Source organism: Sturnira hondurensis, unplaced genomic scaffold (genome assembly GCF_014824575.4).
Source record: "Sturnira hondurensis isolate 20B ecotype Veracruz unplaced genomic scaffold, ASM1482457v3 Scaffold0025370, whole genome shotgun sequence".
In the NCBI taxonomy this organism is placed as follows: Eukaryota; Metazoa; Chordata; class Mammalia; order Chiroptera; family Phyllostomidae; genus Sturnira; species Sturnira hondurensis.
The window spans coordinates 3,398,274-3,470,362 of NW_028098001.1; the positions used below are offsets into that span (position 1 = coordinate 3,398,274).

The window sequence follows — 72,089 nt, forward strand, 5'->3', positions numbered from 1 at the left end:
ACACTTTTTGTTACTCTTTAAAGCTCTTTAAAAGCTGCCCATTTTTCATTCTATTAATGGCATATAACATTTGTTTACAATAAGTTATGAGCCATAGTATTAGCAACCATATCAATTCTATTATGTTGTTTGGCTGAAACCCAAAGAAGGTAAACATAACTTTGGGTTTCCATTATAAGTTTGGGAATCTTTAAACTTTCTTTAAGGATAACAGGAAAGATCGACTTCTGTACTTATAACATATTTCAGTGACATTCCAAGAAATGGGTTTGAGAAAAAAGGAAAAAGGACTCACGGTCATGGACAACAGTGTGGTGATTGCTGGTAGAAGGGGGTGTAAGGGGACTAAATGGTAATGAAATAAATATAATAAAGATTAAGTTTAAAAAATTTGTTTTTCTTTTTTTACTGTCCCTGTTTTAGATACAAAGCAATTTGCAAACTATGCAGGTTGACTCAAAGTAGTCGTCTGAGAATGTCAGTACCATCCAAACTGTCCAAATACAATAGCCCAGACAGATACACTTACTTGTAACACTGTGCCACTTTAGAGGCGAAGGTGTTAATTAAATTTGGGGATTCTCGGTTCTACCAGGATCCAGATCTTGCTGAAACCTGCTAAGCAGGCATTTCAGGACAGAAGCTATCATTTCAAATTCAAATGCATATTCTAATCTCTCCTTTTACTCTCTCTTTTTCCCCACTTTTTTATTACATTTTTTCTGGAATGTTACAATGTTCCTAAATTAGACATAAATCTTACATTTTGTTTCAGGTAATAAATAATATTTGCTTCATTCATCTATCTAGTCACTTCCAGGAAACACCAGAGATTAATAAGAACTAATGATTGTGTGACATGTATGCTTTTTTAAAGATTGGATTCTATCTTAGTTCTTCTAATCTGAGTACTAGTTTCACTGACAATTTAAAATACTTACCCTTGTTCTTAGTTGAAAAAGAAAGGGGGAGTGAACATAATCTCATCACAGCAAACTCTGTCACCAAAAAATGATCACAGTCAAACTCATTGTAATGGCAGATTCACAGTGGCATATTCATTTTAAAATTTAATTTATCATTTAAAGAATGAAGGTAAGAAAGTGGTAAACTCTTTATTACTATTTTTTCTTATTGAAGTGTCCTAGTCACAGCCATGCAGATAGAATAATCTATAGCATCAACATTTTAAGAAATGCCTTAGTATGGAAAGTTGATTAGTAGAATGGCCCCTTGTTTTGTTCATAAGATTTAATTTTTATTGTCCTAGGTGTCCTTTGTTGACTCTTAATTCTTTGTAGAATGGAAGCAGATATGCTTTTAAAAAAATGTACACATTGCTTTTTTTGTAATTCCATAAAATTATATTTTGGGGGTGATTCAAAAATATTGATAGTTGATATAATGATTCTTTATTTAAAATGAATAAATAATCTGGACTACTTTATACCTACTTTTATTACATATCATGAAAATTTTATAGTCTCTTCTAAAATGAACTCTGAAAAGGGGGATAGACTCCTAGATGGAGAGCAGGAATCCAACTGGAGGGGAGGTTATGGGATGGAAGGACTGAGCAAAAACTTAAAAGGATTCATGGACATGGATAACACTGGGGTGATTGCTGGGGGGTGGGGATATAAGAGGACTGAATGGTAATGGAAAAATACAATAAAGATTTTAAAAATAAAGAAATAAACTGTGAAAATATACATCTAATAAAACATACATCTAACAAGTCATTGTTAGAAATGTTTCATTGTGTTCTTAAAATGGTATATATGCTACAAATTTTAACAAAGTTTTTTTAAGTGTTTAGATAATCTAAACTTTTATATTATTCATATGAAGGACTCCCCATAACCCTGAATTATCTTCTAGATAGCAGGCCCCTTGTAGCATAGACTTCCCCCCCTAGGTGAGTGTTCTAGGAACCCACCTGTATCAGTGTTCCAGCTGGTATTGTTGGGAGGGGTTGTGTTCAGCTTCAGTGAATTTTTTTAACACTCTTTCAACACGTTTGTCCATTTCATAATGGGGGATTTATGAGCACACCTGCCCACACTGCAGTTTTTGACCAAAAATGGCATGGTCTCTGGACCTCACCTTCCCTATTCACCTTTTTTCTTTATTTCCCCAAATGAAAACATTCCTCAAGGGGAAATGTTTTGCTGATGTGAAAGAGGTGAAATGAAAAAATGGTAGACATGCTAAAAGGTATCAACAATGACAAGTTCAAAAACTGTTTGGAGCAGTGGAAAAATGTCTCAATAGGTGTATTGCATCAAATAGACAGTACTTTGAAGGTGACTGAAGTTTCAACAAGGAAAAATTAATCCATTTTTTAAAATAAAATTTTTTTGGAGTTCCCCTCATTTTTATTTAATTTATTGCTGTGGTGGTAAGTGGTATGTGGAGTAAAATGACTAAGGAGTTAGCAAAATACCTGTGTTGAAAAATAGAAAACATAATCGTTTTACCAGTAGGAAAAAAGTGACTTCAATAATTTTAAAAAATTATTAAATGCTTTAATAGCTAGAGAAAATATTGTACATATTTTTTCTTTATCTAAAGTTTTGGACAATTCTAGTAAATGCAACAGATGCAGAAACATAGAAAATCAAGACAGACTGTTTTGTCAGAAAATTCATCTTTTTCCTAAAAAAAATATATGCACAGCTTTCCTTCTACTTCCCTGAAATAAAAAAAAAAGTTGTAAATGATAAGTAGTAGTATCTGAGCTATAAGTAATTGTGAAAGTAGACACATTCTAATAATTCTAATTCTATTATTGCATTATGTGCCTTTTACTGCTCCATTTGCATGTAATGTTTTCCTACTTTGTGAGTGCTAACAATGTGACCAACTACTAATTTCGAAACTGCACTACAATAGTTGTTTTATATTATTTTGAGACAGTTTGCACTTCACTTCTATAATCATAAACTTTTATTTTTTTAATTTTTAGAGATTTCATTTACTTATTTTTAGATAGGGGAAGGGAGTGAGAAAGAGAGGGAGGGAAACATCACTGTGTGGTTGCCTCTCTCGCACCCGCTACCAGGGACCTGGCCTGCAACCCAGGCATGTGCCCTGACTGAAATCAAACTGGCTACCCTTTGGTTCACAGGCCGTGGTTCTCAATCCACCGAGCCACACCAATCAGAGCTCATGAACTTTTAATAATTTACAACATCTATTTTTAAACCATATATTTTTATGTCAGAACTGAAGTTATTTTCTTAATGTCTTCACTTTTGCACCCAGTCCCCAGTCCTCCTTTCCTCCAGCCATCATCAGTCTGCATTCCATGTCTGTAAGTCCTTTCAATATTTTTTGTTCATTCATTTTGTACTTAACATTCCACATAGTACTAAAATCAATGGTATGTGTCTTTTTTTCTGACTGTCTTATTTTGNCAAGTTTCAACAAGGAAAAATTAATCCATTTTTTAAAATAAAATTTTTTTGGAGTTCCCCTCATTTTTATTTAATTTATTGCTGTGGTAGTAAGTGGTATGTGGAGTAAAATGACTAAGGAGTTAGCAAAATACCTGTGTTGAAAAATAGAAAACATAATCGTTTTACCAGTAGGAAAAAAAGTGACTTCAATAATTTAAAAAAATTATTAAATGCTTTAATAGCTAGAGAAAATATTGTACATATTTTTCCTTTATCTAAAGTTTTGGACAATTCTAGTAAATGCAACAGATGCAGAAACATAGAAAATCAAGACACAGACTGTTTTGTCAGAAAATTCATCTTTTTCCTAAAAAAAATATATGCACAGCTTTCCTTCTACTTCCCTGAAATAAAAAAAAAAGTTGTAAATGATAAGTAGTAGTATCTGAGCTATAAGTAATTGTGAGAGTAGACACATTCTAATAATTCTAATTCTATTATTGCATTATGTGCCTTTTACTGCTCCATTTGCATGTAATGTTTTCTTACTTTGTGAGTGCTAACAATGTGACCAACTACTAATTTCGAAACTGCACTACAATAGTTGTTTTATATTATTTTGGGACAGTTTGCACTTCACTTCTATAATCATAAACTTTTATTTTTTTAATTTTTAGAGATTTCATTTACTTATTTTTAGATAGGGGAAGGGAAAGAGACAGGGAGGGAGAGAAACATCAATGTGTGGTTGCCTCTTGCACGCCCCCCACTGGGGACCTGGCCTGCAACCCAGGCATGTGCCCTGACTGAAATCAAACTGGCTACCCTTTGGTTCACAGGCCGTGGTTCTCAATCCACTGAGCCACACCAATCAGAGCTCATGAACTTTTAATAATTTACAACATCTATTTTTAAGCCATATATTTTTATGTCAGAACTGAAGTTATTTTCTTAATGTCTTCACTTTTGCACCCAGTCCCCAGTCCTCCTTTCCTCCAGCCATCATCAGTCTGCATTCCATGTCTGTAAGTCCTTTCAATATTTTTTGTTCATTCATTTTGTACTTAACATTCCACATAGTACTAAAATCAATGGTATGTGTCTTTTTTTCTGACTGTCTTATTTTGCATAGCATAATACCTTTAGGTCCATTCATGTAGTTACAAATGGTGACATTTCATTTTTTATGGCTGAGTAATATTCGTATATATATATGAATATATATATGTATATATACCACTAATTTTTTATCTACTTATCTACTGATGGACACTGGTTGCTCTTATATCTTAATGATTGCAAATAACTTTGCGATGAACAAAGGGGTGCATATAGTCTTTTGAATTAGTGTTTTGTGTTTCTTTGGGTATATTCCCAGAAGGGGAATCCTTGATCATAAGGCAACATAAGGAACATAATCAACAATATTGTAAAAACTATGTATGCCAGGTTAGTACTGTAAATATTGGGGTGAGTACTTTGTAAAGTATGACTGTCTAATCACTAGGCTATGTACCTGAACCTAATACAAAATAATATTGAATGTATACTGTAATTGAAAAATAAAATTTTAAATAAATAAATACAAATATTTTTAAAAGTTATTTTCTTCTTTTTAAAAACTAATATATTTCTTTTTCATAAAACTCTTTTCCCTTTTTATCTTTGTTTTCTTCACTTGGACATAGTTACACATCTCTTTTAGCTTTCTTAGGAAATTTAATTAAATATTGGAAAGATATTTTAGTTTTCTATTTGCTATTTTCTTCTCATTTTGAAAATAATTTTAAATCAGTAGTAAAGTATTAGATTTAGAAACATACTTAAAATAATCTAAACACAATCCCCTTTTCTTACAAATCACAAAATCAAGACACAGAAAGTTTAAATGATTAGCCCATGATTATTGGAAAAGTTGATGGAAAACACAAATTCTTCCAAAAGCTTTCAGAAAAACTTATGCTAAACAACAGCAACAACAACAAAACTCCTTTGAAGAGATTTGTAGTAAACAGTGTTTTGTATTAATTATTCCTAGGTGTCTTTTCCACATCTCAGCACAACGCACCCCTTGGTCAAGCACAAAGAAGTACTTGAATATAATGCAGGCTCACGAGATGTTTCTAGGAGGCCGGGGATTTGGAGCACAGTGAATCAGTCACAGCAATTTGAATACTAAAGACTGGAGTCCACAAATTTGGTGATGTAGCTTAAGCCAAGCATTCTAAGGAAATATGTGCTATATCTTGAATAATTTTTCTGGTTTATCTTTAGGCTTTCCAATTATTTCTTTGGTTAAGTCTAATGTTTATTAGCTATTTAACTTACCCATTGAATTTTTATTTTTATTAAATTTTTGTTTTCAGAACTACCTCTTGATCCCCTTTCACTTTTGTTTGGCTTCCACATCCCTGAATATATTTTCAAATTAAAAAAATTGTAAGTGTATGCATGTATCTGTGCCTTATAATTCTTGTATGATTTCTTCACGGCGTGTTTCCACTGCAGATGTTTTTCTTTGCATGCCCCCGGCACTTTGTTTCCTGCAGCGTTTGGTTATTTTTATTTGATGTCCTTCTCAATGTCCTTAAGAAATTATTTGTGATGGTAAAGAGAATGACTTTCTGTGTAGAAGGTGTGATTATTTCTTCTAGGTGTGAGGTACTAGTATCTGTCTATGATTATTTTAATTCAAAGTCTGATATTTGGACTCCAAATCCATTCAGTAGCTGCCTCTTAATTTTATTTTTACTGCTGCTTTCAACAATCCCCTCCTTGTTTGGGCTCCTGGCTTCAGTTTCTTTTCCTTGTTTCAGAGACTCAAATATAAATATCAAAATTTAAAGTTTTTTAGAATTGGCAATTATGCAATGTATAAAAGTCTTTAAGAAATTATTTTCTCTCTGATTTTCAACATTCTCTTAATATTTATCTTGGTAATTTATCATTATTTTGTCAGTTATCTAATTCTCTTAAAATAATTTAAACATTCTTGTTTAGTATTTCCAGTTGGTTTTGTGGGAACAATTCTCAGATAGTGTGTCTTGTCATATTGCTGAAAATGGAATTTTAGTAGAAGCTCTTATAGCTTTGAGTATGAACAAATTATATAACACTGCTCTGAAAAACAATTGAACATAATTGTATAATTTCAAGCATGTTTTATCCTGTGACTAAACAATTTCACAGGAAAATATGTACATCATATACACATATAATATCATCTACAATAATATACAATACAGTTGCATTCATAGTTGCATCATTATTTAAAATGTAAAAGATAAAACACTAAAGTCTAGAGAGACAGAAATACCATTCAGCAGAGGCCTTGTATTGAGAAATAAATGAACAAATAAATACTTCAATAGTCACACAATGATACATTATACAGCAACGAAAGTGAACAAACTATTAATTCATTAATCAAAGTGGAGAAATCACAGACATTCTTAGGCTTTTCAAAACAGATTTTAAAAGTCTAAAATGAGTGAAAAGCATATTTATAAAGATCATAAACAGATAAAACAAATATTATTTATTATTATTTATATTATTTATAAATATGTAAATTTAAAAAATATTAGAAATAATATTGACAATCATAAAATTCAGAGTATTAATTACTTTTGAAAAGAAAAGGTAAATGGAATATGAGAAAAACATATAGATAGCTTTGTAATATAGGAAATAAATTTCTTAGTTTTGAATTTTTGTAGTGGTTTCATAACTGACATGTATTTGTAACTTACATGTCCAATTTATATACATAACAAACTGACACAAACACACATGATTTTGCCAACATTCAAATTACATAGTTTTTATTTAAATGATTAGAAACTATAGTGGTTTTGTGCCTCCCTATGGCATTAAATAATTGAGTCCATGATGTAGTGACTTGGTAATTACAGTTTTAAATGAGTCTAACAGAATCTTAGGTCTCTTAACCTGAGGATCTGGCTGTGTAGTCATACTGTTTTGAAAGAGGTTTTCAATCTCTTCTCTATTCAACTTGTATGTGATCCATCGCCCTGTTCAGATGTCTGAATTTACAAAATAAAGTATGTACTGGTCTGATCATTTTAGTCTGAGTGCTTCCAGTATGGTCACACAGAAGAAGGAGGAAAGAGATTTGATAGCTACCTCTTTAAACTATGGTATATTATATAAATGCATTCCATGCAATTCAAGAAAATTACTTTTGTAGGCTATATTATATAGGCATATATCAGTTAGCTAGAGTGAACATATTAATGAAAGTCTTCTTTAGAATTTCAGTTATAGTCTTGCTACATGAATATGGTTGTTGAAATTTAAGAGTTGTTCAAGAGTTGAAGTTGTTAGCATAAGTTGATGTTTGTTTAAAATTATGGAATATTTACTAGAAAATTTTTATGCAAGTTAAGTGCAAAATATCTTGAAAATGTTGCTTAAAAAAGGGCAGCAGCAGCACAGACCCAAACCCTCCCACCAGCGACCTTAACCACTCTGAGCGCAGAATTAAGGAGCAAGGAAGCCAGAGTTTCTCCTCTAGATTTCCAGGAAAAACTTGCACAAACCACCTCAGAAACAGAAGAAAGTCCACATCTGGGGAGGATGTGTATATGTGTGTGTGTGTACATATATGTATATATGTATACATATATATGTATATATATACACAGATATACACACCATATATATAGATACCAGATGTGTGTGTGTGTAATATATTCCTGATTCTATGTTTTCTTGCTTTTAGAAAAGAGTCACTACATTAAAGTATTTCTTTCTAAAAATGAGGTTAATAATGCAGTTTTGTTTCCTTTAGGATTATAGAAATGACAGGAAAGGCACAAAGTATTTAGATTGCACACAAGGTAGTTTTAAAATTGTATTTGTCTTATAGGAAACCACTGATTTCAGTTTACTTTGCTCTTTTAATATGTGAACATATCCCGAGTTCCACAATAAATCCCCGAACTTTCATAGACTTTTATTTACATTCTTTCTATCTGCATTTCTATACATGTTTTAGCCTGGGTTGTGTTTGTCCAAGTTGGTTAAATCACATCTGAGACGACTGGAAAAACCTGAGCACGAAAGGCAACACAAAGCATCCGCATGTCATGTTGTTTCTATCACACTGAACCCTCACTCACTACTAGCGGAAGTATCGACCATTTCGCAGGTGTCTCATTACCTTTGATAGTCAATTCTCTTTTGAGATTGAACAAGTCTCCTAAATGGACCCCCTAAATCAAATTGGTGCGGGGAACCTCAATCTCGGGGCTGCCTTTGAAAACAGGTCTCCAGGGCAGCAGAGCGATGTTGCTGTATCACCGCGGAAACATTCCAATTCACTGTTCTCCTCAGATCTGCAGGGAGAATGAGTCCACATCAAATTGTTATGATCAATGAGACATTCCTTGTAATGGTCTTTCTTAGCTTAAAAACGCCTTTACTGGGGTTGAAAAGTACTTACACATTAACAGTAAAGAACATAAGGAGTAGCTGAAATGAGTCAAAATAAATTTCATATGACTTTTGGTTATAACTGAGAAAATAAAATTAACAATGCAAAGGTAGTAAATAAAATAAAATATTGTATGCATTTGGGAGGGTAAAATAAACTTTAGTGAATATGTCTAAGTTTTCAAAGTTTTGACATTTAGAATTTATTTCTTTTTTTTTGGGGGGGGAACCTTACTTTAAGAACCTTACTTTAAAAAACTTACTTTAAAAACATAATATAAAGATTTTATATTACAAGTAAAATTCAGTTTATTCTGCATAAATCACACAGAGTCTAGAATTTGAGTAGATCTGTTTACTGCAATGCTGCAGACTTTTTGATATTTAAATATCTAATTTTGGCAAAAGAACTTTCTAATTAAACAAGTAAAGTTTCATTAATCTAATTGAAAATGTTGATAGAGACATGCTCATTTAGTTAGTCGATCCTCCCTGAGCACTTTCTCTGGCATAATTGAACAAAAGGCACATGGCCTGTTTTTAAGGTTGACCAAGAAAGCCTTAAATTAACATTCCTCGCAACCTGGCTGAACTTCAGTGTAGCTTCTTTCCAACTGAAGACCATTCTCTTAGTGCATTTACTTTAGCAAATGTGCCATTTGTAAATTCTTTTTCAACTCTTTGAGACGTAAATCTTCTGTGTAACCCAAGGATGTCTTTTTCAAGGACCTGGAAACCATCTCTTTACAATGCAATCGAGAAAGACAGGACCCCTGTCTCCCAGTCTCTGTGGAAGGGCAGATGCCTAACTCGTTCCATAAGCACCAATTAGTAAACACAGATGGTCTAATCACGTTGATCACCCTCCCCTCTCCAGTGCCCTTCAGTATATTTCCATTAGCGTGCTCCAGTGTTTTAAATCTCTCCCCCTTATTTCAATAATCTTGACCCCTACTGCATTAGCCTTGAATAAAATCATCTTTGCCATTTTCAATAAGTGCCTGGTCTATGTTTTTCTTTGACAGCAAATATAACATAAATTTTTGAATAATTCAAATAAAATATTATATTCTTAAATATTTTAAGTTTTGTTTTGTCTTAGTAATAATTTTATTTCTGGAATATTTCACATGTGGCCCCATGTTTTCAAAGGCATTATTTAATTTTTGTAACACTTCAGTGACATTGGTAAGAACAGGATCATTGTGCTCTTAGATATCTGAGACTTGATTTAATTGTCCTGTTCAAGATTACAGCATAAGAGAACCCTGAGGATTCCCACTAGAAGAGAATACCTCTTGCTTTCTTACTGCTTTGCATCCACAGTCTGCAGACACTGCATTATAGCTCTTCTAAATGCATCATTTGCCCAGATGTTGATTTACCTAGTTCTAAATACTTCCAGAAGAAGATGGCAAAATCATAACTTAAGTTTTTTACTTCAATTATTCTTTTTATGTATTACCTTAAGAAACCATTCTTCTTATTCACATGTAAATTTACATTAACTGGATGTTAATTTATTTTAAACAATAACTAAACTGCAAAATATATTAGCTTCTAGCACAGAGTTCAGAGCCTGACACAATTTTTAAACACAGGAGACATTCAATATTTGTTGAGTGAATGTATTAATGAAGTCAGGCTTTTGAGGAAGTCATATCTATTTTCTTAAATGTTCAGGACAGGGTTCATACACTATTGATAACCAAGAGCCAATAAATATTGGTACAAGAGAAAAATAATGATTATTGTTCAATTCCGTGTTGACAAAGTTTTGACTATAGCATCTATAGAGCAATATATTACCTAAATGTTCTTGTATTTAACTTTTAAGTGTATTTGTTAACCCTATAGGACAATCATCATGAAAAAGGTTAGAGATGTCTAGACAGAGAAGATAATTAAATTACACTGGAACTCTGTGATACTCACATTCATGAGAAAAGCGAGCACAGGAAGCCACATGCAGAGTATTTTCTCACTTAGTCTTTCCAAACATATTTTGTGATAATTTTATGGATGGTAAACTAAGAGAAATGAATATGACTCATCTAATTAATAGAAGTGCTGAGGTACCAACACAGGTCTCATTGACCCCAATACCTAAACTCATTCCACTGTGGCAATACTTTCCCCATTTCACGTCAAACTCCAAGCACAATTTTATTCTTCATACACACACACACACACACACACACACAATTTAAATCCTCTGTCCAGTCACTTCATTGGGCCAGAAAATAATTTCACACAAACAGAACACTCGGAAAATAAAGGTAGGTTGTGAGCATTTACATTATTTAAAGAGGGAGAAATAAATATGTGGTAAATATCAGCATATACATAAAATATGTTTGTATATGCATTATAAAGGAAAAAGTGTTGTCTTTTACACTACACTCAACTTTACTACAAAAACACTTTACTTCTGCTCACAAAGTGTGGTGGTTTTTCTCACATCAGGCAATTCTGTGATACCAGCTGGGTGCTTTGTGATTGCACTCAGTCTCAATATTGCACAGGTTAAGTGTCCAATACCATACAGATCACTCCATACCCACATGCAGACACCAATCACCAGCCCATGTTATGACACATGCTTTTGACCAACTGGTTATACTTTGTACATTCCCCTAGCCCACTCTTCACCTCAGAAAATATTTACTAGATCTCTTGCTTATTATAAAAAGGTAAAATTCAGGGCACACAGCTTCTATGCTATTTAAGCTCACTATTGTTTATGCATTTTCATACATTCACCAACCAGAAAACTCTTAGAACCTCATTTTTGGAGGCATGGTTGATTAATCACTGGCCTTTGGTAACTAGACTTTATCTCCAGTTTCTTTCCTCTCCCCTGAGGCCTGGGATAGGATTAAAAGATCCAACTTTCTAATGGTGATTGGTTCTCTGGCAACCAGTCCCCATCTTTAGGATACCGAGGAACTTTCCAAAAATTACTACATTAACATAAGCTAAGGCGTCATTTTTTTCTGAATGACAAAGGACTCTAGATACTCAGTACAATCCAAGAGTTTTAAGAGCTCTGTGTCAAGACCCAAGGACAAAGACCAAATGCTTTTCCTAGTATACCACAGGCATAGATTATATATGTGTATTGTATTGTGAAAATATGATTTTTCCTATTTTATATACTTAGTTATTCCTCAACAATAATGTTTTCTTTATAAAGTACAGTTATTGTAGACTTCAGCTTGAATGAATCCTCTCTGAAATATGTCAAAAATAAAACTGTTTTTTAGTTTTTTGAGGAAGATCCATGTTTTCCACAGTGGCTGCACCAATCTGCATTACCACCAATAATACACAAGGGTCCCCTTTTGTCCATATGCTCACCAGCCAACACTTGTTGTATGTCAATTTATTAATGATAGTCATTCTGATAGATGTGAGGTGGTATCTCATTCTAGTTTTAATTTGCATTTTTCTGAGGATTAGTGAATTGAGCATCTTTTTCCCATATCTACTGTCCATTTATATGGTATCCTTGGAGAAAGGTCTATTCAGGTTCATTTAAATTATTTTTAAATATGTTTATTGATTTTAGAGAGAGAGGAAAGCACGGAGGGAGAGAGAGATACACTGATTGGTTGCCTCCCATGTGTGCTCAACCTGGGTTGGAGGGATGGAACTTGAAACCTAGGTATGTGCCCTGACCAGGAATCATACCCCCAATGTTTTAGTGCACAGAACAAGGCTCTAACCAACCAGTCACACCAGTCAGAGCTCTGTTCTGGTTATTTGCCCATTTTCAAATTGGATTGTTTAAAAATGGATCTGCCTATGACCCACTGATTCCAATTCTGGGAATCTAGATAAAAAATCCACAGCACTAATTCAAAAGAGTACATGCACCCCTATGTTCACTGAAGTGTTATTTACAATCATTGAAATTTGGAAGCAGCAGAGTGCCTGTCAGTAGATGAGGATAATAATGCTGTGGTGTGTTTACACAGTGGACCACAACTTTGGGCCTGTTGTCTTGTCTCTAACAGCAGCCTCTGCTATAGTCTGTCTCAATATTCCATAAATGTTTCAACTGAAAAATAAACTCAAAATATCATTTTTGAAAATATTTAAACTTAGGAATGGGTCTAATTGATATCTCCTAAGTCAAAAAATGTGGACACGCTCAAGTTTTATAGTAAGTAATTGTGGACACCAATAAAACAATGTGAAATCACTAGTGAAACTCTCAGAAATGAACTGCTCCAGTTCAAGAAGAAAAGTCTCACTGCTGGCTGCATTTTCCCTTCACTTCTTGTCGTGGTCTTCCCATTGGTTAAGGGCTATGGTTTGTTATTGTATGGGAGGCAGAATAAAATAGAAAGGGACTGTGAAATATCATAAAGGAAGAACCATAAAAGCGGTAAATTTTTCTAATATCCTATAAGGTTAGAATTTCGTTGTTGTACTTAACCACAAAACCTTAAAGGGGAGAATGCCTGGTAGCGGTAGAATTGTCCTTTGGTGATAAGTAAAGGTGAAATGTGACAGCAATGACTAGTAAAGATACACACACGTAGTTGTGTGTGTATCACATACACAACAGAAAAACAGGAACGTTATCTTGATGTTTTAAAGGAAGAGCATGTTGCTATAAATTATTTACTATAAAAACCAGAAGAAAATCATAGATAATATATCAATACAAAATAAGACTGCATAGCCACAGAGAACAAGGAACTGAAAGTCTTATGGGAAGAATATTATATGATAAAAGGAAAACAGGAAAATAAAAAGAGCAGCAGAGGTGAAAAAAGACTTGGATGAGACATTGAAATATTGCCAGGAAACTAAAATAGCAATAGCAAAATTAAAATCTGTAATTGCGGTGATAAAGAAAGGCATTAATCGTTTAGGCAAATTGAATTAATAATTTGGAAAAGAATGCTTTAAAATACCCATTAGAGTCTGAGAAAATGAAAAAGAGGATCAATGAAGACTAAAATGATTGATGTAAATGGAGTAGAAAATCTGAACATTTCACTAGCATAAAACTGTTGTCCTTGAAAAGCCAGTGCCAGTAAATATATCAAAAAGGCCCAAACTGAACATAAATCATGAACCATTATGATTTCAATCTGGTAGTAAGGGTATGGAGTATGTTTGTGTGGTCATAAATATATTTCTCATGAATATATTTACATTTGTGGAGGGCTATAACACCCCACACAGTTTTCTCTTTGGTGGGTGATTTTACTTTTACAATTTTTTTATTTTTCTATCTGGAATAATAAGCAGGTACTTATTATCATAAAAATACTAAATAAAGTATTGATGGTATTAAAATATAGATTATATTACCCAAGTTGCATAAAATTAAGAAAGTATCACCCTGTAGAAATTGTTATTTTAATAAGATTTATTTGGCTGTAGGTTACATGTTACAATTTTACTGTATCTGTGTTTCTATGACCTAAATGAACTACATCATAGCAGTACTGCTGGGATAGCTCACCATGAACTTTTAGTCCTATCTATTTGAATAGAACTACATACTTCCTTATTAATAAGCAGAGTTTTTTTCCAGAAAAAAAAAACTTAGAAAAACTTGGAAAAAACTTTTTCCAGAAAAAAAAGCTTATATCTCACCGAGTTATGAATTACAAATGGATAAAAGAGCAAAGTGCTAACTAATTCTAAAGTTATAGATTTTATGCTTATTGTGAGAGATAATGAAATGGGGAGTGCTGAGGTTATTAGGTTTTCTGCCTGCCTATGGCATTCCAACAGATACGTTCTCTATATACTTTTTTTTTTTTAAAGATTTTATTTATTTATTTATCATTAGAGGGGAAGGAGAGAGGGAGAGAAACATCAATGTATGGTTGCCTTTCGTGCGTCCCCTGCTGGGAGTTGGCCTGCAGGGAACCGGCCTGCAACCCAGGCATGTGCCCTGACTGGGAATCAAACCGCGATCCTCTTGTTCGCAGGCCCGCGCTCAATCCACTGAGCTACACCAGCCAGGGCAACGTTCTCTATATACTTGATGGATGGATGGAAGGAAGGAAGGAAGGAAGGAAGGAAGGAAGGAAGGAAGGAAGGGAGGGAGGGAGGAAAGGGACACACACACACACTGATAACTACAATGTTTTTAAAAGTATTGGTCATTTATGCTATTTTGGCAATTGCTTTTTGAGATAATGACTTAACTGAGGTCAAACTAAGTGTTACTGAGATTGGGAAAGGGACTACAAAAGCAATGTAGATATGAAAGAAGGAAAATAATATACCAGTATAGTTTGAACTTCCATACCCACCGAGCTTTCTCTACCTAGGCATTCACTGTGTTTTTAATCTATTATTGAGAATATATACAGTTGAGATGACTTTTATTATTTCAGGTCCTTGAATAACATAGACTCTCTAAAGCTTCCATATAATTCACCATATACTGATCTGAATTGATTTGAAAACATCCATCAGAAATCTTAAATAGCATTCCTTGGCCATGTTATAGACCTTTTTAATTATTGCCTATATGAAAATTCCTTATTTTGAAAGACAGTAGCATTTTGTATGGTTTTTTTGCCATGTGAATAAGTGCAATTTTGTACAATATAAAGGATTGCTTTGAGGCTGTGGAAATTTAATTAAATTCACTGAGCTTTGTGATTAAGAAAAAATGCTATTCCTAAAAGTAGAAGGCACACACCACATTTGACTATTTTGGATTGGGTTTTAGACTTTCCTTGTATTTCATTGCAAGTCATGACAGATGATTAGAAAAATATATAACATGTAAAATAAATTGATTTTGACAATAATTCAGAAATCATAATTAGCATCAGTATTATTGATTATTCAAATATGTATGCACTTTTATATTTACAATTAAAATGTTTTAAATAATTCTCAATTTAGTGTTTCTATGTTACATACTCTGCTCTCATCACTACCAATTAAATAAGTGAATATCCAAGCATACGCTGCCCACTTAAGATAGATATGACTTATTTCTTTACTTCGTTATAAACTTCTAAAGGCCAAATACCATACCTTATATTTATTTCTTTACCTTACTAGCTGTTTATCATAGTATAATCCACTCGGCATATACTTGCTGATTAATTGACTGATTGCTAGCAAGTTTTTGTTAAGTATTAATCAAATTTTAATGGCATTTTTCTTTTTTTTAAAGATTTTATTTATTTACCTTTAGAGGGGAAGGGAAGGAGAGAGGGAGAGAAATATCAATGTACGGTTGCCTCTTGTGCATCCCCTGCCCGGAACTGACCTGCAACCCAGGCATGTGCCCTGACTGGGAATCAAACCAAGATCGTCTGGTTTGTAGGCCCGCACTCAATCTGCTGAGCTACACCAGCCAGGGCTCAATGGCATTTTTCTTAAAAAATACATTAAAAATTCTACAGAAAACTGCATGTTTATAGCATTGAGCACTGCACACTTGAAAATACTAAATATGGCGAGGTCAGTACAGAAACAATATTGTAGCCATGAAGAAGAACAAATGATAAAATCAATTCAACACATACTTACCAATCACTTAAGTTTAATTATTTCAGTGCATTCCCAAATCATTTTGCTATCAAAGGTGATTTTATTACAATCTACCAAAACAGAAAAGATCTCTACTGCGTTGGCTTCCTAAGTTTTGTCTGGAATGGCGTGGGTGTGTTTAATTTCCTGCTTTAAGCCTTATTCAGATTGTCATGCAATAGGTGGCAGACTCACCATGAGTGGTGCATGGGATGCAGATACAGTAAAGTATATTGGGTTGCGGAGGGGCTTACAAGCACAAATTTATTTGAGTATAGGCAGGACCCTGGGCTCTCGTTATCCCGTGACTTAAATGAGGCATAGATGGTCTAACGTTCCCGTAAAGTGGCTCTACCCTCATAATATTATACAAATGTATGTGGTTGGGGAAGAAGGAACAGCAGAGAGAGAGAGGAACTTCTGTTCAATTATGTAAAAAGGAAGATTTCCGGTTCAAAGAAGTGTCCCTGTAGTATTAGCCCATCTTTCTAGTCGGCTAGCTCAGATCTACAGGATAGATCTCTGTTAAGCTAGTAGCACAAAAGGGGCTGTTAGAAAATGAGCCTCCTGAGTCATCAAGGGACAAGGACGAGAGAGTTTAGGAGCCAATATTAAGCTACCAAGCTGAATCTTCTAGAGTAGCAGGGCGCTACGATAGCCAGGGCACTACATTTCCTGAAACCCTGTTCAGTGGTTTTAACAGCGTGGGATAGCCAGTAGCATAGCATGGAAGCCCAACTGCTAGCTTATCTGCACTTGGGTGAAAGGCATTTATGTTACAGTTCTTATAACACAGAAACCGTTCTTGATCACATTTCTTCCTGCTTTTTACAACAGTACCTTTTTCTATTAGAAAAAGAATTGGGAATATCATTTTCTATAGAGAGATGATCCACTTGTTTGTATATATAAACATAATTTGGAAATTTTGAATGTTCTAAATAGTTCAAACTTTATTTCTAAAAAATATATATTTGAAAGAATTATGTTGTTTGAAATAAATATTTTTAGATAATTTCAAAATTGTCTCTACAGCGATACTACCTAAATCATCATAGCAACCACATAATCATCTAATCTCTAAAAGAGTTTTCAATAGTCCTTGTTTTTACAATTTACATCTGCCACATAATTTATAATTTCCTTTGCTTGCTCACATTCTTTACATTCAATTACACATATCCCCACTATGTATCAGTATTTGGAATAATAAGTTATTTGTAGAAATCACGTTCTTCCTCATGCTCATAATTTCATAAACACATTATACTCACTCTTTCACTACTATTTCAGTTTCTTTTTTTTTACTTTATTAATTTATTTATTTTTAGGACAAAAGTTATTTTCATTGCCATTATTCCAAATACCATATGGCAACAGGAAATGAATACTTAAGCTTTGGACATGGGTCCTCAAGTGAAAAAAAACAAATCAGGGAAAGTTAGTACCATGGATCCTACGCTATAATGAAATTTCTAATGAATTCATTTGTCCTGGTATTGCATTACTTTCATTTAAAAAAGAAAACATCAGAGAGTGAATGGTAAAAGTTTCTTGCTTGACCTCTCAACCTCTCATACTACATCATTGCAGGGCATGAGACAAGTTCTGGTAGGGCAAAGGCGTATTGGAGTGATCAGCTTAGTAAATGGAAACAATCATTTCACGTATAGCTCATCTAATTTTCTCCTGCGCTCTGCAGATAATTGTTTAAAGGACAAAAGCTAAAAGTAAAGAAGTTGAAGTCTTCTGTACTCCTGTATTAGTGACAGTGGATTTACATTTCAAAGTGAAACTGCCCAGGGTCAGATCACACTCAATAGTTCCCACTGAATTCCTCCTCCTAAAGTGAAGGCACTTGAGCTCCTAGATTGTAACTCAGTTGAAATGGCTGCTTATCTATTTGTTCAACAATGCCCTTCTCATCCCACACCCACCAACACAGAATATTCACCAGGACTGTCTTAAAGGCATTTCAAGTGTGTCCCTCACCAATAGTAACACAGTTGTAGATTTGTTACATGATTTAAAAAAGCAATAAAAATCCATATAGTTTGCAACTGCATAGATGGACCTGGAGAACATTATGCTAAGTGAAATAAGCCACTCAGAGAAAGAAAAATACCATATGATTTCACTTATATATAAAATCAAATGAACAAACTGAACTGACAAGCAACATAGAGACATAAATAGAGAGCTGAATGACAACCAGTTGTGGGGAGGGTAGGAGGTGGGGGGATGGAGCAAAAAGGAAAAAGGACTCACAGACATGGACAGCAGAGTGGCAGTTGTGGGAGAAAGGAGTATAAGTTGGGTAAATGGTGATGAAAAATACAATAAAAATAAAATTTAAAAAAGCAATAAAATGATCAGTAAAGGTAGTAGGCTTGCTAAGGGGAAAATAGGAAACCCATTTTGTTCTTGTTTTCACAAGTGTAAAATGAAAACATTGGCTAAGCTTTTTTATTAAGTGTCTTGTAGTTCCATCTTCTATTATATGAGATGCATTATATGGAAGATCTTGACGAAAATACAATTGCTATGCTGCTTGGAATTGGGAACTTTCAATTTGCAATTGGGAACTGCAAGTGAAAAACGGCAAAAGGGGTTTGAACTTGGATGTCTGCTCAGTAGACACTCTTATAGCTATAAAAACAAATATTGAAAGGAAAAACTGACATAATCAAATAGTCATCAAACAACATTCACAGAATAGGCAGTCCAGGGGAAAAACAAAGCCCCTTCCTTTCACTATGAAAAATTGTACTTTATAATTTTTTGGCAAAACAGTAAATATTGAAAACATATAATGTGGCCCCAACCAGTGCAGCTTAGTTGGTTGGTCATTATTCCGCAGAGCAAAATGTTGTCAGTTTGATTCCTGGTCAGGGCACATGCCTGGGTTTGGTCCCTCGCTGGGGCACGTAGGAGAGACAGTCAATGGATGTTTCCCTCTTATATCGATGTTTCTCTCCCTCTCTTTATCCCTACCCCTTTCTCTAAAAATAAATAAATNATAGGCAGTCCAGGGGAAAAACAAAGCCCCTTCCTTTCACTATGAAAAATTATACCTTATAAGTTTTTGGCAAAACAGTAAATATTGAAAACATATAATGTGGCCCCAACCAGTGCAGCTTAGTTGGTTGGTCATTATTCCGCAGAGCAAAATGTTGCCAGTTTGATTCCTGGTCAGGGCACATGCCTGGGTTTGGTCCCTCGTTGGGGCACGTAGGAGAGACAGTCAATGGATGTTTCCCTCTTATATCGATGTTTCTCTCCCTCTCTTTATCCCTACCCCTTTCTCTAAAAATAAATAAATAAATAGAATCACACACACACACACACACACACGTGTGTGTGTGTTTGTATTTGTGTACAAACTAATGTCTAGTGTATATATATATATATATATATATATATAATCATATATGGTTTTTCATGAGTTGCATTTGACAAATTTAATATTTAGAAAATGTTTTTATTACATTAATATTTTATTGCCTTAAATAAAAATAAAGGACATATGAAGGATATAAGTCATTTAAAGGATTAGCTTATACACAGAAGGGGTGGGCTTTCAACTATAGTTCGTCGTAATGGTCACAGCTTTGTGTTACCAAAAACGCTCAGGGTGACCTATACACAGCCTTTCACCCCATGTGCGGGTCCCCTGAGGTGGATTTAATGTTTGAGGACCTGAAAGCAGCTTGCCTGTTGAAGCCCACGTAATTGCATCAATGCAAATTGATACATAATTTGTGACACACCAATCTTAGGCAAATACAAAGAAGAGATTAAAATTTCCTTCTGACAATGGTTTTGACAGTGTTGGAAGGAGGACAGAGAGAGGGAAACCAGGGTCATTTCTGTAGTGTTAAGCTTTATGGAAAATCAACACATCCAACATTAACTTAATTTCCTTAGCCCAGTTGCATGGGCTGAGAGACAAGTCCACATCTGTCATTTCCTTACTATCTCTTAAATTTAAGTTCTCTTAATATCAGTGATAAAAGGACTAATAAGAAATGTTTTAAAATTGTGATGAAATATATTGAAATTTATGTATTAATACATTCATATCTTTATGTTAAAAATGCTTACTCATAGAGCATTTAGAATATACAGAAAAATAAAACTGTTACAAACATCACCTTAGGTAGAAAATTATTGTAATCACTTTGATACATTTTTGCCAGTCTCTAAATTTATGCATTTTAAATCTTAATTAAATATTTATGGCCCTGGCTGGTGTAGCTCTGTGAATTGAGCATGGGCCTGCGAACCACACAATCGCGGTTCGATTCCCAGTCAGGGCACATGCCTGGATTGCAGGCCATTTCCCAGCAGGGGACTCACAAGAGGCAACCACACATTGATATTTCTCTCCTTTCCTTCCCTTCCCCTCTAAAGATAAATAAATAAAATATTAAAAAAATATTTATGCACAAAGTATTAAGATTCAGTAGACATGATACAGAATTTTATTCTTACCTTTAGCTTAACTGCAAATAGTAAGCATTACCTAATGGCATTATCTACTACCATTTAAAAGTCTACAGTTAATTACACCACATGTTTTATCTTAAAGCTATACTAACATATATTTAATTACTATCCACACATTAGACATTCAAGTTGTTCATAGGTTTTAATTGTTTGTAAATGTCATGCTTTTTATCTTCATACTATTTGTCTGAATTTCTGATTAGTTCCATAGGATAGAGTTCTAGAAGAGAAATTACTGAGCTAAAGGGTATGACCTTTTAAAGACGTTGGTATGTATTGACAAATTGTTTTTCAGAAGGGTTGTACTAGTTTACATGATATACTTTTTTTATATGTCAAGTATATATGGTATACGAGCCTTAAGTGTACATATATTAAAAATGACTTTAAAAGTCTTTAAGAATGGTTATATAATAATAAAATTATTGGCTTATATAATAATTATTATTATATAACCATTAATAATTATTAATGGTTATATAATAATTAAAAGTCTTTGAGAATGGTTATATAATAATAATTTTTTTATTTTGGTTATATATGCTTTTTATTTTGGAAGGGATGCTCTCCAATGGCATATATTTATTCTCTTAGATAATTATATTTTTTTTCTTTTTTTTCCAATTTATTTATTTATTTATTTTTCAAGTACAGTTTTCTGTTTATTACTCCCATCCCGTCCCACCCCACCCATGCTCCCCACTCCCTCCCATTTCCACCCTTCTCGGTTGTTGTCCATGTATCCTTTATATAGGTTCCTCTAAATCCCTTCCTTATTTCCCCTGAAATTCCCTCCCCTCTCCCCTCTGGTCACTGTCAGCCTGTTCTCTATTTCAGTGTCTTTGGTTATATTTTGCTTGCTTGTTTGTTTTGTTGTTTAGCTTCCTGTTAGAGGTGAGATCATATGGTATTTGTCCTTCAACACCTGGCTTATTTCACTCAGCATAATGCTTTCCAGTTCCATCCATGTTGTTGCAAAAGGTAGGAGCTCCTTCTTTCTTTCTGCAGCATAAAATTCCATTGTGTATATGTACCATAGTTTTTTGATCCATTCATTTACTGATGGGCACCTAGGTTGCTTCCAACTCTTGGCTATTGTAAATTGTGCTGCTATGAACATTGGGGTGCATATGTTCTTTGGGATTGGTGTTTTAGGGTTCTTAGGATACAATCCCAGCAGTGGAATTGCTGGGTCAAAAGGCAAGTCCAATTTTAGTTTTCTGAGAAAATTCCATACTGTTTTCCATAATGGTTGTACCAGTCTGCAATCCCACCAACAGTGGACCAGAGTCCCCTTTCCCCCACACCCTCTCCAACATTTGTTGTTTATTGCTATATAATAATAATTAATGGCTATATAATAATAATTAATCTAAAAATACCAATAGAAATGTTGAAATATTTTTCATGAGTTTATGTTATTTGCATTTATTTTTTCTAAGATATGTCATTTTATACTGTTATATTGATGTTTAGGTGGTTATTATAACTTGCATTAAAAGTTTGTATTTAAGATTATCCATTCTTTTAGTTGTTCCCTTAAGATATTTCATAATTGTGTGCCTTTTAAAATTTTTGATGAATTTTATTATATATACCAATGTCTTGCTATTTTACTTTCCTCCTCAGTGCCCGATATAACTTTTATGATTAGAAAGTGTTTTCTGAGTTGATAATTAGACACACATTCCCCCTCCATTTCTTTATGGATTTATACATTACCTATTATAAAAATTGCGGGCCCTGGCTGGCGTAGCTCAGTGGATTGAGCGCGGGCCTGCGAACCAGATGATCGCGGTTCGATTCCCAGTCAGGGCACAGGCCTGGGTTGCAAACCGGTTCCTTGCAGGCTAACTACCAGCAGGGGATGCACAAAAGGCAACCATACATTGATGTTTCTCTCCCTCTCTCCTTCCCCTGTAATAAATAAATAAATAAATGAATAAAATCTTAGAAAAAAAAATTGCAATACACTGCTACCATTACTTAACAATATAAACACCAAACTTAACATGTTTTATACTCAGTTATTTATTATATAACATGTAACACTGTTAAAGGTACGACTAACAGTTAAATATCTCAGGCAATTTAAACCTGATGTAAGTTAGTGTTCGAAATCTGTCAGAATTCCTTTAACATGTCAGAGGGTTTGATATGCTATAATAATATTGATACACTTGAAAAGGAAATACAATACCCATTCCCAGAATCAGAGTTGCATTACACAGTGGGAAAGAGTCGTCATGCTGACTGTCATTCATTGCACTACCATGACTTTCATCACATGTTTTTCCGAGGTTATTTTAATCCATTTTGGGTATGTATGACTTTCTTCTGCTATTTAATAAATTATTTCAGGACTGTCTAGGTTATTTTTCAAGTGATCGCCCAACAGTAGCAATGATGGGCATTATTTTACAAAGAACTTGAACTTGCATTCCCTCTATAATTTAATCCTTACAGCAGCAGCCCTGTGTGAAATTGACCTTTTATGACTATTCCATTTTCTGTCCCTACTAACAAGAAAAATCAGGCTCAGAGATGCTGAGTAATGGTCACTAATAGCACACAGTTAATGTTGACAGTGCTGAGATTTGAAATTGTTCCTCTCAGTTCAGATCACATGTTCTCTGTCATAATGGCCTCTCAGCTCTCAATTATCAATCTTCATTGTGTCAACAAAGGGACGTTTGAATGGAACTTAAATTATTGTGGCATGAGGTGCATTCTATACTATAGGATAATAACTACTCTGGAGATACACAGCTATAATAAACTTCAGATAAATTTTCAAATTACTTATTCTTAGGTATCATCATGATTTCATAGATATGACTTTTAAAAAGACTTTATTTTTAGAACAATTTTAGGTTTACCACAAAACTGAGCAGCAAGTGCAAAGTTCCAACATAACACTACTCTATAAATGCATAGTCTCCTCAGTTACCAAAGTCCTCTACTGAAATAATGCATTGCTTACCACTAATGAACTTTTATTTATGTATGGCAATCACCCAAAATTCATTGCTTCCTTTAGGGTTCACTGTTGGTGGTGTCCATTCTATGGGTTTGGACATATGTTTAACGTCATATACTGATCTTTATGGATTCAGAGTGTTTCCACTGTCCTGAAAGTCTGTGCTGGGCCTGTTTATCCTCCCCCAACCACTAGTGGTCACTTACAGTTTTACTGTCTTCATAGTTTTGTCTTTTCTAGAACGTCATGTAGTTGGAATCATGCAGTATGTAACCTTTTCAGACTAGCTTCTTTTGCTTAGTAATTTGCACATTTAAGTTTCTTCCATGTCTTGAGCTGATTTCTCTTTAGTGCTGAATTATATTCTATTACCTGGCTGTATCACTGTTTATTCATCCACTCACATACTGGAAGATATCTTGATCAGCTCCAAATTTTTGTAATTATAATAATGTTGCTAAAAATATCATGTCTTGGTGTTTTGTGTATATGTAAGTTTTCCAATCTTTTGGGCACATACTAAGAAACATATTTGACGGATGATTTCGCAAGTATACATTCCTGCATTCCTTAATGATGGAAATATTTTCTGCAAATTGCATCATTAGGAGATCTTGTATGAACACTATAGAGTGCCCTTGTACACACCTAGATGGTATTCCCACTACACACCCAGGCTGCGTAATGTAGCCTAGTGCTTGTAGGCTGCAAACCTGTATAACATGTCACCAGACTGAATACTGTAGGCAATTGTAATACAGTGGTAACTTTCTTGTTTACCTAAGTATATCTACACAGAAAAAAGGTATTGTAAAACTGGCATACAAGAAAAAATGGTACAGCTGTGTAGAGTACTTACTGTGAACAGGGTTTGTAGGACTAGAAGTTGCTCTGGGTGAGTCAGTGAGTACGTGGTGAGTGAATGTGAAGGCCTAAGATGTTACTGTACCCCCTACTGTAGATTTTATAAACACTGAACACTTAGGCTACACTAAGTTTATTTAAAACAAGATTTAACTGAAATGCAACACAAGAAAAATGATGTAATCAGGACACATGATAGACATGAGATGTATGAGGCTGCTACTGGCACAATACAACACATTACCTTACACTAAGATTTTTTTATGGGAGGAAAGAATATACTCTAAAATAATGATGCATGGTATAGTATAGTAAAAACATACACCAGTTACACAGTCACTTATTATTATCAGTTAGCATGGTATGTACATAACTGTATGTCCTAGACGTTTATATGACTGTCAGTGAAGTAGGTTTGTTTCTACCAGCATTGCCACAAACACGTGGGCAACGTGAGATATGACGATGGCTATGACATCACTAGGTGATAGGAATTTTTCAGCTCCATTGCAATCTTATGGGGCGATTGTATATGCTGTGGTTGACTGAATTATTGTTAGGTCACTCATGGTATTTAGTTTTATAATGGATATAACTTCTTCAAAGGTATATTTATGCATGAAAACCCATGAGAACAGATTCGAGGGGCAATAATTTGAGCAACAGACCTACATATACATGTTCTTAAAATGGGCTTTTCAAATTGTAGCAGGTTATTTGGGTTAATGTTAAGTTAAATAATATATAGGAAGTCATTATCACACAGTGAGAGTTGCAAATGTATGTGCCGATGATAATGATACTTCTACAATCTTTAAATACAGTGGTTTCACTTCTAAACCTGGGTATATATTTGTATCATGTGATTCTACTCAAGGTGAACTTCTTATTTGTAATCCTCACCTGAGTACAGGCTCGTTGATTTTAGAGAGACAGGAAGGGAGGGCGAGAAACATTGATGTGAGAGAGAAACTACAATTGGCTGCCCCTCACACATGCCCTGACAAGGCACCAAACCTTCCACCTAGACATACGCCCTGACTGGGAATCAAAGCCTCAACATTTTGGTGTGGAGAATGATACTCCAACCAACTGAGCCACACGTGCCAGGACTCAAGGTGTTCTCAAAGAGTTGGGGACAGATTAATTCAGGGTTCTCAAACAAAAATCTTCTGTGTGGTTAAACCCCAGAGGTTGTCACTATCTGGGAGAGTTTTGTGTCATTCAAAATGAGCTAAGGTAGGGAGACCAGAAGAGAGCAATAGAAATTGGTTTCTCTAACAGCCAGCAAGATGTGTGTACTAGGAAACTCTCAATTTATTGAACACGTATATACTGAGCTAATTTATGAAGGTGAAATTTGTAATTTATTAACTTTTACCCCTTACAAAGTAAAAATGTAAATAAAATGTTAATTTATTAACTTTTACCCCTTACACTTACAAAGTGTAACCAATCTCTGATGAGACACATTCCTCGTGATCTTTCATGAAAAGATTTAGCATCCATTTATGATTCTTGCCAGAAATAATTTTTACTGTGATGGTACAAAAATGGTGATTTTTTATTATCACTATGTCTTCTATATTCTACTGGAACAAAAAGCTCTCACTTTTTCCCAATTATGTGTGTCTATCTATGTATTATCTATCTATCTATCTATCTATCTATCTATCTATCTATCATCTATCTATTTATCATCTATCTATCTATCCTCTATTATCCATACTTTTTCTCTTGTCAATGTGGACTCACAAATTTCTATGTATTGAGTTGATTATCTTCTACATCTATCCTTATTTATTTTATGCTTAAATTGTCCCAGATTTTTTCAGTAGTAACTCTTTTCAACTAACTCTTTAATCTTTTTTGCTATGTCATCATTATTATTACTGTTATTATTATATTCTAATCTAATTTCCAATTCTGAAATGAAACCAGACAATTACCTAAGAAGCCCTGGTCTCTTTCAGTGGGAAATCATATTCACCAATCAAGATCTAGGTGTATTTATTGCTATGGGGACATCATTGCACTAAGTCCTATTCATCTCACAGCCCTGAGCTGTCTGTGAATGTACGTGTGCGCACACACATAGTGTCTATGTGCAGATGCCTCTGACTTCAGGCCAGCCCCTGGGTTTTTGCTTGCCTTTCCCCAGGTGTCTTTGTATCCCCCCTCGCCCATATTGAGAACCTTGGCTCCAAGCACACTGTCACTTACTCAATCTGACAATGCATATAAAAGAGCCTCACAATAGTTAGGTCCTCAATGCTATGAAAACACAGCCTATAAGAAAGTTCAAGATTTACTTGCAGTTCTTTACTTCCCTTACACTGAGAGTATATAGTCATAATGCCATGTACAAATATTACATAAATTCATTTCCTTCACATTTTTTTTGTTTGTTTGGCTTTGTTTTTTCCTCCTTCAGTGTGGCTATGTTATTCATACATAATATAGCAGTTCTTTTGTTTCTGTTTATACCCAGCTTTTAAAAAATTTTATGTTTTTTTATTTTATTTCATGAATATCTATAATAGTCACATGCATGGGAATACTGTGCACCAAAATTCATTTGATATTGCATTTTCTTATGGTTTGGATACAGGTCTCCTTAAATCTGATTACCTGGAACATGTGCACAATGACATTGTGTTCACTGATCTTTGTTGTCTTGGTAAACTTGTTTCTTCCTTTGTGAACCACTCTGCTCTTGGGGTATGTTGTGAACACTGCATTGAGAAGATCTGCACAAATAAAGTCTAGTTTTAGTAGATATTCTGCTAAACCACGTATACTGATGTCTGCCACTGTTGTGAAACCAGTGCTGGGAAGCTGATGTTTATTTCTTGCTCATTTGCCAGAGAAAGTCACTTTTTCCTTCCTTAGACACTCTTATTTTCTGCTTAAAAAAAGAGAAGGAAATAAGAAAAAGTAAAGAGACAACTTATAATGTTATTTTGTCAATTCTAAAGGTTGTCCTGAGAATTGATCAATATGTTTGTAAACTTTGTAAATAATACATAACCACAATATGTAAGTTATTATTGAGTTTGGAACATCATAGAAGACATACATGTATGTGCAGAATGTTTCTACCTTATTTTAAGAGGAAATCATTTGTGCAGTGCCTTATTTTGGGGAACTGCATGGCAGGAGGGAGTTAAAGCCCTACCTCAGAGATTAAGGTCTGTAATTTTAGAGCATCTAAGAATAGCAGGATAAAAATTGACTAGGGGTTAGCTCACACCGGCCCCTCCAATGAGTCCATGGGCTGCTGGTGGGTCGGAATCAGGAAGCCCTCCAAAGCTCTGCCATGTTTCCTTTAAAGATTACCTCCCCTGGAATCTTCACAACGTCTGATCACAGCAGGAGGAAAACTTTAACTCTCTGCCTTTTCCATTTCATCAGCCTGACTCACGACCTTCCCAGCCAAACAGGGAACCAGTAATGGAGTGCGTTTTGATTATGCATCCCAACTTTCCTAGTATGTCATATAGAACAAATACCTTTTTTCGAAGTTGTCTAGTTCCCAGCCACAGAATAGTTGTCGCCGTGCCACGATTCCTGGACGGGACTCCCTGGAATCGGGCTGCCTGTGTCCCGTGCTCCTGGAGCAGTGAGGCAGATCGGTAGTGAAGGATTCTCCTCCCTGCTGAGCCCAAAAGCTGGCAATAAATTTGACTGAGCAGAAACAGCCACAAGGAATCAAATACTGTTCTTTTACCACAAGTACTGATTTTTAAAACGACTCTGGAATTACCCACAATGTATAGGTCACCACCCATACTATGGAAAACAAAATGTCAAGGCAGACTGATTATTCCATTTAACAGAATATTGGATCTACACACCTTAGACTCATCAGGAAATACAGTCCCTATGAGAGTGGCTTGTCAGTACAGTAAAAATTTATTTTTATTTTTCTGTTTTCATGTATTTGTTGACGAGGCCAAAGGCAAAATACATTATAAAATAACGAAACAAAAGTCACCTCCTTTGAATATTTATCTGCCTCTTTCCTGGCATCAGTTTGCTTATTCATTTATATTTGAATTTATTATTCATCAAAGCACTTTGATATTTAAAGGTTCATGTCAAGAGATGAGATGTAAATAGTTACTTCTTAGAAAGGAACCCTAGAACTTTAAACTATCTTATAAATTCTAATGTAATTTTAGTCTCACCAAAAATAAATGATAATTTGATTATACCAACATTTATTCAGATTGATGGAATAAATACATTTTAAGTTGTTGCTTCTTTATTACCTGCTTATTAAAATGTACTGATATGCAAGATCAGATCTCATTATATTATACATGAAGGACAGCCTCAAACAAGTAAATAAATAATAAAATAAATATTTATCATGCCTTCATTTAAAATAATAAACTAAGCACTTATAACACCTTCATTTAAAGTAATGAATATTCAGCACAAATTTTGGAGAGGCAGTTTAACTGTATTGTTTTCTACTATAAATCTCCATTATTCAAAACTGATCATAGATGTAAATACAATTAAAATAATAAAAGATAAAAATAAAATTGAGGTAAATAATAATGGTGAAGTTAGCCCCTGTAGGGCAGCTCAGCTCGTTAGAGCATTGTCCTGATACTAGAACACTGTGACTTTGACCTCTCCTATCAGGGTGCATACGAGAATCAACCACTGAACGCATCAGTAAATGGAACAACAAAATCAGTTTGTCTCTCTGTCTTTCTCTCTCCCTTCTTCTCCAACCCGCTCTCTCTAAAATTAATAAATGTATCTTTAAAATACTGAAAAAATAATAATGGTGAGGCTACATTCACATACCTCACGGATAATCTACCCAAGGCAGAGAATAATCATAGAACTATTTCTTGAAATTTTAATTTCATAGAAAAATACAGAATGTAAACCACTATTGTAGAGACCTAATTATTAGAAGCTTTTTAGAAACAGCAGTACATTTTAATCAGTTTTTCTTATGGAAGTGCTGTCACATGTACCAGATTTGACAAAAATCAAACTAAATTAATGTTAAAGTTCATTAAAAATAAACGTTAGGTTTCACAATACCTGTGGCTCGATCTGAATTAAGCGCTTTTAGTGTGTCATGCTGTGTTCCGGCATTTTAGTCCTGAGTAAATAAATTTCAGATTCTAAGTGTATTGTATATTTCACAACTAATATAATATATTTGAATGCACCTTACACTTTCGATTCATTTTCCCATTCTAAACTGCAAGAACAAAATGCCAACTGTAAAGACTTCTAGTAATTACTTAGTAACTACCATTAATTTTATTTTATTAAGAGGTTTTGTCACATCATGGCTCTTATTTACTAAGAGAAGTCCAATTTCATTCAATCTCAGTTACAAATCTTTGATGACATGTTTAAATGCACTCTGCATGTACTTATTCATTTAAAAAATAACACTGGGTTGTTTTCTCCTTTTCAAAACAGCAAGTAGTTCATCTACATCAACTGGACAGTCATTAGAGTCTGCTGGAAAGAGATTTTGCGAAAACGCAATGAACAGCTGAATCAAATAATAATAAAGTAGCTTTGATTACTAATTTTATTGAGTCCCTACCCTGTGTGCTAAAATGATAGGGTGCAGTTTCTACACTGGGACTGCATAGGTCATTGCCGCCGCCAGTGGATTTTTAAACAATTGAACTCCAACCTTTACAAACAGGGATTCATCACCGGAATGCTGGCACCGCCATAACTGAGGCAGTGTGAACGGCACTGCAGCACGGTGCATGCTACTAGTCCTTGTAGCTGAAACTGGCCTGGTGGTGTTCTGCAAACTTTAACCAGGGAGAAGTCTTTAACATTTCAGCAAGAAACAGAATTGCATGTGTATATTTGTATGGTGTGTGAAAAGATGTGTGTTGCGGTATTTATTACCGGGTCAGTATCTTGGGGTTGGCTAATCACTGGCCCAAATATAAATCCGTGATCTCAGTTTTTCCAGATATTTGTATGGCAGGCAGCTACACAGCAGCAACTTCTGTAATCCCTTCTCCTGCAGTTAGAGCTACTAGAAAAGCTTAATAATATCCCAGAGGCAAAGATGAAACAGTATTTCCACAGCTACTGTTTGCTGTAGAGAGCTTTTGAAGTCAAGCTTAAGATGTCTTTATTTCCCTACCAGAAAGAATTTTTTTTGCCCTCTTTTACTCTGGTGTTGTCATGATGATAGCTTTCTGCTTGAAAAATATTCCAAGCAGCTGCAGCTCTCCCATAAAGCATTAGGGAATGAGAATGGCTTTTCATCAGGGGCTGTTGGAATCTGTAACTACAGTTTGTCACTGCCGAAACCCACGGCTATGCTGCTAGTGATCTCAATTTAAAACTCTCAGTTTCTTTCTTATCAGGTTGAGGGCAGCCACGACTTTCATTGTCAGCTTATTGGGGACTGTGCTCACTTTTAACTTTTGTGGTTAATTAAGTTCTAAATTAGGTGTAGTGTAGAGCTCCCAATTCAACCTTTGTTCTGTATCATCTAGAAAACAAAAACAGAAGTCCCAGAATGCATGGAAAACTAAATTAATTGTAGTTGTGGATAACCAAGTGGGATTCAGATACAATTTTCTTAATGTGGGGGAAGGACTAACTAGTACGTGTTGGTCAAGAAAGCATTCACTTCAGACAAACCCTGACCATCGGATCACAAAGTTGCAAGGAAATGTAGGGCGTAAAACAGCCTTTTTATTTATTTAATTTGGCGGCACAATTACCAACCATACTAGGATACAGTGAATTTTGGAGGAGAATGTGCCAACAAATCCTAATTATAAAAAAGAAGTAGAAGCAAATTAAATCAAGGAAAAAAACCAAATAAATAAAAAGAGAAACATACCAATAGCACAGTCAGAACTTCTCTAGAAAATTCAAAACTGCAAATATCTTCATAAATAAGAGAAACATAATTTGTTAAAAGATGTTGTATTACAGAGATTATTTCACTGTAAAAGTTTGATACCACCACACAAAAAGATAAAGTATTTTATGAAAATAATACTGTGCTCTTAACTAGATATGTCTGTGGATTTCTCAAAGATATATTTTACAAACTTTATGGTGTTTATAGTTTAAATCTTAGGAAAAAGAAAAGTCAAAGGAAATTGTCCAATTCCAGATATATTTGTGTTTTTTAATTTTAATTAAAAAAATGGACATTTGCGGAGCTCATGTCTGGTTTTGTTTTTAAGTACATAAACCTCTGTAACTTCCATAAAATAATTCACTATAAAAATAATGAGAATAATTTCATGAGAAACAAATGTGATCAGATCAATCTTTTTGTTGTATTAAAATTAAAGTTATGAAGGATTGAAAAATAATTGCAGTAGTTAAGTATATAAATAATAATTATCTGAACTTTAGGAAAGTGTTTGATTAACCTGACAATCTCATCAATAAAGAAAAAAGATTTCAAGCATTTCTGAATTTTGAAATATGTTTTTTCTTGTACTTTCTTTATTTCCAGAAAGGACATGAGAAAGCTTAGGGACTTACCCTATTACTACTAAATAGGTATATAATTTTTTTCACAGTTGTAGTCCAAATAGTTTAATATCAAAGTTGGGAAACATGACTAATGGGGTTAGTCCTGGGATGAGTGCTATTTAATAATTCCATCAATCATCTCAAAACATGCTCATTTACTTAGCTAATAACATCAGACTGGGAAGAAATATTTAGCACCTTGAAGGACAGAATTAAAATGTAGTATGACCTTGAGAATTAACGAGTTTCAGAAGTTATGAGAATCAAATTATAAAATCTTGCAGAAAATACATGATAATACAGTTCTGCAGGCCTGCATGAATGGCAGATTTGAACGGATTTATCAATTTTACTAGGAAAGAATATCTCAATTTCTAGGGAAAAAGGAATCACAAATATTTATCTTCCTTGGACATAGATAGTACTACATAGTGGTTAAGAGCATGGCCACTGCAATCTCCTGGCCCAGATTCAAACTCGGCCCCTACCCTCTCACCCACTTATGTGATCATTGTCAAGGTACTTAGTTTCTCTGGGTCTCAGCATTCTCATTTGCTAAGTGGCAAAGGTATAGTACGACCTTAGTGGGATTTTACAAGGATTAAACAGGGGCAGTGCCTCGAATAGAATAAGAACTATATAACTATAAACACATGTTTTAATTTATCTGTCTAAAGGCTACCAGTTTAAGGCATGAGCAGAGTAATTGGACCTATTTTACCGATAGAGGAAAGGCATTCTGAGAAGATTGACTTTAGATCTAGCTTCTGCAGATCATGAGGTTCATAACTGGCATATAAATGAATAGGTTTGTTTCAGACACATTTAATTGTCTGCTATAGCACAATTATGTCCTTTCAAAACCTTAAAACAAAGTGCAATCTGTATAAAGTACTTTCCATATATTTTCTTGGCTATGACAGAGTATCTGTGACTTAAAAAATTGAGAGAGTATTATTCAAGATAGAGAGATATAAAGGTCTATGAGATTATAGTCTGGTAAACTCGTGTGAATTTATAGGCCTTGTCTACAGGGTAAAAAATTGCACTGTGATTTTTATGTAATAGGTGCTAAGAAAAATTGAGCCAGCCAAGGACCATATACGCATAACCCATAGACACAAACAACAGTGTGGTGACGGAAGAAGGGGTGAGAACTGGGCAAAGGGGGGAAAATGGGGACGTCTGAATTAGTGTAAACAATAAAAGTAAAGTTAAAATAAATAAAATAAAACACAAAAAGTATTCAATTATGAAAATGCCAGTATATCCATGTTAAACACAGTATAATAATTTTTAGTCTAAATAATCAGAAGATATAATTTCAGGCCCTTTTGGAATTTAAAAATGGCATTCTTTCAGGTCAGCAATTCTCACTGGGGATGAGGAGGGAGGGTTTCGAAATTACCTGCATGACACTTTTGTGAATTAAACCACACAGAGGCAAATAAATACAAATTCTAATATGCTACACTGGAGGATGGTCCTCCTATCTCTGTGTGAATTATCAACAAGTGAGTCACTGCCAAAAACGAGAAAATATATCAGGAAGTGCTAATCATGAGGGAGCTCATGATCCTTTATTGTTAACATAATTGAGTACATTAGGCTTAGGTATTATATTAGGCAGGATTAAATTAACCATCACAGGTAGCTTAATTTCTTTATGACTCAGCTTTTTATCTTTAACGTGGGAATATTACAAATTATTAAACTCTAATAGGGAAGGTTGATTCAAATATGTTTTAGTAATTTACAAATGTAAGAGTACAATGTATGTTCAAAATAATGTAACTACAGGCCAAAAATAGCCAGACCCAAGTACACAACAATTTAGACTATATAAAATACTTCCCAGTATCGCAGTTCAATTCCCAGTCAGGGCACATGCCTGGGTTGCAGCCCAGTTCTCAGCAGGGGACTCACGAGGGGCAACCACACATTGATATTTCTCTCCTTCTCTCCTTCCCTTCCCCTCTAACAATAAATAAATAAAATCTTTAAAAAATACTTCCCCAGTTTGAATTCTAGTTAATTAGGTCAAGATAATTTGGCAACCTTTCTAGTATCTTTCTCTGAGCACTAAGGAGTGTGGTGATGGGCACCTCCAAAGTGCGTACCGAGAGACACTGAACAGAGCTGACTCAAGTGGTTTAATAAAACTGGTTGTGTCCTACAAGTCTGCAGATTTGTGGCCATTTCTCACTCATTCCCCAATGCCAGTTGTCATATCAATGTCCTCTCAGTAAAAGCTTGTGCACGGGTGCTTACTTTTAAAGACATTGTACAAACATGGCCTAAGCTATAATAAATCCATTATTAAAGTTGTCACCATAAGCCCCTGAAATGGACCCTATCAGGATCCAGAGATTTCTCAAGGAGCTTTTCTTATCCATGTTTACTTGGAGCATTACCTTCCGCCACAAGAAAGCATCTCTTATTTTCTTTAATAAACCTCTGCTTTTCCAGCTGAACATATAAGTGTGTCATTTTTCATAAATATTTCTTCTGTATGCTTTTATTTATTTTTAGAAATGCTAAGAATACAGTGCACTTAAGGGTTTAATATATAGCCTGCTGCTAAACAATTTATGTAGAAACAATAGCTAACACATGAAGAGAAATGATATTAAAACGAAGCCCCTGTAAGTACCGGAGAGAACCACCAAACTCTGCAAATGTTTCTTAAAGTTAAAAGGGAAATACTTGATAAAATTCACAGAGGCATTTTTTCAAACTTGGCCAAGAATTTCTTTCAACAGAGATGGAATTGGGGATTTCAATTCTTGATTTTAGTTGACTGGCTGAGTACGAGAAAAAACCTGAAGAACAACCCAGTGGCCTTCCACTGACTGGCTCGGCAACAAATCATGTTTCTAACGGTCCTCACTTCTGCTCAATAGCTACTTTCAGATAATTACAGTCTGGGGATTGGAAAAAGAATGAGGAATTTAATTAAAAGATCAAGTTTAAATTTGTGATCTCCATAATAAAAAATATTAAACAAACTCTCCCTCATGCTTGTTATCATTTGGGGGGGGGGAATGCACTTGTGTCAAAGAACTCCTACTTTGATCATTCAAATTTATATAAATTGCTGAAATAATTTGTCTTTAGAATCTGCCTGTTTCTAAATGTGGGGCTGTTATTTATCTCATTGCATCACCAGGCACTCACAAAATTGAAGAGGAGCAGAATGTGACACCCTTAACTGCCTAAAGGAATACAGAGAGGGAGCCTGACCCAGAGAGAAAGCTATCAGTATATATAATAGTTACTAAGAGTATAGTGCACTTAATATCACACAATATATGATCCATTACTTATATTTTATATATTATATAATATACTTACATATCATATATTATTCATGTTATATATTATGTATACATGTTATATATTATGTATATGTTCTATATTATGTATATGTGTATGTATGTATATGAAATTATATACATACTGTGTATATATCATGTATTATTTATGACATAAAATAATATCATATATCATATATCATTTATATTATACTCATATATAGTTGTATATATTTATATATAATATATACATATATAATTTATCATATTTTTTCTTAAAAGAGTTGCTTGCATGGCAGGGCAAGCATCTGACTACCAAACATCTACTCCTCCTATTGTCCTGTAAATTTCCCTCCTTCTTCTGAATCTCCAGGCCCTTATTTTATTCTTTGGCTCAGGATAGCACATAAACTCAATTGCCTGACTGCCTTTGAGTTTCAGGTCTTTATGGACTTCTGTGTGTACATAATTAAATTTGTTTAATTCCTGCAAATGTTTTACATTATTTTTATTGCTAGACAGACAAACTAGAAGAATAGAAAGAAATTTTTTTCTCCCCACAAGTCAACAAATATTTATTGAGGACCCATGAAGCAGAAGGATATGAGTAAGACATGAGTAAGATATGGAGTAAGATATGAGTAAGATATGAGTAAGATATGAGTCAAATTGTGTAGCAGACAGTAATTTCTCCTTTCAAGAAAACCTCAGGTTAACAGGAGAAGCAAAGAGAAAATGGCAGTGCTGTGTGCCATTATTTAAGTTTCTTTGGCAGTATATGAAAAGGTCACCTTAACCAATCTTGTTTTATAGGAAATGGTGATATTTCCAATCAACTAGATGAGACTAGACCTAGCCTGTGATTAGGCACTAGCCACAGACACTACAAACAAAACAAAACAAAACAATAGCAGCATAAACAAACTTTTATGATTAGGGGTGCACAAGATTTATTGGGTTTCCTTATACTTAATAATTTTAATTATACACAGAATTGATATAAGATGACTTAATAACATGAGGCATTCAAGAACAGAGAGATGGGAAGACCTAGGTGTGTCAAATATTCATGGCACATGGAATAGTTATTACAGACTCTCAAGGTGAGAGGGAACATGATCTATTCTAGAACTCAGTAATGATCTCCTTACTAGAACATGGGTTCTTTTAATGTAGATATTTTTCCTTAGTCATGCTTATTAATACTACCACTTAGAACAGTACTTAAAATTTTAATGTCAAAGTCATCTAATAATCCTATTAAAATACACATAGTTTCTTAGAAAGTGAAAAATGGACCCAAAAGTCCACATTCCTGACAAGCTTCCCTGTGATGCTGATTCTACTTATCTGGGGACCACACAGACTTTCAAGTCTAAGGGTAACTCATAGAATATTAAGAGAAGAGCTCACCACTATCGAGGAAGATAAATTATATGTAAATAATTTGAATAAAATTGATTAGTTTTAATAAAAGTACATACCATATGTCAAGACAACTTGATGAAGGCAGAAAGCTGGTTATTCCACGTGCTATTTCATGAAGGACTTCCAAAAAATGACATTTGATCAGACTCTTGATATTCTGCAAAATTAGAGAGTCACATAAGTTAAAAGCTTTCTTGCAGATCATTAGTTTTGGGTTGCTTAGGATGCTCGCAGAAACAACAGGAATTAGAAACAACAGGAATTAGAAAAGTGAAAATAACATTTGGAGTTTCCTGCAAAACATGCAAATGCCAACCTTTCCTAAATTTACAAGTTTGAAACGCACCCAGGGTTAACGCGAAAAAGTTGACACAGGTTGGCAAACCTTCAGTTAATGCAAGTTGTTCAGCTAAATCTTTAACTCTGGGTTTTTAATCAATGTTTCAAGTCTTTTTCTCCAGAACACTGGGATTATTCATAAGATGTTTTCTTTTTCCAGAAATTTTTGTATCATTGTAATATTGAGTATGATGGTTAATTTTCTTGTGTTAACCTTGTGAGGCCAGAATACCCAGATATTTGATCAAACACCAGTCTGAATGTTGCTGTGAGGGTGTTTTCTAAATAAGAGCAACACTTAAATCATTAATTAGACTTTGAGTTAAGCAGATCCCTCTCCATAATAAGCCTCCAATTAGTTGAAGATATTAAGAGAAAACAAACTGACCAAGGAAGAGAGAATTTTGCCTCTTCGTCTTCAGACTTGAACTGTTACATCACCACTTCTCTGGTTCTCCAGGCTGCAGGATTGCATGAACCAATCCCTCAAAATCTCTGTACAAATATAGATTCACACACATACCCCCTATTGGTTATATTTCCCTTTAGAATCCTGACAAATGTATTTTATTTCCACTAATTCTACAAGCCCATTTATTTGCATAGGACTGCCAGTGTTTCAAAAACCCTGCAACATTTTGGGAGGAGTTTTGAGCACTTCTTAGGTAATTGTTTTATATTATTGTTTAGTCCCTCAGAAGAGCAGATCTATCCTTGATTTTAGATGCCGTAATTAATAGATTAAAATTACTACAAATGGAAAAAATGTTTTATGTGTATGAATACATGAATGAGATACATTGCCCTCATTCAATTTATTTCAAAACATAGTTCATGAGCACCTGCTCTGTGCCAGACTTAGTGCTAGGAGCTGGGGAAGAGAAGGTAAATGAGACAGAGTCTCTACTCTAAGGAGAGAGCACACTCAATATTATGTGATAACTGCAAAGACAGGTGAGTCTGGGGTTCCCATGAGCCACAGTCAATATCCTACAGAGATGAATAAAGAAGCACTTCTCACCCCGGCTGGTGAGATCCAAAGGGTCACTGGTTCAATTCCCAGTCAGGGCACATGTCTGGGTTGTGGGCCAGGTCCCTGACTTGGGGTGCACAAGAGACAACCACACGTTGATGTTTCTCTCCCTCTCTTTCTCGCTCCCTTCCCCTCTGTCTAAAAATAAATAAAATCTTACCAAAAAAAGCACTTCTTCATAATTATCACAGTATGGTACACAGGCTTTTCATGGAGTAGAGTGTTCTATGACTATTTTGGAAAAATAAACCATGAACCATTATGGAAAACTACCTGAATTAAATGTTGATTAAATGTCTCTGAGGATTTGATCATGAGGAAGAAAAGAAGTTGAACAAATGAGTAATAGCTCTATTACAGAATCCACCCTCAGTTTGACTTGCCTTGGGTAGCGTTGTTAAGTTGTAAGTTGAAGGACTGGACTCCTGCATGAAGCAGTGAGGGGAGGCAACAGAGCTGTTCCTACCTCCTCTGCAACCCACTGCCCCCGCTGCTTTGACTGACCTGACCACATCAGGACACATCCACTGGGTAAGCACATCGGCCAGCCCTGCTGTTAGTCACTTGTAAAGGCCTCAGTCCCTTCACCTCCTCAGTGCCCTCAAACTGAGACAGCAGAGATCTGCTGCCACTCACCTCTCAGCCTGCTCTCTGCAATTGCCCAAGGTATTTCTTGGGTCACTCAATTTAGACTGGGAATTTGGCTCGGAAATAGTTTCCATGGCTCTAGACAATGATTATACTGCAGTGCAGTGACTTTGGGTTAATGTGTATTTTTAGGTTTTTCTCTAGGCACAGAAGGGAGTAACCACACTCCATGGCATTGCACAAATTCAAATGCTGGGTGGAATTTCTATGCTTTCTTTAATAGAAAACCAAAGAGCCATAATTCTTTGGAAATGATTTAACAATGTGCCTGACATGACATAAGCTTTCATGAAATGTAATCAGGCTGGTGATGTTAATGATGAGTGCTGTGTGATGAAGACAATTGCAGCTGAAAGAAAAAGTGATTTTTCTCTGTTATAGCTTTTAGTGGACTTTTGTGTCCCATGTCATTTTCCACATTTCTCAGATAAGCACATGAAATGAAGGGGAGCCATGTGAAGTGTGCAATTTTTTCGGGGTCAACCCAGTGTTAGATAGTTGTCAAAAAGAATGCGAGGAGTGTGCTTTCAGGAAGATTACATTTCACGGTGTGTTTTGTTTGCTTATTCCTATGGCACCTATGGCACATATGGCATTCATGGGCAAAAGCACATGGATGGTTTTCCAGGAGTCTAGAGCGGCACATGACTGCTTCAGCAAACGAAGAAAAGGGGGGGAGAGGGAAGGGGAAATGAGAGGGAAAGAGGGAGAGCAAACATGAGACATTTTGTCCTTTTATTTTGTTCTTTTGTTCATATATGTTTCTTTGAGCTTAAAGGGAAGGCTGGAGACTTAAAATTGCTTAGTTGCACCAAAAAAACCCTAGTATTTGTAAAATTAGAAAAGTCAGAAAATGACCGAAGGCTTAATATCAAGGGTAAAGCCCACTTTTAAAATTTGAAATATATTTTACTGGGGTTTGCAGACAGCCGACTGTACCTGCCGGGAGAGTACCATCTGTGTGCCACTGAGTATTCCTTAGGTTGCTGGCAGCTATATCACTTACTGTAGCAGACAATTCCACAAGTTCACTGAAGTGTGGTGTTTCTTGCATCTGTATGAATGTGCCTTTGACTTTCACTAGAAAAAAAAGATACATCCTGCAGCGCAGCTTCCAATAATTCTCACTCTCCTTGTTACCACTTAGAAATTCTCACTGATTGAGATGTTACATATCATTTTGAGTGGTGTTAACTTAATTATTTCTTATCTGTTAAGGATTTAAACATGCTGGTGTGGTTGACATTAATTATTAAACAAAAGAGAAAATCTATATAGCAGAGATGTAGATGAAGACATTTTTGTTTAAATCTCACCCTCAATTTTTTTTCAGACTTCAAAAGCTCATAGTACCTGCACATTAATTTTAGATATCATAGGGAAATTTTAATCACTGGGCTGCAAACTTAATAGTCTGTTTTATTAATGAAGGGTTTTCTTATCAGTGCCTTTAATTTTTTGAAACGCTTCCTCCCCAAGCATGGCAGGAAATACTGAAATGTCAGACCCCCATGGGAGCCACCAAAATATTAATGAGCGCCTCAGAGAGTCCTATCTATGCACAAACAGAAAAATCTATACCTAGATATAGATCAGGAAAAACTTATTTCTTTCTGTGAAAATGCCTTAGAAGTAAAGATGTAACATTTTCTGATATAATTGAAATTTAGTTCTTATAAACTAACAGTAAAAGTCCAGCCATTCATGAAAACACAGCATGATTACAAGTAATAGTAGTTAAATATTACTGAAATGCTTTTTTAAATATTACAGATGAAAACTACATGCCTAAACAATGAAGGGAGAAGAATCTTGGTGAGCACACAGATGATTTCAATTTGTCTTATTCCCCAATCATACATAACCGGAAATTTCTTCCCACTTTTGGCTTCTGTCTTTTCTTTACATTAAATTTGGCTGCTGCAATTATCTTAAATCATTTTACCTAAAACTTTTTGTCAGCTTCTAAAATTCTTCAGTAGAAAAAAAGTATACCATTTTCAGTCAGACAGTTCTTCTAATTTGGCTATCTGATTGTAAAACCATCCTCATCTTCAATTTAGGTCTTTCATTTCTTCCCTTTTTAAAGTGTGTGTTTCCTCAAATCTGAAGTTTGTTAAATTTTTTTCTTTTTTGGCCCTGGCTGGTGTGGCTCAGTGGAATGGGTGCCGGCCTGTGAACCAAAGGGTCGCCTGTTTGATTCCCAGTCAGAGCACATTCCTGGGCTACTGTCCAGGTCCCCAGTAGAGGGCGTATGAGAGGCAGCCACACATTGATGTTTCTCTCCCTCTTTTCTCCCTCCCTTTCCCTCTGTCAATAAATAAATAAGTAAATAACAGAATATTAAAAAATTAAAAAAGTAAATAAAGAGGTGTTTTCACTTTGGGATATGATTTATTCTAGGTAAAGTGATAATTGGAGGTTTAAATTTAAGCTACCAGAAAAAATACATATATTGAGAAATAGGTAGGAGGGATGGACTGAGAAAAGTCTTAGAGAGCAAAGTAAAGCTGCATAAGATATTAAAATTTCTATCAGAACTATTTCATTATGTTTTTCAGGTTGCCCAAAGTTAAAACTATTAAAAACATATTTATTTTTAACTCTCAGAAGATTTTAGAATTTATTTTAGAAACAAATGACAAGTAAACTACATATTTAAGTGGTCATTCTTATTTTGTCAATTATATAAGTCCAAATTGAAATATAATTGGAATCATTATATTTAGTTACAAGTTTACAACCCTAAAATTGCATTTAGCATAACTACGATTTAATTATTCTGATATTTAACTACCCATTATGTTAGTATTTACTGTGCAGTAAGTATATAAGAATAACTTAGGAGTTACATGTAAAATACAAGTAAAGTCTTTTGCACTGAAAAGAGCTTAAAATACACTTATGTGTGCTGAAACTGGCTTTCACAAAATATACAGGAAGGTATATCAAAGAGCTGATCAAGTAATTTGTTTGTAATGTGCAAAGATTAAAACAAAGCAGAAAAAACAAGTCATTTAATCAAGTATCAGCTGATTTTTTAATTTTTAAACCTTCTTTTGGTACTAATACTCAGTTCTCCTTATCCAAATAATTATGGTTCTTTTAGAACATTATCTAGGAAATTTAGAGAAAATTACTCACAGAGAAAAGTTTGTATTCTTTGACCTCATTTAGGTTATTATAGTAGCCTTTAATTTTTGACAGTTTTTTGCACATCATTTAGATTGAGTCTAAAAAGACTTAAAATTCACAAACTCAACTCATATTCACTTCGAATAATTGATGTTAAAACAATAAAAAGTATTATGAACACAGAAATGTGAATAACAGCTATTCAATATCATTTTGTTTTATCATACGGGAAAAGGATCGGAAACACCAAGTGACCCTTAGAAATCTCCTTGTAACAATAGAATAAATGAACAATGACAAACTGAATTCCAGCACACAGAAATATTTACATTAGTTAAAATGACATTAGAGGGATACGTACTGAAATGAAAGGAAAAATAAAATACTTGACACAGAAAAAAAGAGTTGCTTTAATCTTATTCTATTTTCTATGATATCATTTTGTCTGTTTTAGAGAAAATAGTTCTAAAATGTGTGGTATATTCCAAAATTTTAAATGTAAAAAATTTCAAATGATTTGCCAGTGTGGTTATGTAATAATAGACAATAAAATCTATTCATTTCTTAAACCAAAGTGCATGTACAGAAAACAATTTAGAAACCTTAACTATTACCCTCTCATTTATAATCTTGATCACCTTCAGTGTCTTATAATTTTGACAATGCAGGTCTTTTACATTCTTGGTTATATTTGTTCCTAGATATTGTGGTTTTTTGTGAATGGGACTTTTTTTTAAGTTTCACTTTATTTTTTCTTTTTTATCAAAAATTTTCCATTACTCTTTAGTCCCTTTACACCCTGTTCCCCTCAGCAGTCACCACACTGTTGCCCATGTTCATGAGTCATTTTTCCCTTTTTCTCCATCCATCCACCTGCTCAGCTTCCTCCTCCCTTGGCTGTCATCTTGGTCTCCATACATGAGTCTGTCTCTATTTTGCTTGTTAGTTCAGTTTGTTCATTGGATTCCACATATGAGTGAAATCAAAAGGTGTTTGTCCTTCTCTGACTGGTTTATTTCACTTAGAATAATGTTCTCCGGGTCCATTTATACTGTCACAAAGAATAAAATTATCTTATTTTTCACAGTCTAGTAATATTCTATTGAGTAAATTCCCCATCATTGTTTTAACCACTCATATACTGGGCTGGTTCCATATCTTGGTGATTGTAAAGAGTGCTGCAATGAATGTAGAAGTGCTTATGTTCTTTCAAATTAGTGTTTTAGGCTTCATTGTATATATTCCTGGAAGTGGTATCCTGATATTTGACAGAGGAAGCAAGCACACAGAATGGGTTAAACATAGTTTATTCAATAAATGGTGTTGAAAAAATTGGACAGATGCATACAGAAAAATGAAACTGGACACCTTCTTATACCACATATAAGAACAAATTCAAAATGGATCTATGACTTAAATGTTAGACCCCAAACCATAAAAATTTTAGAAGACAGCATAGGCAGCAAAATCTTGGACATTGCTGAAAGCAATTTTTTTTATCAGATATATCTCCCTAAGCAAGGGAAATAAGAAAAAAGACAAACAAATGAGACTACATCAAACTAAAAAGTTTTACATAGCAAATGAAACCATCACCAAATTAAAAAATAAAACCCACATATTTTATTTTTGTTTTTGCTATATTGAATGGGATTTTTTTCTTGATTTCTGCTTCTGCTAATTCATTGTTAGTATACAAAAATGCTTTTGATTTCTGGATATTGACTTTGTAACCTGCTGTTTTGCCAAATTCATTTATTAGTTTGAGCAGTTTTTTGGTAGAGGCTATAGGATTTTCCATGTACACTAACATGTCATCTGCAAACAATGACAGTTTTGTTTCCTCCTTTCCGATTTGAATGCCTTTTATTTCCTTTTCTTGTCTGATTGCTGTGGCTAGAACTTCCAATACTATATTGAATAGGAGTGGTGAAAGTGAACAACCTTGTCTTGTTCCTGATCTTAGTGGAAAAGCTTTTAGTTTTTTCCTGTTGAGTATGATGTTGGCTGTAGGTCTTTCATATATGGCCTTTATTATATTGAGAAATGCTCCCTCTATTCCCACTTTGCTGAGTGCCTTTATCATAAATGGGCCTTGTACCTTATCAAAAGCTTTTTCTGCATCTATTGATATGATCATGTGGTTTTTGTCTTTCCTTTTGTTTATGTGATGTATTACATTTACTGATTTGTGAGTACTGAACCATCCTTGCATATTTGGTCGTGGTCTATGATCTTTTTGATGTATTGTCAGATGTGATTTGCCAGTATTTTGTTGAGGATTTTAGCATCTATGTTCATCAGCGATATTGGCTTGAGTTTTCTTTCTCTGTTGTGTCTCTATCTAGTTTTGGAATTAAGATGATACTGGCTTCATAAAAGAGTTTGGGAGTTTGCCATCATTTTGGATTTTTTGGAATAGTCTGTGAAGAATTGAGGTTAGCTCTTCCTTAAATGCTTTGTAGAATTCTCCTGTGAAACCATCTGGTCCAGGGCTCTTGTGTGATGGGAGTTTTTTGATTACTGCTTCAATTTCATCTGCTGTTATTGGTCTGTTAAAGCTTTCTACTTCTTCATTGAGTTTTGGAAGATTATATTTTTCTAGAAATTTGTCCATTTCGCCTAGGTTTTCAAATTTCTTGGCATATAGTTCTTCATAGTAATTTCTTACAATCCCTTCTATTTCTGTGGTATCAGTTGTAATCTCTCCTCTTTCATTTCTTATTGTGTTTATCTGTGTCCTCTCTCTTCTTTTCTTAATGAGCCTAATTAAAGGCTTGTCTATTTTGTTTATCTTTAAAAAAAACAACTTCTGCATTCCTTGATCCTTAGAATTGTGCTTATAGTCTCTATGTCATTTAATTCTGCTCTGGTCTTGGTTATTTCCTTCCTTCTACTTGCTCTGGGATGTCTTTGTTGTTGTTTCTTGAGTTCTTGCAGGCATAGGGTTAGATTGTTTGTTTGAAATATTTCTATCTTTTTTAGATAGGCCTGTATTGCTATACCGGTGAGAATGGCTATCATAAACAAAGCAATAAACAACAAATGTTGGAGAGGGTGTGGGAAAAAAGGGACTCTGGTCCACTGTTGGTGGGATTGCAGTTTGGTACAATCATTATGGAAAACAGTATGGAATTTTCTCAGAAAACTAAAATTGGACATGCCTTTTGACCCAGCAATTCCACTGCTAGGATTGTATCCTAAGAACCCTAAAACACCAATCCCAAAGAACCTATGCACCCCAATGTTCATAGCAGCACAATTTACAACAGCCAAGAGTTGGAAGCATCCTAGGTGCCCGTCAGTAAATGAATGGATCAAAAAACTATGGTACATATACACAATGGAATTCTATGAAGGAGAAAGAAAGAAGGAGCGCCTACCTTTTGCAACATCATGGATGGAACTGGAAAGCATTATGCTGAATGAAATAAGCCAGGTGTTGAAGGACAAATACCATATGATCTCACCTTTAACAGGAAGCTAAACAACAAAACAAACAAGCAAGCAAACTATAACCAAAGACACTGAAATAGAGAACAGGCTGACAGTGACCAGAGGAGAGAGGGGAGGGAATTTCAGGGGAAATAGGGGAGGGATTTAGAGGAACAAATATAAAGGATACATGGACAACAACTAAGAAGGGTGGAAATGGGAGGGAGTGGGGAGCATGGGTGGGGTGGGATGGGATGGGAGTAATGGACAGAAAACTGTACTTGAAGAATAATTAAATAAATTTTAAAAAAGAATATAGTTTAGCAGTAATTCGCTACAAAACATATATTTTTTGAACATGTGGGCAGAGTATACATTAACACCATCCACATGAGAGAGAGTTTTTGCTGTTTTGTTTAAAATATACTATTGATAGTACAACTAAGAAATCAAATTTAAAATGTTTAATTTCAATGAAACAATATAATTACTTCCTATGGATCAAGTTAAATTAAATGTAAAAAGCTGCATCTTCTATAGTAGAATTATTTAAAACCAATAAGATTATTAAGCTTAAAAAAAAAGAAAACCCACAGAATGGGAGAATATATCTGCTGATATATCTGATAAAGGGTTAATATCCAGAATTCATAAAGAACTTAGAAAACTCAACACCAAAAAAACTCAAACAATTTAAGTTAAAAATGGGTAAGTGGTGTGGGGGGGGGTAATGGAGACAACTATACTTGAACAACAATGAACAAAAAAAAGAAAACAAAATGGGCAAAGGACCCGATATAGACACTTCTCTGAGGAGGACTCACAGATAGCCAGTAGACATATAAAAAGAGGCTCAGCATCACTAATCACCAGAGCAATGCAAATCGAAACCACAATGAGATACCATCTCACATTTGTCAGAATGGCTACCATCAATAAATCAACAAACAAGTGCTGCCAAGGATATGGAAAATGTGAGAACCCTTTTGCACTGTTGGTAGGAATGCAGATTGGTATAGGAGCCATTGTGAAAAACAGTATGGAGACACCTCAAAAAATTTAAAGTAGATCTGCCTAAAGTTTCCCTTTATGATAGTTCATTATGGGTATATAAAAATGCAACTGGTTTCTGGATACTCACTTTGCATCTTGCTACCTGATTGAATTCATTTATCAGTTTTAGTAGGTTTTGGTGGAATATTTATGATTCTGCGTACACAGTATCATGTCACCTGCAAAAGAATATGACAGGTTTCTTTCTTCCTATGTAGTTTGGAAGGATCATATTTCTCCTTCTTGTCTGATTGCTGTGGCTAGAACTTCAAGTACAATGTTGAATAAAATTAGTGAAATTGGGACATCCCTGTCTTGTTTGCAATTGTAAGAGAAACATTTGTAATTTTTGACCACTGAGTATTACGTTGGCTGTGGGTTTGTCACAGATCATCTTTATTCCATTGAGGTATATTTCTTTGATTACCACTTTGCTGAGAGTTTTTATCATAAATAGGTGCTGGGTATTGTTAAATGCTTTTTCTGCATCTAATTGATATGATCATGTGGCTTTGATACTGCATTTTGTTTATGTGGTGTATCACATTCATTGATATGTGGATATTGAGCCAGCCTTGAATCCCCAGAATAAGTGCCAGTTGATCATGCTGTACTAACTTTTTAAAGTATTGCTATGCTCAGTTTGCTAATATATTATTGAGGACTTTAGCACCTATGTTCATTAGAGACAATGACCTATAATTTCATTTCATGGTAGATTATTGGGTTTTGGAATTAGGATAATGATGGCTTCATAAAATAAACTGGTGAGAAGGTCTTCTGTCCTCTTGAATTTTGGGGGGTAGTTTGAAAAGGATAGGTATTAGCTCTTCTTCTACTGTTTTGTAAAACTCACCTGTGAAGCCATTTTATCCAGGACTTTTGTTTGTTGAAATCTTTTAATTACTGCTTCAATTTCACCAGTTGTAATATGCCTATTCAGTTTCTCTGATTCTTTCTGATCCCATTTTGAAAAACTGCATGTTTCTAAGAAAGTGTCCTTTATGCCCTAGTTGTCAAATTTGTTGGCATATAGTTGATTGCAATATTTTTAACAATCCCTTGTATTTCTATGGAGTCATTTGTTACTTCTCCTCTTTCAATTCTAATTTTATTTATGTGGGTCTTCTCTCTTTTTTTTCCTGATGAGTCTGGTTCAAGGTTTGTCGATCTTGTTTATGCCTTCAAAGGACTATGGGAAATACAGAATCTAAATAACTTGTGACACATGGACATGAACGAAAGGGGGGGAATGGTGGGGGAGGGATGTGCAGAGTGGAGGGGAGTGAAGGGGGGAATGGGACAGCTGTAATGGCATAATCAATAAAATATATTAAAAATAAAAAAAATCAAGACAAAAAAAACACACACACACACACAAAGGACCAGCTCTTGATTTCACTAATCTTTGTATTATTTTTTACTCAATTTTGTTTATTTCTGTTCTAATCTTTATTATTTATTTCTGTCTAGTCTCTTTGGGCTTTGTTTGTTGTTCTTTTTCTAGTTCTTTTAAGTGTAAAGTTAGATGGTTTATTTATGGGTTTTTTTGTTTATTTTTTGAGATAGGCCTACAGTGTTCTGAATTATCCTGTATCGCACAGCTTTTTTGTTGCTGTGCTTTCATTTTCACTTGTTTCAAAGTATCTTTTGATTTCTTCCTTGATCTTATTGTTAACCCATTCATTAAATATATTTAGTAATGTGTTATTTAGTTAAATATAGTTAGTAATGTGTTATTTAGTCTCCATGTCTTTTTGCATTTTCTAGTTTTTTCTCTTTAATTGTTTTCTAGTTTTATAACATTATGGTCAGAGTAGATGCTTAATATGGTTTCAATCTTCTTAAATTTATTGAGACTTGTTTAATGTCTTAATATGTGCTCTATCCTAAAAAATGCTCCATGAGCACTTGAAAAGAATGTATACTCTGCTTCTTTGGGATGAAACGCTCTAGAAATATCAATTAAATCCCTTTGATCTAGTGTGTCATTTAAGACTACCATTTCCTTGTTGATTTCTGAGATTGAGGAAGGTAAAATATGTAAAAGCATACACTATGTTCATGGGTAGGAAGAATTAACATCATTAGAATGTCCATATTAGCCAAGAAAATCTATAGAGTCAACCCAATTACTATCAAGATATTAATGGCTTATTTCACAGAACTAGAAAAAGTATTTCAAAAATCTATATAGAAACACAAAACACCCCCAAAAGACACATTAATCTTGAAAAGAACAATTTTTGAGTAATCATGCTACCTCATATTAACTATACTACAAGGCCATAGCAATCAAAACAACATGGTACTGACATACAAACAGATATATAAATCGATGAAACAGTAAAGAAAGTCCAGAAATAAATCCACATCTTTATAGTCAATTAACATTTGATGAAAGAATGCAAAGGCATAACATGTGATAGTCTATTAATAAATGCTGTTGGAAAAATTGGATATATGCATAAAAATAAAAAGAAACTAAACCATCTTATTACATAAGAATAAATTCAAATTGGAATAAAGACTTAAATGTTAGAATCAAAACCATAAATATCCTAGAAAAAACATGGGCAATAATATCTCTAGTATTTCCATATCAAATAATTTTTCTTACATATCTCTTCAGGCAAGAGAAATAAAAAAATAAAATTAACAAACAGGACTACATCAAACAAAAATGTTTTTTGCACAGCAATGGAAACCATCAACAAAATGAAAAGACAACTCAATGAGTAGAAAGTATTTTCTGATACATCTAATAAGGGGTTAATGGCAAAAATTTGTAATGAACATATAAAACTCAACACCAAAAAACAAACAATCCAATTAAAAAATAGACAAAGGACCTGAATAAACAAACCCTTTTCCAAGAAGAGTATCAGATGACCAATAAACACATAAAAAGATGCTCAACTGCTCAGTGTCACTAGTCTTCAGATAAATGTAAATTAAAATAACAGTGAGATATCACCTCATGCATGTCAGAATGGCTATCATCAAGAAATTAGAAAACAAGTGTTGGCGAGTATGTTGAGAAAAAGGAACTCTCAAGTAATGTTGATGAGAATGCACTGTTGGTGGGTACAGCCACTGTGGAAAGTAGTATGGAGTTACCTCAAATAATTAAGAATAGAATTGCCTTAGGACCCAATGATTCCAATTCTGATAATTTATCTGAAAAAAAACAAAACATAAAATAAAAATACTATTGCATCCCTATGTTCATTGCAGCATTATTTACAATAGCCAAGATTTGGAAGCAGCCAAAGTGTTCATCAACAGAAGAGTGAGTACAAAAGCTGTGGCGTATTTACACAGTAGAATATTACTCACCATAAAAAAGATAGAATTCTACCCTTTGTGAAAGCATGAATGAACCTGGAGTGCCTTATGCTAATTAAAATAAGCCAGTCAGAAACAGACAAATATATGTTTTCACCCATATGTGGAATATAATAAGCAAACTGAACTAACAAGCAAGATTGTGACGTACAATTGGAGGGCAGGATGACAGCTGTTAGGGGGGCGTCTGAAGGTGGGGACTGAGGGGGAAAAAAGAGAGAGAGAGAAAGAAAACCTCACATGGACAATAGTGTAGTGAGTGCCAGAGGGAGATGGAAGAGGGTATAAGGGAGATAAATGGGGGTGGAAAAAGACTTGACTTGATGTGGTGACACCCAATACACTGTATTGGGCGTCATGTCATGATTGGGTGTCACCAGGTACATGATTCCACAATATAGATGATGTGTTGTAGAATCATGTACCTGATATTTGTTAATTCTGTTAACTAGTATCAACCCAATAAGTTCAATAAAAAGGTAAAATAAAATAAGATAAAATCTTGCTCTCCATAAGAAGAATGAGCTTTGGAAGCTATGAGCCCTGTTCAGTAGTCCTCAGATATGTTTAGCAGACTCCTCTATGCTGATGCCCACACACAATTCTACTGTCCTCTTCCTGTGCCCCTTCTTCCTCTCTTCCACTCCATTCACTTTGTCCTGAATTTGTTCCCCCTGTTCTCTTCTCCTCCTCTCCCCACTATCCGTTTCTTTCTCCTTTTTCTCCTCTCTGCTTTACTTTCTCCATATAACTTCCTCCTACATGAACCTTTTACCCTTTTTCTTGGCCTTCATTGACTACTATCATCTATGACCTGAAAATTCTGAGGGCTGAGTACAGATGACTTGCCTAAATCATGTGCTCTATTTTGCCTTGTTAATTTTTAAAGAATAACCATAGTGGGATTTTAAGAAATACACACCCACTGTTTGAGAAACAAATAAATAACATCTCAGAGTTAAAGCCAGGAAGGCCCTCAAAATTATTCGAGTATCACAGAGCCTGCAGTAGCAGTGACGATGACTTTAACACATACTTACAAAGACTTGTGCTATAATTCTTCTTTATGCTACCTAAGCTGACTCATTTATGAGTTAATTATATATTGTACAGTGTGGTAATAAAAATGCTGCCCTCATATTTTAAAATGTGGCCTTTTATAAGAGAATGCAGTTTAAAGGCAGTATTTAAAAATGACAAAAATATCCTGTACTTTAGATACTTTTAAAATATCATTATTTTAAAAGTATCTAAAAACTATGTGAACAATTAAAAGTTTAGATATCCATTTGAACATCACAAATATTTTGTTCAATAGCTCTTTTACACTTACAAGTAATAAAAATGCAGGATGGCCTGCTTAGAACCACATTGTCTCCTTTAAATCTCCCCTTGAATCCCATCCCCATCACTACCCAAGAATTTTCTTGGATGCCAGCAGGTGATCACAGGGCCAGTCCTGAACAAGTGCCTAAAGAAGGTTTGACAGTCCAGTCCATGAAAAATATCAATCATATGCTTGCAAAGTAAGATATTTAATCAGGGCACTGCAGGCAAAAGTCAATCCCAGTTCACATGGAAGTGGTAACATTCAAAGCATACCTGCTCAATAATAGAAACTATAAAGATTTGCTAGTGGTGAGAATAGCAGCCATTGATTACCCAGTCATTTGGCTAGCTGGGCATAGGACAAGAGACAAATTAGGATTCATGGTAAAACTGAAAGAGATGCTATTTTACAGTTTTGTGAGAGGTTTCTCAGTCAGGCAATGATTCAGAAAAAAAAAAGATAACAACAGAAAATGCAAAGTAGTGCTGTGAGTACTAACTCTTTAGGGAAGGATCACCCATGATTTTCAAAAGGCTATGTGGCCTTAACAAGCCATGTTACATAGACTTGTTTTCCACTTCCTTCATGTAAATGAGTATTTGGACCAGATTATGTCTAATCTCCATCAGATCTCTTTGTCTATGATCTGCAAGTTTGGAGAAAACTACCCCCTTCCTCTCCAAAAATAATACACACACACTTTACCTCTACAATTACCAAAAATAGAAAAATATTGCATGTGTAATTAGTTCATTGAATAATCTAAGCATGAAATGATTTTTTAAATTCTCTAGTTACTTTTTAAAAATATTTTATTTGTTTCTTTTAGAGGGGAAGAGAAGGTGAGAGGGAGGGAAATATCAATGTATGGTTGCCTCTCATGTGTCCCCTGCTAGGAACTGGCCTACAACCCAGGCATGTACCCTGACTGGGGAAAGAACTGCGATCCTTTGGTTCATAGGCCTGTGCTCAATCCACTGAGCTACACCAGCCAGGGCTCTCTGGTTACTTTTATATACAAAAATTCTGTGTAGAATGAAAATTTGCTTGCATGTTCAACTGATTGCTCAGCCCCTTCCCTCACTCAGGCCATGCTGGGTGTTGGCCTTTCACTTCTCCCCACCCTCTAGCACATATCTTCTTCTTTTAGCTGCAGTGAGGCCTCAGGAACTGGAAAGGAAAAGGGTCTTGCTGCTGTAGTTGTTCCTTGGTTGTCACTGCTTCTCTAGTAAACATTCACACACCTAACAAAGGAGCACCTAAATACATGAAGTAATTCTTGATGGGCATACAGGGAGAGATCGATGGAAATACAGTCATAGTCAGGGATTTTAACATGCCACAGACTTCAATGGACATTATCTTCCCGGCAGAATATCAAAAAAGAAACAGCAGCCTTAAATGACATACTAGATCAAATGGACTTAAATGATGACTTCAGAGAATTTCACCCCAAAGCAGCAGAATATGCATAATGTTCAAGTATAAATATAATGTTTTCTAGGATAGACAACATGCTAGGGCACAAAATAAACCTCAATAAATTTAAGAAGATTGAAATCATAACAAGCATCTTCTCTGACTACAATGCTAAGAAATTGGATATCACAAGAATACTGAAAAAACATCCAAAGACATGGAAGCTAAATAACATGTTATTAAATAATAAATGGGCCAACAACCAGATAAAAAAAAGAAATCAAAAGATACATTGATACAAATAAAAATGAGGACACAACAATCCAAAATCTGTGGGACACTGGAAAAGCAATCCTAAGGGAGAAATCCACAGCATTACAGACCTATCTCAAAAACAAACAAACAAACAAAAACCAAACAAATAAAAGCTCAGATAAACAATCTAACTTTACGCTTAAAGGAACTTGAAAAGGATCAACAAATAAAGTCCAAAGCGAGTAAAAGGAAGAAAATAATGAAGATCAAAGCAGAAATAAACAAAATAGTGTCTAGAATTATGCAAAAGATAAATGAATCCAAAAGCTGACTCTTTGTAAAGATAAATAAGATGGACAGATCTTTAACAAGACTCATCAAGAACAAAAGAAAATAACCCAAATAAATAAAATTAGAAATGAAAGAGGAGAAGTAACAACTAACTCCACACCTAAACATAATGAAGGCCAGATAAGACAAACTCACTGCCAGCATCATACTCAACGGGTGAAAACTACAAGTGCTCACCTTAAGATCGGGCACAATACAGAGATGTCTCCCTTCACCTTTCTTATTCAACATAGTAATGGAAGCCCTAGCCATAGCAATCAGAGAAGAAAAAGAAATAAAAGGCATGCAAATTGGATAAGAAGAACTCAAACTTTATTTGCAGATGATATGATACTATACACAGAAAATCCCAAAGATCTACCAAGAAACTACTAGAACTGATAAATGAATGTATTAAAGTAACAGGATAAAAAATAATATTCAGAAATAAGTTGCATTTTTATATGACAGGAATGAACTAATAAAGTGAAATTAAGAAAACAATCCCACTCAAAATTGCTTCAAAAAGAATAAAATACTAAGGAATAAATCTAAGCAAGGACATAAAAGACTTATAGTCAGAAATATAAGATACTGAAGAAAAAAATTGAAAAAATACAAAAAGTAGAAGCACATACTGTGCTGATGGATAAGAAGAATTAACATCATTAAAATAACCATAGTATCCAAAGAAATCTATAGATTCAACACAATCTCTATCAAGATTCCAATGATGTCTTTCACAAAATTGGAACAAATACTTTAAAAGTTTATGTGGAACCAGATAACACCCCACATAGCAACAGTGATTCTGAAAAACAAGGACAAAGTTGGAGGAATCACACACCTAATATCAAATTATACTGTGAGGCCATAGTAATCAGAACAGCATGATCTGGCATAAAAACAGACTCATATGTCAATGAAACAGAATAAAGGACCCAGAAATAAATGCACCCCTTTATAGTCAATTAATATTTAGCAGCGGAAGCAAGCACATACAATGTGCTAAAGATAATTTATTAGTAAATGCTGTTGGGAAAATTGGAAAGATACATGCATAAAAATGAAACTAGACACCTTCTTACACCACATACAGAATAAATTTAAAGTGGATCGAAGACTTAAATATTAGACCTGAAACCATAAAAGTCAAAGAAGAAGACATAGGTAGCAAAATCTTGGATACTGCATGTAGCAATTTTTGTAACACATGTATCACCCGAGGCAAGGAAAACAAAAGATTAAAAGAACAAATGGGCCCTGGCTGGTGTAGCTCAGTGGATTGAGTGTGGGCTGGGAACCAAAGGGTCACCAGTTCAATTCTCAGTCAGGGCACATGCCTGGGTTGTGGGCCAGGTCCCCGGTGGGGGCCACGTGAGAGGCAACCACACATTGATGTTTTTCTCTCTCTTTCTCCCTCCCTTCCCCTCTCTCTAAAAATAAATAAATAAATAAACAAACAAACGAATGGGACTACATCAAACTAAAAAGTTTTGCATAGTAAAGGAATTCATCAACAAAATAAAAAGAAAACCCACAGAATGGGAGAACATATTTGCCAGTACATATGATCAGGGGTTAATTAACAAAATTTATAAAGAACCTACAAAACTCAAAACAAAACAAAACAAAAAAACAGTCCAATTAAAAAATGAACAAAAAACCTGAACAGAAACTTCTGCAGATAAAGAGAACATGTAGATGGTCAGTAGACATATGAAAAGATGTTCAACATGATTAATCATCAGAGAAATGAAAAGTAAAACCACAATGACATATATTATCTCACACCTGTCAGAAAGGCTGTCCTCAATAAATCAACAAACAAGTGCTGGTAAGGATGTGGAGAAAGGGGAACTCTTTTACACTATTGATGGGAATGCAGACTGGTGCAACCACTTTGGACAGCACTATGGAGATACCTCAAAAAATTTAAAATGGCTGTTTCTTTCCCCCTTCTGGTACCCCTATAATTCGGATGTTGGAACGTTGAAAGATGTCCTGGAGGTTCCTAAGCCTCTCCTCATTTTTTTGAATTCTTGTTTCTTCCTTCTTTCCTGTTTGGTTATTTCTTTCTTCTTTCTGGTACACTCTCCTGATTTGAGTCCCAGTTTCCTTTCCATCACTATTGGTTTCCTGTGCATTTCCCTTCATTTCAATCAGTTTAGACTTTATATGTTCCTCTAATTTGTGGCTAAAATCAACCAATTCTATGAGCATCCTGATCACCAGTATTTTGAACTGTGCATCTGAAAGGCTGGCTATTTCTTGGTCATGGGAACAGCCATGAGTGGAAAACTTATTTTAAACAAATAATAAAGGAGAACTTCCCCAATCTGGCAAAGGAAATCGACTTCCAGGAAATCCAGGAAGCTCAGAGAGTTCCAAAGAAGTTGGGCCTAAGAAAGAACACACCAAGGCACATCATAATTGCATTAGCCAAGATTAAAATGAAGAANTGAGCATCCTGATCACCAGTATTTTGAACTGTGCATCTGAAAGGCTGGCTATTTCTTGGTCATGGGAACAGCCATGAGTGGAAAACTTATTTTAAACAAATAATAAAGGAGAACTTCCCCAATCTGGCAAAGGAAATAGACTTCCAGGAAATCCAGGAAGCTCAGAGAGTTCAAAAGAAGTTGGGCCTAAGAAAGAACACACCAAGGCACATCATAATTGCATTAGCCAAGATTAAAATGAAGAAGAGAACTCTAGAAGCAGCAAGAGATAAGGGGACAGTCACCTACAAAGGAGTGCCCATCAGAAGGTCAGCTGATTTCACAAAAGAGACCTTCCAGGCAAGAAGGGGCTGGAAAGAAGTATTCCAAGTCATGAAATCCAAAGACCTACAACCAAGATTACTCTATCCAGCAAAGCTTTCATTTAGAATGGAAGGGCAGATAAAGTGCTTCTCAGATAAGGTCACATTCAAGGAGTTCATCATCACCAAGCCCTTATTATATGAAATGTTAAAGTGACTTATCTGAGAAAAAGAAAATAAAAAATATGAACAGTGAAAGGACAGCAAACTCATAGTTATTAACAATCACACCTAAAACAAAAGCAAACTAAGAGGACAGCTAGATCGGGAGCAGAACCATAGAAATGGAGATCACATGGAGGGTTAGCAACAGGGGAGTGGGAGGAGGAGAAGGGGGGAGAAGGTACAGAGAATAAGTAGCATAGATGGTAGGTAGAAAATAGACAGGGAGGAGGGCAGGAATATTATGGGAAATACAGAATCTAAAGAACTTGTGACACAGGGACATGAACAAAAGGGGGGAGTGGTGGGGGAGGGGTGTGCAGAGTGGAGGGGAGTGAAGGGGGGAATGGGACAACTATAATCAATAGTTGTCAATAGTTGTCAATAGTTGTCATAATCAATAAAATATATTTTTAAAAAAGTAAAAAAAATTTTAAATGGATCTTCTTTTCAACCCAGTGAGACAACTTTTGGAAATAAATCTTAAGGAACCCAAAACACTAATTTGAAAGAACATATGCACCCCCGTGTTCATTTCAGTGTTATTTATAATCATAAGAATATGGAAGCAGCCCAAATGCCCATGAGTGGATAAAACAAATCTGGAACATTTACATAAAAGAATACTACTCAGCCATTAAAAAATTACCCTTTGTGACTGTATGGATAGACCTGGAGAACATTATGCAAGGTGAACTAAACCAGTCAAAGAAAGACAAATACCATTTGACTTAAATCATATGTGGAGTCTAATGGACAATCTGAACTAACCAGCAAAACAGAGACAGATTCATAGATAGAAAGCAAATGACAGATGACAGCTAAGAAGCAGATAGTTTAAGGGGTGGAGGGATTGAGCAAAAAAGAAAAAGGACTCATGGACATGGACAACAGTGTAAGATTGCAGGGGGGAGCAGAGTGTAAGAGGACTAAATGGCAATAAAAATACAATAAAAATAAAATAAAAGGAATGTCTAAATAAATGAATACATAAATATTTAATCTAATGTTTGTAGACAAAGCTGATAGTTTAGCTGAGAATAGGAAATTAACCGTTTTTGCTAGAAAATAAAAACAGAAAGAGTGACACACTACAGAACACATTTTTAAATGAATATTTAAAATGTTTCCATAATAAAGTGGTTTTATTTTTACCAAAACACATCACCCATAAAGAATTTTCATGCATATGATTAAAATTCAAGACAGAATTTTGTAATCTGTTTTAAATGTTCACAGTGAAGAACTGTGGTAGGGTTTGGATACATTTGTTAAAAATACGGACATGCAATTATTTACAATTAGTTTACAAGAACAATTACATGGACATTTCCTAACAACCTTTTACATTGTGTAATAGGTAGTTGGAACTAACCAGTAAGTAATTGAATTTAGAAGTGATAGTTAACAATATATTTCTTTGATTTGGTTCTATATATTTTAGCCATAAATCTTTTATTTCCTATTATGGTCATTAAAACAAGGCTTCAAATAAATGGAACTTAGAATTACACCACCAGAGTTATACCACAAACAGTAGACCAAATTTTCAAAAATAAGACAGCATATTCAATAACTGCGCTCACTAAATATGTTTTAGGGAGAATAAAATGCTTTTAGATTGTTTATAGGTATATATAAGAAAAATACTTGTGAAAAGTTTAATTATTATAGTTTCCATTAACTAAATTTTTAAAGAATCTTTAATAATGCACAGTTATTTCAGCTAGGATTTTATACACTAAAAGAGACAGACTTGACAATGGGTGAAGAAAGAAATACATGCATTAATTATACACAAACTCTGTAGTCAGTCAGTGTTAGATTTTGTTCAGCAGCTCAGTAATTTTTTCAGGAATCTTCTATTGTGCCACTCCGAAGCTCTCATTGTGTATTACAGCTGTGACCTCCGTGACCTGCGCAGGACTGTAGGCACCATGTCCTTAGTTAGCAATTTCCTCCAAACTCAGCACCAAGGAGTCAGCACGAAAAGATGGCTCTCCTTTGTAGCAAGACACTTTTCTTTTCAGAGAAGAAAATCTTTCCCGGAAATCTCTTGCAGACATCCTTTTGTATTTCACCGGCCCCAAATGATTCTCATGATTACTTCCACATCAAACCACTGACAATAGGAAAGACATTGTCATGATCCCCTGAGCCTAGGAATGATTAATCCCCAAGGACTGCACAAATCACTACCCCAGTAAAATGGATGTTCTGTTAACAAGGAAGAAACGAGGTATATCTGTCAGGCAAACAGGTTTCTGCACCTCGAACCTATTAGTAGAGCACTTCATGTGTATGTTGTATAGGAAATAAATGTGTCTACATTGGCAGTATGTACTCATTGTGGATTTCATTTCTGGTAATTTAGGGTTATCAAAAACTTTTTATAATTGTGAGCATACATACGTAACCTTAAGGATATTTGTAAAAGAATGATTTAATGTTAAGGTTTCTAATGAGTCATTTTAGAAGGTTAATAAAAATAAATCATCAATAAATGAATAAAAATCATTTCAAAATGGATTAAAAGTAGCCAATGGCTTGTGTGCCTCAGTCTTTGTTTTCCTGTTAATATGACCTTTGTGTTTGAAGGAAAACTACTGAGAGTTCTTAATAGCTTTAATTAACTGAACCTGAGAATATCAGAAAAAATTAGGAAAGTATTTATGGTAGCTGTCACTTTGGATGAGTAAACTCAAGTACCTTAAATAATAGATTTGACAATCTGAAGCATAACAATCTTAGACAATAATGCACCCCCGCCCCCCAAAGAAGGCTGAATTTCTTTTTATCTTTAATTCTTGAAATAGGCCAGTAAGCCAGGACAAGTGAAACGGAGAAACTGAGACAGATAGCTGAACAAAATAGCCGTGCAATTCACAGCCAGATGCAGGTCACCTCTCTAGAGATAACATCCAGGACTTACTTCTGTTTCAGCTCCAGGCCCAGAAAAGCACAAAACCAGGTGGGTGATGCCAGGACCAGCTGCGATGACTGACAACTTCTGGCCTGGCACTGACCAATCAGCAGAGACCGGGACCCTGAAAGGGCACACCTGGAAAACTGATGAGTATTCTACAGAAAGCCTCCCCTGAGAACTCCCCTAAAATCCCTGCCTTCGAGAGAGAGATAAAAACTTCAAGACAAAGGACGCTACCAGCCCCTGAGGAGCCCCTGAGTCATTTCTTCCCCCTTCTTCTGCTCCTACAGGTACACATCTCCTAATCTCTAAGGAAGCAAGAGATTTACAACCAGGGTGAAAATGGGCAGCAGCAGCTTGTCCCAGGCTAATCCCCTGAACCTGTCCCTAAAGCCCCTTTCCTCTGGCTTCCCAGTGAGGTAAGGCAGCCCAGCCTAGGCTTTCCTGTTGCTTCTGTGCTAGGCCCTCCCTTATTTCACTGTCCCAGCTTTAGTAAACATACCCTCATAGTCTCCTGGACTCATGCTGTGAACTCTTTCCAACACAAAGTCAAGGGCCCACACACCAATGGTGGTGGCCCTAGGCAGACCCACTCAAGGGCCAGGTGCCCTGTCTGGTAACATTCTGACATCAGGATGTTAAGGGAAAAAAGTGGATTTTTAGTTCATCAACTGTTTAACATTAAATGTTACATTTACTGAATGTAAATTAATTTCAAATAAACATTACAAGTCATGTATTTAGTACATTAACAATATTTCTATGTAAAAATTTACAAAATATGGCTATATCTTATCAAGATGACAAGACTTGATAATAAGTTGAATATGGGGAGAATAAGGAAAATAAAGGAATCAAGAATAAAAATTAAGTAAACAATGACCGTAGTCCTCAAGAGTGCAGATAAATAATCCAGTGGAGGTAACAGAACAAATACAAATGGAAAAAATATAACTAAGAATATATAATGGAAAACTACACAAAGTAAAAGCCGAACTGTCCACCTATAAAGAACATAGTGCATACAAGCTTAATGAAATCTAAGAAAATGGAATAATTGAAGCCAAATGGAAGCAGACAATAAAGGATTTATAAGTGATGTCGGTATTTTACTCATTTATTGAAGAGGGCAGCAGGCTTCTGGCTGAGAATCAGACCACATTCATTTCAGTTCCTGAAACAGTCCCGCTTGGTGCTGACCATCTTGGCGTCCTGACTTAGTTCTGTCTTGTCTTAGATATTGCTTTCCTAATATTTTCTGAAATTTATTACTAATGTTGCTCTAAGAAAATATGAGGTAGTTCAAGCTCTGCTTTGTATTTCCAACTTCTGCATTAGCTTCTTCCGGCAGTGAATGAGACATGTGAACCGTGGACATAGTTTTCATTCTAATGAGGATAAAGATGAAAGGCCACCTGGTAAGGACCTGCCAGTTGTTTTCTAATCTTTCCAGATACACAGTAGCTTTCCTCTTATTCGGGATGATGACACGCATTGCACAAGCTGATAAAACAAGGATGCTGAGATAAAGTGCTTCTTCTGGGTGCCAAGTGCAAGGATGTAAAAGCAGCATTGGACACAATGCCTTTGCTGGCCACTAAAAGTACCTCCAAGTTTCATTGTGTTCACTGCCTGAGAGAGCCCCCAAGCCTCCGGGCCACATGTCCACTCGGTCCGTGGGGAATATGGTCAAATACAGGTTAGATATGTTTGAAGCATGTAGTAAAAATGGAGGTCATTTAGCTACAGACGTTTCTGAGGCTCTTGTTGAAGTGTTGTTTATGATGCAACATAAAAGTCACAATTACTTATTTTTTGAAATCCATTTTTATTTTCTGATAAAATCATTAGCAGTAATGAGCTAAATAGCTTATGAGAAATTCACTTTTTAAGTTAGTATAAACATTTCTTATTTTAAATTTGTTTGTGTTTTTCTTTTTGCGGGTTTTATTTCTTTTGTCTTTCATTTTTCTCCTCTTCTTTTAATTTTTTTTTAAGTTCTACATAAGCAAGGTCTACAAATCAATTCTCAGATCTGAATGGTTAAGGAGAGAACAGGTCCAGGTTGGAGTCTGCCCTGCTTAGCAGGCCTGTCTCTACCCAGAGGAGGTATCACCAATGACCATGGAGCTCCTCTCGACTGAAACGTTCTTTACAATGTATTAGATATAACCACCAATTCCAAGTCACTCTATCTTAGCGAATGCCAGAACTGTATTAAAATTATATTCTGTATTTCTGTATCCTAGGAAAGTAACATGCATATGCAATTTTCACAAACGTCTGCTGACACCTATGTATCATGAGTCCATACTTTTACCATCGGTCAGGTAAAACTAGAAGATTTAATCTGTTGAAAATCATCAGCCTCAACTTCAAATGTGATTAACTACTTTAAGAAGAATCTGCTTGGAACAACTCTTTTAGAGCAAATAACTGTTATTTGCAATTAATTTCACTAATTTTCAATTCTGTGTTCTTGTGGGTTTAAAAAGCAAAGCTAATTATCATGATGATTTCCTTTGCTGTGCAAAACCTTTTTAGTTCGATGTAGTCCCATTTGTTTATTTATTTACTTTTTTGTTTCTTTTACCTGGGGAGATATATCTGTAAAAATACTGCAGGACAATGTACGAAGTTTTGCTGGCCAGGTTTTCTTCTATGATTTCTATGATTTTGGATGCAACATTTAAGTCTTTGATCCATTTTGAATTTATTCTTATGTGTGGTATAAAAAAGTAGTTTAGTTTTATTTTTCTGCATGTGTCTACCCAGTTTTCCAAACACCAATTATTGAATAAACTGTCTTTAGCCCATTGTATGTGCCTGCTACCTCTGTTGAGGCACCTCTGTATTAATTTACTACATAGGTGTGGGTTTGTTTCTGGGTTTTCTATTCTGTCCATTGATATATGAGTCTGTTTTTAGGCCAGTACCATGCTGTTCTGATTACTATGGTCTTATAGTATAATTTGCTTTTAAGTAGCATGATTCCTTCAACTTTGTTCTTCTTTCTCAGGCCTGTTGTTATGTGGGGTCATTTGTGGTTCCATATACATTTTTAAACCAAGGGTATCAAACTCATTTTCATGGAGGGCCACATCAGCCTCATGGTTGCCTTCAAAGGGCCAGATGTAATTTTTGGACTGTATAAATGTAACTTCTCCCTAACAGTTAAGTGAGAGCTTGATACTACCCCCAGGTAGAAACAAGGTGCTGGGCTGGATAAAACAAGGTGGAGGTCCTGCTGGCCTTGCATTTGCCACCTGTTTCAAACTAGTTGTTCTAGTTCTATAAAATATGTCATTGGAATCTTGATAGGAATTGTGTTGAATCTATATATTATTTGGGGTAGTATGATGCCGCTGCCCGCAGCAGCAAGGGTGGTCGCGAGGTGAGGCGAGGGACTTAAAAGAATGGAGAGGACCATAAGCTCTGCTGGCAAATGGCAACTTTATTCAAGGAACAGCTGTCTTACATACAAACTGCTAATGCCTGAAGCAAGACTGCAGGGAACTAGAAACAATGTTGTTTTTCAAAGTTCGTGCACTCCCTTAAGCTATCAAAAGGGCAAGAAGTTCTCATAACCATCTGGGAACATGACACCTGTGCCAAAATCTTGTTATATCTTTCAAGGCTGGGAACGAGAAGGTTAGGAAAATGTCAAGGTACCCGCCGGCTCCAGGGACCAGAAACCAAGTTCATCCACCATTTTCACAGTGGGGGACTCTGTCCTTGGTCCCCTGCGGCCTGGTGGGCTCCCACAATATGACTATTTTAATGATGTTAATTCTTCTGATCCATTAACATAGATGTGCTTCCACTTATTTGTATCTGCTTCAATTTTTTAGCGTCTTACAATTTTCTGAGGACAGATCCTTTACATTCTTGGGTAGGTTTATTTGTAGAATCGGAGGACATCTTCACCAATAAGTCTGATAAGGGGTTAATATCCAAAAGTTATAGAGAACTTACAAAACTCAACACCAAAACAAAACAAAACAAACAACCCAATTAAAAAATGGAAAAAGAACCTGAACAGATACTTCTCCAAAAAGGACATTCAGATGGCCAGTAGACATACAAAAAGATGGTCAATGGCACTCATCACTCATCATCAGAGAAATTCAAATTAAAACCACAATGAGGTATCATCTCACGCCTGTCAGAATAGCTGTCCTCAAGAAATTCACAAACAGCAAGTGTTGGCGAGGATGTGGAGAAAAGGGAACCCTTTTGCACAGTTGGGAATGCAGATGGGTGCAGCCACTATGGAAAGTAGTATGGAAATACCAAAGAAATTAAAAATGGATCTGCCTTTCAACCCAGCAATCAACTTCTGAAAATATATTGGAAGGAAACCAGAACACCAATGTTAGAGAACAAAAGCACCCTTATATTCATTGCACAGTTACTTACCATCACCAAGGTGTAGAAGCAGCCCAAGTGCCCATCAGTAGATGAGTGGATAAAACAACTATGGACATTTACACAATGGAATCCTACTCAGCCATAAAAAGAAGAAAATGCCACCCTTTGTGACAGTGGATGGACCTGGGGAACATTATGGTAAGTGAAACAAAGCAGCCAGAGAAAGACAAATACCATAAAATTTCACTCATTTTTGGAATTTATGAACAAACTGAAGTAACAAGCCAAACAGAGACAGACTCACAGATGGAGAGCAGGATGACAGTGGGTGGGGGGTAGGTTAGGGATGCAGGTATCGAGCAAAGAGGAAAAAGGACTCGTGGACATGGACAACAATGTGGTGATTGCTGGGGGAGGGGTTATAAGGGAACTCAATAGTAATGGAAAAAAACAATAAAGATTACATTTTAAATAAAAGCAAAGCTTGAACTGTGTTGGCTTCATTTGTAGAACTTTTCATCAGTTAAATGATAATCATGTTTTCACATTTGATAATTATGTTTTCAGATACGTCAAACCGAATATAAGTTAATCACAATAATATGATTTTTCATGTAATTTATGATATAAATGTTGAGCTTTTGGTAATTTTCTTTGAAATATCTGATAGCACTTTGAATTAAAAAATCAGATAAAATTCAACATTTAGAATAAAACTATTTGGGGTGAAAATACAACATATTACATTAAGAAACCTATGAACCAGAAATGTTCTTACAATTGATTGTGAGGCACATATAATTCAAAAGTGTGTTCAAATAAACTGTGCAATTCTAGCAATTAACTAGAAACCCTAATTTCCAAAAATTATTTTTATAATAGTCAGATGAAGTCACTATAAAATTTTCCCAATGATAGTGATTTTGAATGAAAAAATAATACCTCATCATTGTAGTATGAAACTCTCCCTTTGTTGCTTAATATCAATTTGATTTTAGATATATTTGAGGTTATAAAAACTACTTAGTAATTCAAACTATTTCCTATACTTTTATTAAACCCTTTTAAAATATCTTGATTGATTGTTAAAAAATATGGAAATGTTTATTTAAAGTACTGAATGGATGAAATTACAACAAATCTTCAGGTTTTAAAGCTTTTAGCACACCATAGATGTTGAAAAAATAGCATACAAACAGGAAGATATTGAAATTTATTTCTACAAAAACAGAAAAAGCTAAAGAAATGGTGAGAACTCCGTATGCACAGTTTATTTTGGAATTGTATTCATATGCCTTGAAATATTTATAAGTGTAGAACAAACATCTTGATAGGACTTCTCTTTACAACTGAGTAAAATTATATTCTATTTGAATATTTAATAAAATTGAAAAGGTCTAAGGTTTTGCAGCATTTAAATTTGCTAAGATGGTCAAAAGAATCACAAAGAGATACAACTTTTTGGTAAAGTTTTATCTATATGAATAACTCAAATAAAATGACTCTAAAATATAGCAATAAAAGTGGACTTTAAAATAGCTGAACTGCTATATGTACACATTTCAGTAAAAATATAGAATTAAGAATATCCTTCATTTGGCATAATTGATTCTCAGACAAGTTAATGAAAGGAGTTAACAAGTTCAAATGCATTCAATATAGAATAAAATTTTTATTAAGTACCAGGCAATTTATGGAAAAAATAACATGGCAATATTGAACACACTATATTTTTTGTATTGTTGACACCATTATAGATTTCTCCATTCCTCATGCCCCTCTGACAGCCTACATTCATCCTCTGCCCCTCCTTTCCTCTGGCCTTCATCACGCTGTTGTCTGTGTCTATGAGTTATGCATATATATTTTTTGGCTAATCTTTTCATTTTCTTTCATTCAGATCACTCCTTGCCCTCCTGATAGCTGTCGGTCTGTTCTATGTGTCCATGCTTCTGTTTCTATTGTATTTGACAGTTTATTTTGTTCATTAAATTTAACATATAAGTGAGGTCATATAGCATTTTTCTTTTTCTGAATGGTTTATTTCACTTAGTATAATTTTCTCCAGGTCCATCTATGCTGTCTCAAAGGTAAGATTTTCTTCTTTTTTTATAACCATGTAGTATTCCTTTGTGTAAATGCACCACAGTTTTTTATCCATTCAGCTATTAAATATACTATTTAATGAGAAAAATACCAGTGGAAAAATATTAGATACAAATGCAGTTTAAGTATCTATCTATCTATCTACCTATTTACCTATCATCTACCTATCTTTCTATCAGCTACTTGAATAGTTTGTAGATCAACTGATAAACCAATTTTTTAAACAATAAATCAATAACTATGCATTTTAATCAATGAATATGCATTTAAATTAATTATTTTTAAAAAATTTAAGATGATCTATTATCTCTAAATTACCCCAGTGTCATGGATAATACTCTTGATATCTAACCACCCTACAGTGGTGGTGGTACTTAGTGGTTTACAACTTATTATCTCTAGTGGTTTTGTGGTTGACTAAATTCCACTGGATTCTTGCAAAGGGTCTTAAGTCAAGGTGTGAGGATAGCTGAAACTGGTGTGTGAAGAATCAATTTGGTTGCATATCCAAGATGGATCATTCATGTTAGTAGTTGGTACTGGTTGTTTGCTGAAGCTCAAATCAGACTACTAACTGGAGTAACTACATGTCATCCACCACACAGTTTAGACTTCTTACAACATGGAAGCTCACTGCTGAAGGGAAGGACTCCGAATGTGTGTGCTTCAAGAGATCAGTTGGAAACTGTAAGAGTTCTTATGAGTGAGTATTATTTCTCCCATATATGATATTTTTGTCCAAAATTGAGTCAAATGCTAGCTAAAATTCAAGAAGAAAGAACTATAGAGGGCATAAAAACCACAGTTCATTGGTTAAAGAGAGCCTTCCACAGGGGAAAATAAATTTGAATAGAAATTCAGAATTAGCGGCAAAGGGATTTTTTTTATAATAGAGGTATTTAATTTGGTTGATGTGTAGGTAGGTTAAATGGTTTTGCTGTTCTTTGGTTAGATTAAGGTCTGAAGTGTAATTGCTGAATTAGTTAGGGAACCCAAATTATAGAGGGTTATAAAATATAGTTTTTTAAAATAAAACTAAGTATTTCAGTTTTTGAAATGTAACTTAATTCCTTGTAAGTTTTTGAGGAGGAAGGTCCTATTGCTAAAATCTTCAAAAATATGTATACCTGAATTAGCTAACCAACCACTTCATATCATCTTTTATATTAGATGAAACATCTTTAAATATATGCAAATTTAATTGACTAATATGTAGAATATTTGGAACTAGAAGACTGTATGATGGAAGACCAATAGAAGATTGAGATTACCTATAGTTATCAAGTGATGCTATTAAATAGGCAGTTGCATGCAGAAGTCAAGACTAGAGATATAAACTTAAAAATTTACTATATATTAAAATTTTAAACCAAGACATTGGATAAATAACCCAAGTAGTTTGTGTAGATGGAAAAGAAAAATAAAAGACTGGGGCATATATAATATTTAGCATTTTGAAATGAGCAAGAAATACAAAGGAGGAGTTATCAAGGGCAAGGAACTTAAGAAGCATTCTAAGAGCACTTATTAGCTATTTGAATCCTGCTGATATTTTAAACAATGGACCACAAATAAACCTAAGATTCAGCATTGTTTATGTCATCATTGACAATGACAACAGCTGATTTAGTTATGTGGTGCTAATGGAACTGTTTCCGTTAACAGGAAAGAATTTTTTTAAAATTTTTTTAAAGACTTTATTTATTTATTTATCTTTAGATGGGAAGGAGAGAGGGAGAGAAACATCAATGTATGGTTGCCTTTTGTGCATCCCCTGCTGGTAGTTAGCCTGCAAGGAACCAGCCTGCAACCCAGGCATGTGCCCTGACTGGGAATTGAACAGCGATCGACTGGTTCGCAGACCCGCGCTCAATCCACTGAGCTATGCCAGCCAGGGCAAAAGGAAAGAATTTGATGGTACAAAAGAGGGAGGGACCTCGGCAGACACGTGGTCCGTGGGTAGATGAGCTTGAGGAAGCCCTCTTCTGGTCCTCTCTGTTTCCTCAGTGGGGTGGGAGCCATGACATCACGTGAGAGTAAAGCTGGAAAAAGAGGTTTGGAGGGTTAACCAGCAAGGAGAAGGTGATAGTTGTTTCAGAAAATTATCCTAGAGAATCAAAAAGTGAATGAGGTAGGAGAATGACAGATTTGTCAGGTCGCTAATAGTAAAATGAGAATTTGAAGGAAATTCAATAACTTTTATAGGCTGAAACCATCTTATGATATAGTGTAATAATAATTTATTAGTGATACAATATCTTCATGACACATTGTCTTCTGATACTCAGATACTATATGATAATGTAAAATTAAAAATAGCAATGAACAAAAGCTGAGTGCTAGTTATATGTTAGGTACAATTTAAAGTGTTTTAAGTAATATTCAAGGAAACTTCCAAAAGTAGATATTATTACAATCATGGCTTGACAGTTGAAGAAACAGAGGAATTTAAAGGTTACATAATTTGTGAGTGATATAATCAGAATTTGATTAAGACATACCATATTCAAAGCTTTTTTTTCACTAGGTTGAACTTTAATCTAATGGAATAAAATAACACATTTACATTTCAACACATTTAAACATGGTATTCAGTGGAATTATCTTAAATTGGAAGTCACTGAATATAAACACAGAATTCAAACCTAAGCATTTGGGTTTTTCTATCAATATCAAATGTTTGATAGTGAGGGTTATCTATTCTCTTGGCACAGCTATTTAAACTTTTCTCCTTTATTTATTTAAATAATTATTTAGTGCAATAAAAGCTATATTATAATTAATTCTATTTATTTACTTTAGAAAATTCACTGTTAGCAAAAATACAAAGTAATACAAATATTCCATCTAATCTTGTAGAATATGTATAGAAATCAAATATTTAAATAAATGTAACATTAACATGTTAAGCAATAAAAAAAATACAAGCAAAGATGGCTCCATTATTTACTGCTGTTTTCCATAGAGCTCTCGTCAGGTATCTGTAAAAGACATTTCACTTTACCTTAGGTTATCTTCCTCATATCAATCTTACTTCTAAGGTCTAATAGTCAACATGCACCTGTAAGTCATTATAGTGTTCTCTCTCCAGATGAGGCACTGACTAGCATTTTTCTTGGTTACCATTGATGACAGCCATTTATTTTTATTATTACCTGAGAATTTGGGGGCTAACCCCTCCATAAAAGATATTAGTATGAGTATGTGAATAGAAAGTCTTCAAAAAGTCTGCCATATCTTTACTGTTAGTATTATTTGTGATATAGACTATATAAATATTGCAATGTCTGTAAAGATTAAGAAGCACATACCTAGAAAACACAGTTAACATATTTTCAATTTATGCATGGTGCTATGGAAACAATTCATAAAACTCTAAATTTTCCTATGTAGCCAATAAAATCATCCTTAGAACAAACTGTTGCAAAAAAAAATGTGTCTGTTCTATGCTAAAAATGGTGAGCCTCTAATGAGAACATATCTACTGATCAACAATCTATTTCTACTATTATCTAAGAACCATATGGCATAGCATATATGATAATTTTAACATTTGTATTACCATAGTGAAGCCAGCTTATTTTTAATTCTCATTAAAGGAAAAAGTTCAAAGTTTGCCCAAAAAAGGTAAATGTTGAAAGAAGGAATCTTTGTACCATTACCAGTGTTTGTGCTCTTCTGCTAATGTATATTTGTTATGCACAGCAGGTACAGTAAGAATCAGGGCATTAGCATATGTGGCATGAATTTTTGTTTATCTTTAAGTAGTAAAGTATAGTAACACAAATATCAAAGCTAATTTTTGGATAGTGCATTAAGAATTTTTATCACACATGGGACATTGCTGTCTATGGAAGAAGCACGATTGAATTACATTATTTTACATAAAGTACACTGTGGAAGCAGAGCTTAACATTTCTGGAAATTCAATAAGGATAAAAAGCAAGTCATTTTGACATCTGTTATGTAAAGTCTTTACTGATGTGCAAAGGAGAAATCTGAGGATTATTTATCAATAAAAGCAAATACTAAAATTTACTGCACATCAGAAGACATGACAGTACTTGAATCCGGCCGCCCTTTGAAGAGAGGAGTTAGTTTGCAGATGGATGCTGTCCAGCAAGACTCTTCTTTCATGGTGCTGCAGATGGTACAACGGGACACAGGAACAGGGGTGGAAAGGTTAGAGCTATATCATTCTCTCAACAGTAAATTCAGTAATATTAGATTAAGTTCCCAGCCTGAATTCCTTATCAGTACTGCCATCTAGAGTGACATGGAAAACATCATTCTGATGAGTATTAAGTTTGGTGCTTGCTATCAGGTTTTCATAATTTAGCATACCAGTATAAAGGAAATAGTTGCATTATTTACTGTTAAAATGAAAATACAGGTTAGAATAGTGGGTAAAATTGAAATATGCAATCTATGTACTTATACAAATTTAATAACAGCTTTGTCCAACCATTCATTTCATGAGCAGAACTCATACAATTAGCTTGATCACTAGGAATAAATTAAAATTAGAGTATGGATAAGTATGAAAAGTCAGATAGCAACCAACCTCAAATCTCAGTGGCTTATAACAAAAATGTTTATTTTTTATTAAACTAGATATAAAAGGCAGGTTTACTGGAGAGATTCTTTTTTTTTTTCAATTGTTGTCCAAGTACAGATGTCTGCATTTACCCCTGACCTCCCTCCCCTGATTCCACCCCCTTGGTTTTGTCCATGTGTCCTTTATAGTTGTTCCTGAAAACCCTTCCCCCTTCCCTCCATTATCCCCACCCCACCTCCTCTCTAGTTATTGAAGAGATTCCTATTAATGACACCCAAGATCCAGACAGAAGCTTATGACAATCATGGCTGTCAGTGGGAGGAAATGAGAGTTTGAGAGCCTTGCACTAGCAATGAAACACTACAGCTCAGAAGTGACGCCCTCCACACACCTCTTCCGGTCACCTTCTAATAGCAAAACCAGGAACTGGCCACACCTAACTTTATAGCGGTGGGGAAGTGGGATTCTTCTATGTTCCTGGAGGGAAATAGAACCTGAAATATTATTAGTTATTCATAACTACATTATCACAGAGGAAAAACAAAACATCGCCCAATCCAGGGCATTATAACAATATTTTTGAAATTTTATCACTTATTCTTAAAAGTCTTCAAAAATGTCTTTCTAAAGGTATCATCATACTACAGCACACAGACCAAATCTAAGAAAATAGTCAAAGTAAGGGAACAAGAATGATAAACTTTCAGGATAAAAACTGTCAACATTAGATTTGAGGTAACATTTTAGAATCCTACTATGTAAACAGCTGTTGGAAGTGGAGGAAAAGGGACAGACAGGTCCTGTCACTGTCATACTCACACTCTTATTTTTTCCACTCATGCCCTTAATGTAAGGGCTTTTTAAAAAATATATAGAATAACAAAGTTAATAGGAAAGTTTTATACTTGTTTGGAGACAGAAGTCTAAAAGTATCAATTACCAAAATCCTTGCTATGACCTGTGGACTCTATTCCCTTGTTTAATTAGGTTAGCTAAAAATAAAAAAATTATGTCTAGAAATGTGGATAAGCTTAAAATAAAACATGTACAGAACTATCAAAGAAGCCGTTAACCATACTGTCACTGACCTACCCTAGCAAAGTTGGCTTTTATTAAATGGCAGCTGTTCCTGATTAAAAAATTATGGCTCCCTTTAGAAATCATGAGGGTCATTAAAAACCAAGTCATAAAATCCTCTGCTCCCCGAAGGCACATTGATGAAGAACACTTCCCATTTCCTTACTGTATTTAACTTTAACTACCAGAATGGCCAACATGTACTTAAAAGATGCTTAAAAATTGTCATTTTACACACCTACCTCAAATTGTCAAATAATTACATTAAATTAGTATATGAAAAATAGAAACGACCTGAATTATAAATATGGTCTGATAGTTTATCATTTTAAATAAGCTTTCCCCCTCAGATTTGCTAATGAATTTTTAACTGATTTACTTGAAAGTATATTCATATGTATATATCTTCATAGTTTGAAAAGAGATTGGGTAAGAAACAATACTATCTGGGAAAACAACCTTTGAAAATTAATAAATTTGTCAAATGTTAGAGATAGAAGAATTTGCAAACATTTTCCTAATTCTAAACTTATACATAATGCTTTGCAAACTTACCATAAATGTGTATATTCTCTATCAGGGAAGATTCTTCACCTCCTTTTTTCCTATTATCTTAATCCTCCTATCTGACTTATCTCTGAAAGGTTGGCCTTTTTTTACGTCATTTGAGGTTAAGGCTTACAGTTTGGTCAGGATTATCCAAACAATTTACAGAAAGCCAAATCTAATGATCAGAAAGTCTGCA

At 34.7% G+C, this 72,089-nt stretch overlaps 1 long non-coding RNA gene across 1 annotated transcript; it reads right to left on the bottom strand.

Annotated features, from left to right (window-relative positions):
- Positions 1-8,205: 8,205 nt before the first annotated feature.
- Positions 8,206-27,594, bottom strand: LOC118982361 (uncharacterized). Its single transcript, XR_005065523.1, has 2 exons — positions 27,370-27,594; positions 8,206-8,761 (listed from the first exon to the last, which is right to left on the bottom strand). It is a non-coding gene; the product is annotated as an uncharacterized LOC118982361 (long non-coding RNA).
- Between the last annotated feature and the right edge of the window lie 44,495 nt (positions 27,595-72,089).